General features: G+C 47.1%; 2 protein-coding genes across 2 annotated transcripts; one reads left to right on the top strand and one right to left on the bottom strand.

Annotated features, from left to right (window-relative positions):
* Positions 1-5,446: 5,446 nt before the first annotated feature.
* On the top strand, positions 5,447-9,022 carry FITM2 (fat storage inducing transmembrane protein 2). The gene is made up of 2 exons (XM_049779347.1): positions 5,447-5,694; positions 7,915-9,022. Exons 1-2 carry the CDS (start codon positions 5,522-5,524, stop codon positions 8,528-8,530), a joined length of 789 nt encoding a protein of 262 aa, XP_049635304.1. The 5' UTR covers positions 5,447-5,521; the 3' UTR covers positions 8,531-9,022.
* Positions 9,023-27,162: 18,140 nt separating this feature from the next.
* GDAP1L1 (ganglioside induced differentiation associated protein 1 like 1) lies at positions 27,163-54,977 on the bottom strand. Its single transcript, XM_049779307.1, has 6 exons — positions 54,729-54,977; positions 44,591-44,783; positions 41,115-41,288; positions 37,010-37,107; positions 35,678-35,792; positions 27,163-27,533 (listed from the first exon to the last, which is right to left on the bottom strand). Exons 1-6 carry the CDS (start codon positions 54,906-54,908, stop codon positions 27,190-27,192), a joined length of 1,104 nt encoding a protein of 367 aa, XP_049635264.1. The 5' UTR covers positions 54,909-54,977; the 3' UTR covers positions 27,163-27,189.
* Between the last annotated feature and the right edge of the window lie 15,905 nt (positions 54,978-70,882).

The following is a 70,882-nucleotide window of genomic DNA, read 5'->3' as shown; positions in this document are numbered from 1 at the left end:
AAGCCCTGAGCACTGCCAGGTGTGGCCCCAAAACAAAAACCGAAACAAAACAAAGAAAACCACAAATCTTTATGATAAAGTTGCTTAGTCTCAAAAAAGAACAGACCAATTACCTTACTACAAATGTAGAAATTCTAAAATGTACAGGGGGAACATTCCCCTTTTTTTTTTTTTTTTTTTTTTTGGTTTTTCAGGCCACACCCGTTAGATGCTCAGGGGTTACTCCTGGCTATGCGCTCAGAAATTGCCCCTGGCTTGGGGGGGACCATATGGGACGCGGGGGGATCGAACCGTGGTCCTTTCCTTGGCTAGCGCTTGCAAGGCAGACACCTTACCTCTAGCGCCACCTTGCCGGCCCCGGAACATTCCCCATTTTTATTCAGTTATTATTGAGTTAAAATAAAGTTAATGATAAAGTTTCATGCATATAATATTCGAGCATCACACTCTCCACCAGTGCCTGAGCCCCTCCACAAGTGCCTCAAGGTCTCAGAGGTACATTTTTGAAAGGTCTGGGTTTGGTCTAGACTAGAGTTTCTGTTCATACAGTATCCTTTCCTCATTTATTGGGGCAGAAAAATCAACTCCTGGATTTTCTTTTTTTACCTTTTTGGGTCTCACCTGGTGACACTCAGGGGTTATTCCTGGGTATGTGCTCAGAAATCACTCCTGGTTTTGGGGGACCATATGGGACATCGGGGAATCGAACCGCGATCCATCCTAGGTTAGCCATGTGCAAGGCAAATGCCCTACCACTTGTGCCACTGCTCCGGCCGCAAACTCCTGGATTTTTATGGGACGAATACCTAGTTAATCATGCCCTCTGTATTCCCTATCTGTAAGCATTGTGTGGTTTGTTACAGAAAGTAATAGAACTTGAAGACCTTGTGGCGAGATGGTTTCACAAGTCTTTATCTTTTTACTGTCATTATCTGTAGTACTATTTTATTTGTTTGTTTTGTTTTTGGGTCACAGCCAGTAGTGCTCAGGGGTTACTCCTGGCTCTACATTCAGAAATCGCTCCTGGCAGGCTTGGGGAACCATATGGGATGTCGGGATTTGAACTACCAACCTTCTGCACGCAAGGCAAAAGCCCTATTTCCATGCTATCTCTCCGCCCTGTAGTACTTTTTTTGTTTTGTTTTGTTTTTTTGTTTTTGGGTCACACCCAGCAGCACTTAGGGGTTACTTCTGGCTCTACACTCAGAAATCACTTCTGGCAGGCTCAGGGGACCATATGGGATACTGGGATTCGAACCACCATCCTTCTGCATGCAAGGCAAATGCTCTGCCTCCATGCCACCTCTCCGGCCCCTGTAGTACTATTTTTAAATTGACTTTACAAATAACATTTCACCCTACCCCAGGTTTTTGTCTTTGGTTTGAGTGTTTTGTTTTGTTTTTCCTTTTGTTTTTTATTTTCCATCATGAAAAACCACATTGGTCTAATTGCCATTGAATTTTCATTTTTATTATTGATTTTGTTGGTTTTCATTTTTAGGTTTTGGGACCACATCCAGTGGTGTCTGGTTATCTCCCAGCTCTGTAAGCAAGTCGCTCCTGGTAGTACTCAGGAACTGATGCAGAGCGGAGATGGAATTCGAACTTCTCACATTCAAGACCTGAGCTCAACCCTTTGAACCATGTCTCTAAATCTAAGGAACAAATTTAACATGTCCATGCATAGCCATAAATCAAGATCATTTTCTGGAAAATGTGGTAGTTATTCTTGGCATAGGTTCTTCACACCCAAATTCTTTTCTTTCTTTCTTTCTTTCTTTTTTTTTTTTTTTTGGTTTTTGGGTCACACCCGGCAGCACTCAGTGGTTACTCCTGGCTCTTTGCTCAGAAATCACTCCTGGCAGGCTCCGGGAACCATATGGGGTGCTGGGATCTGAACCACCAACCTTCTGCATGCAAGGCAAATGCCCTACCTCCATGCTATCTCTCCGGTCCCTTCACACCCCAATTCTAAGGGGGAAGGGGAAACAGGTCTGGAACAGGGCCGCCCCAGGAAATAATACAAACCAGGCTGGAGAAATGAATCACTGAATCATTGAATCATGGGTCTGGGGACCTTTCCACTATGAGAGAGAGAGGGGGGGGGAGGGAGAGGGAGAGGGAGAGGGGGAGAGAAAGGGAAAGAGAGAGGGAGAGGGAGAGAGGGAGAGAGAAAAAGGGAGAGGGAGAGGGGGAGAGAGAGGGAGGGAGAGGGAGAGAGGAAGAGAGAGAAAGGGAAAGAGAGAGAGGGAGAGAGAGAGAGAACAGAGTTTATCCAGAGGTTTTTCAATCTAGGTGGGATTTAGATATGTAAAGAGGAAATTTAGGGTGATTAGGGTAAAAACCAGTTAACCCAACACATAGGGACATAAATTCATTTTAGGTAGATAGAGGTGACAAATACTTCAATAGAAATATCTTGTTTGTAATAGAATAAATACACTTGACACATAATCTGTTGTTCCATGGATACTTGGAAAGTTAGTCAGTATATTTAAGGGACTGTTTGGTTTTTTATTTTTTGTTTGTTTTTGTACCACACCCAGTGGTAGTTGGGGTTTACTCTGAACTCTGCACTCAGGAATCACTCTTCACAGTGTTGAGAGAACAATATAGGATTCGAGGAATAGAACTGAGGTCTAATGATAGCTTGACTGCATGAAGCAAGAGTCTTCTCTGCTGTACTATCTCTCCAGCCATAAGTGTGTGTTGTTTAAAGATAAGTGTTAATAACAGTATTAAAAGTATATGGACATAGTAAAGGTTAAATTGGTTGAACCAATGGGTCAAATAGTGACTGTCTTCTCTGCTCCAAAAAAGGGAAGCAATTTTATATGGAAGTAGAATCTTTTTAATTAAATTAAGGAGACACTTATGACATTGTCCTAGATTAAGGGTGGACCCTCCCTAATTCTAATGATTAGTGTCCTGAAAAGAGAAAACCTCCCAGAGAGGGGAGAGGATTGAGTGAAATTGGAGTTGAGCAGCTACAAACTCAGAAGCATTAGGGCTATCAGAAGGCTTCAGAATTTGAGGAAACACATGGAAGAAACCATCACTAATGATAGGTTGACTTCAGGCTTCCAAAACTGTGAGAGTTTTTCCAGAACATCTCCCATTGGGGGGGTGGGGGCGGGGGAGGTCCATACTCAGCAATGCCCAGGGGTTACTACTAGCTCTGTGCTCAGAAATTACTCCTCGAGGGCCCGGAGAGATAGCACAGCGGCGTTTGCCTTGCAAGCAGCTGATCCAGGACCCAAGGTGGTTGGTTCGAATCCCGGTGTCCCATATGGTTCCCTGAGCCTGCCAGGAGTTATTTCTGAGCAGACAGCCAGGAGTAACCCCTGAGCAGCGCCGGGTATGGCCCAAAAACAAAAACAAAAACAAACAAACAAAAAAAAAGAAATTACTCCTCGAGGGCCCGGAGAGATAGCACAGCAGTGTTTGCCTTGCAAGCAGCCGATCCAGGACCAAAGGTGGTTGGTTCGAATCCCGGTGTCCCATATGGTCCCCCGTGCCTATTTCTGAGCAGACAGCCAGGAGTAACCCCTGAGCACCGCTGGGTGTGGCCCAAAAACCAAAAAAAAAAAAAAAAAAAAAAAGAAATTACTTCTCGAGATACTCCAGGAACCATATAGGATTTTGGGAATCGAACCCAGGAATCCAGGCTGGCTGCATGCCAGGCAAACATCCTACCCATTGTGCTATCAACCTGGCTCCACATCTCCATTGTTTTAAGCCAACATTTTGTGGTATTTGTTGTGGCACCTCCAGTAAGATAATATGGTAGCAAAGAAATGACTCAAGTTTAAGTTTAGGTAACAGGAGAGGATTTAGTGTAATAAACAGAGGCACTTGCACTACTGTACCCTCATTTGATCTCCATTAGCCTCCATGGCCTTCACTTTCACCTACAGAAATAATTTTGCTTTTAGGAAAAATAAATAGAATTTTGGGAACCTGTGTATGACCCCAAACCAAAATAATAATAATAATAATGAGGGGCCAGAGAGATAGCATGGAGGTAAGGAGTTTGCCTTTCATGCAGAAAGTCATTGGTTTGAATCCTGGCATCCCATATGGTCCCCGAGCCTGTCAGGAGCGATTTCTGAGCATGGAGCCAGGAGTAACCCCTGAGCACTGCCGGGTGTGACCCAAAAACAAACAAACAACAACAACAAAATATATATATATATATAATAATGAATCAAATTTAAAATAGAAATTTATTTACTTATTTTATTAGTGAAGCAAGATAGTTTTGTTGAATGAAACTTACTTAGGAAAAAAAAAGAAACTTACTTAGGAAGATGTCAAGGGAGAGGAAGAGTTAAAGATCATGTTCAAGAGAGAACATGGGCTTCTCCAAATTGGAAAAAAAAAAAAAAGAACAGGCATAGAGACAAGCAAGTGAGATGTGAGATGCATGTTCAAGAGAGAATCTGATCTTGAAGATTAAGCCTGAAATAAAAATTTAACCATCACTTTATGCATGCATTTCTAATAAAATTAGTTTAATCTCCCATTCCTCTATCTGGGCAACTTCTGAGTTCAGAAATCAAGTATAGGGGTCAGAGAGACAGTACAGCAGGTAAGGAGCTTGCCTTGCACATGGTTCACTGGAAGTTGATCTCTGACATCCCAGATGATCCTCAGACACCATCAGGAATAATTCCTGATTGCAGAGCCAGGAATAACCCTATAGCACCTCACGTATGCCCCTCCCAAAAGACCCAACAACAAAAAAACATAAATCAAGTCATAGGAAGCATTGATTCCTAATTGTGTCTCCTTTAATAAATTGTTTTTGTTGATTTGTTCTTGAAGCAACTATCATCATGCTACTCCTGATTCAGTGGTTTGGGACCAGGAATTGGACCCAGGGCTCTCAGTCCTCCAGTCCATTGAGCTGTTTCTCTGAGCCCTCTACCCACATTTTATAAATAGTAAAAGTAAACCTTTACAATTCTGAATGCTGTTGGGATCACTGCTACATTTGTACATTTGTACATTTTGTACTGTACAGTAATGATTCTTTTATTCACACTTGAACACAAGCTGAACAAGTCCCTGAGCTGCTCTGTTCAGGATTTTTGTAGTTGTTGTTGTTGTTTTGGGGTCACACCCGGTGACTCTCAGGGGCTACTCCTGACTAAGCGCTCAGAAATTGCTCCTGGCTTGGGGGTCCATATGGGACGCCGGGGATCTAACCGCTGTCCGTCCTAGGCTAGCGCGCGCAAGACAGACGCCTTAGCCCTGTGCCACCGCTCCGGCCCCTTTTTTACTTTTTTTTTTTTTTCCTGTTCAGGATATTTGAGAAGCCCAGACAGGAGCGCTGCAGAGCTCATGTGTGACCAAGAGGGGGAGCGCGCGAGCCGCCTGGTGTGAGAATTTTCGGGGCGGGGCCCTGTTCTACACGCATGCGCCCTAAGGAGGGCGGAGTCAGGTGCCGGCCCGGGAAAAGGGCCGGACGGTGGCCGAGAGGCGCGGAGGCGCAGTACGGTGGCCGACGAGGTCAGTCATGGATCACCTGGAGCGCGGCGCGTGGCTCCTGCGAGGGACGCTGGTGCGGACGGCGGTGCGGCGCTACCTGCCCTGGGCGCTGATGGTTTCCATGCTGGCGGGCTCCTGCGTCAAGGAGTTCTCCCCGTTGCCCGAGAGCTACCTGAGCAACAAGCGCAACCTGCTCAACGTGTGAGTGCGCCCCGCGACCTCCGTGCCCCCCGCTAGGGCTCCGCTGCTCTGGTTGTGACAGCTGCCTCTGCCCACGTGTCGCCTCCCAGGTCCCCCGTCCGGAGCAGCTCGTGTCACCAGCACCCCGACTTTGCCGGGCAGGGAGCGATGCGCTCCAGTGTGCATGGGGTTGGGGAATGCGTGGGGAGACATTGAGGGGACAGGCCGGCCAGCCTAGGCCTCTGGAGCTCATGCCCTGCCTTAGGGAAGATGCCTCCTGCCAGCCTGCTGCTGTGGGACCCAGTGTGATTACATGCGCCCCCTCTTTTCTGCAGAGTTTAGGACCGATCCCCCCACTGCTTCCCTCCAAGATAGACACTGGCAAGCGTGGAACCCCGAGCTCTGACCTTTCCTCTAGCTCTCCTTGGCCCTGCTTTGCTGCCCAAAGTTCATGGCAGCGACCCAGTAATCTATTGCCATTGCAACTCAGTCTCTCCACTCTACTTGCTTGCTTGATTTAAACTCCTGAATTACCAGTTTATTGCGTGACAGCTGTCCCAGGGGCATGGGGTGGGTGGGACGTGGTGGTTGAGGGCCTGGCTGCTGTGCCCTGGGTGTGGCCCTGGGAACTGTCAAAGTCAGCAAACAAACAAACAAACACTGTTTCCTCTGAAAGCTGGGCTTCTTACCCTTTAGAAAGTGTTCTGGAGACTCAGTGGCAGGTTCCAGCCCCAAAGTGGAGTCAGCTACACTTTGGGGAGATGGAAACCTTGGTTTCTGACCTTGGTGTCTGGCAGCTCTTGGTGCTAAGAAGATCCTTATGTGCCATCCCTACGGAAGGTTTTAGTGACCCTGGAAGGATTGTTTTGTCCTTGGCCTTGCTTTCCTTCCACTGCTAAGAGAGGATTGGCTAAAGATTTTGAGAGCAGACTAGAGAGATAGCACAGTGAGCCACAGGCCACCCAGGTTTAGGCCCCAGCACCAATACTGTACCACAAAGGGTGCCAGGAATGATCCCTGAGCACAGAGCCAGAAGGAAACCCTGAGCACAGCCAGCTGCATACCCCAAACATAAAAAGAATGCCGGAGCAAAGTATTCTGCCCTAAATCTTTCAGATGTGTGGGATGGCCTGGGCACAACCAAGGGCAGCGGAGGCGGACTGGGCAACTTCAACCTTATCTCTGCCTGGGGGACTTGGAGCCAGCCTGGCAGGCAGGTCCCTGTTGTTTGTTGGCAGCAACAGATTCCTGCATCTTGTTCCAAGGTCTGTGCTAATTCATGGAAAAGAGTTAGAGAGTCACTGACAGTTCTCTGTTCTATAACCAACTAGAGAAGCCTAGAGAAATGTGGAAGCCAGTTCTGTAGAAGAAGGTTTCAAATCTGGGTCTCCAAGCATGATGTTGAGCTGCATTTCAGAATCCTTTTTGCCATCTTGGAAAGGGTCTCATGCGGGAAGGGCTTGGATTTTGGGGCTGGTCAGCTGCTGGTGAGGTCTGTCCTGACTAGTTGTGTGAGTGTGACCTTAGGCAAATTAGTGAGTGTGTCAGAGCCTCGGATTTTTTTTTTTTTATCTAAAATTTGGGCAAATCTGAGCAACACTGATGGGAAAGTGAATGTCTGTGAAAGTCCTTGGCACTGGTAGATGCTCAGTGATTACTTTGCAGGACCAAAGGGTGACAGACCCTCAATTTGGGACTGAGTATCACAGACTTAGGATTTTGAACCCCAGTTCCATTATAACGACCTCCCCTTTGGGTGTGATTCACTTGTGGCTCAATTTTCTTATCTGTGTAATGGGGATAATCGTGCTTAAGCATGAGCATCTGCCTCCTAATGTGGTTTACATAGTTTAAGGAGCTATTTAGTCATTTTAAGGTAAATGTGAATGAAGCAACTGTGATTAGCACAAAGCTACAGTGTCTCCCTCCCTCTCATTTTCCCTTCCAGAAACCCTGAGTCAGGATCTTGTTGACTTTCTAGGTGTGTGGTGGGTTTTTTTTTTTTTTTTTGATTGTTTGTTTGCTTGTTTGGGGCCACATCCAGGGATGCTCAAGGTTTACTCCTGGCTCTGTGCTCAGCTGCGCTCAGGGATCACTCCTGGCAGGGCTTGGGGGAACCATATAGAATACTGGGGATGGAGCTCCGGTCGCCTGCATACAAGGCAAGTGCTATGATTCTGGCCCTTCATGTTGACTGTGTACCCCATGCCTGTCTTAACATCCACTGTCTTCCTCTGGTAGGTATTTTGTCAAAGTGGCCTGGGCCTGGACCTTCTGTCTCCTCCTGCCTTTCATCGCCCTCACCAACTACTCCCTGACAGGCAGACCTGGCCTGGTCCTGCGGCGCCTGAGCACCCTGCTGGTGGGCACTGCCTTCTGGTACCTCTGCACCACGTTCTTCTCCAGCGTAGAACACTACACGGGCAGCTGCTACCAGTCTATGGCACTGGAGAAGGTCCGGAAGGAGCACCGGGATAAGCAGCAGTGTCTCCTAGCCGGTGGCTATTGGCACGGCTTTGACATCTCGGGCCATTCCTTCTTGCTGACATTCTGCACCCTCATGATTGTGGAGGAGATGGCCGTGCTGCACGAGGTGAGGACGGACCGTAGCCACGGAACCCACACTGCTATCACCACGCTGGTAGTGGCCCTGGGTAGCCTGACCTTCATTTGGGTGTGGATGTTCTTGTGCACGGCCGTGTATTTCCACGACCTATCTCAGAAAGTGTTTGGCACCCTCTTCGGTCTGCTGGGCTGGTACGGAATGTACAGGTACTGGTACCTGAAGCCCCTGTCCCCGGGCCTGCCTCCTCAGAGCTCCAGCCTGAGTTTGAAGCAGGACACTTACAAGAAGTGAAAGAGCAGCACTTGTGTACAGTTGATGGCAGGACCTGTGACTGATAGAGTTTTTATGCGTTTCCCCTAGTCTCGGAGCTAATGCTCCCGCTTCGGAGAGGAAGCCTACCAGGTGGTGGTGATGGTGGGACAGTGGGAAAGTCTGGGGAGCCCATTTGGTTTCCAAACTGGTCTTGGTGCCATCACTGCCATTCCCAGGTAAACATCATTACTCCTCACCTGGTTCCTTTGTCTCTGGAGGCTGGAAGTAGGAAAGAAGCCTCCTGAGTAACTGGGGGGGAGCCAGGCCCTCAAGACTGGATTTGCCACCTCCTCCTCTTCTGGTTCTAGTTTTCTATTTTCTTGTGTGTTCATGATGTTATTTAATAATATTTCCCTTCGGTGAGTTTGCACAAGCATTTATTTTCTGCAGGATTTTTTTCTCTTTCTTTTTCCTTTCTTTTCTTTATCCTTCCTTATTTTTCCATCCTCCTTCCATCCTTCCCTCCCTTCTTTTCCTCTTCCCTCCTTCCCTCCCTCTTTCCCTCCCTCCCTTCCTTCCTTCCTTCCTCCTTCCCTCCCTCCCTCCCTCCCTCCCTCCCTCCCTCCCTCCCTCCCTTCCTTCCTTCCTTCCTTCCTTCCTTCCTTCCTTCCTTCCTTCCTTCCTTCCTTCCTCCCTCCCTCCCTTCCTACCTTCCCTCCCTCCCTCCCTCCCTCCCTCCCATCCTTCCTTTCTTCCTATTTTGTACAGGGGTTCTAACCTAGGGCCTTATTTGCAAGAGCTCCACCTCTGAGCTATATCCCTAGTGCAGCAGGGATCACCAGAATGACATTTTGGTGGTAGTATTTGTTTCATGGAATTTAATTAATTCTTGCAATTGCCTTGTGATAAGCTGCTCAGCCATCCAGCCATAGTGTCTCTGCCACCATGTTCTGGATGATTCTACACTGACAATTGATAATGTCTGTCATGTTGCCTGTCTTCATATATTGTTATAGAAGCAATGTGGTCGCTGTTTTTCCTTCTGGTTCATGTGAAAGCATTGCAGTTCATAATAATTATGGCATTTGTTCTTGGTTGACAAAACTTCTGTAACTGACCTCCACTCCTGGGCTACACCCTGCCTTGAGTTGTTTTTAGAACACTACTTTTCAGAAGCCAAGCTCTTGGCTGTATGGTATTAAATTTCATCCCATGGAGCAGTTCTCTCTGTTAAGAATAAAACTGGAAAGCAGACATGATCAAACTGACTTGGTGAACTCTAAGCTGAGTCATAGTAAATTTTCACTGAAGCTCTGCTGAGCACCATCTGCAGTGCCTACTGAACAATGGGATAAGTGATTCAGATTCAATCAGTTTGCTTTGCTGGCCCCAGGCCTTTGCACCTTTGAGGTACAATGAGGATAGAGAGATAGTGACTCCCATTGATGCCAATGGCCAGAAACTGATCTGTTTGCAGCAATGTTCTGATGAAATGGTGGCATGACCTTGGCCCTACCTACTCCTACTTGCCCTACCAGCCAGATCAAACCAGGTCCCACCTGAGGCTGTTCACCTGGAGACGGCCTTTCACTGATTTTCTCAGTTTGGTTGGCAGCCCTGGAGCGTGCTAGCTGGGATTTGCCATTCTGTTGCCCGCCTTTCCTCTCCAAGGCTGCCTTAAGCCTCTCAAACCTGCAGCCCATGTATGTGGGATGGTCCTCAAGGCTCCTTTTACCCCTTTACCCTCAGTCTAGCCTGATAATAGCTTTAACTCTTAAGCACTACCTTGACGGACTGAATGCACTCCAGGCAAACTGCCTAGGAGCCTAAGGTCAGGAAACTTCCCGGGAAATATCTATTTTATAAAAAGGTTAATTTATATTGATCAGACATCAGATGTCATGTGATATGTCAGGTGTGATGCCAAAGTGGCAGAAATATCTGCAGTGATAATTGGGAGTTGAGGGTGTCTCCGGTGCTTTGGGAACATTCGCCAAATGTGATGGGCCCCTGGAGAGAATTATTGCCCTCTGGAGTTTACAATATTAAAAGCAATATTCACAAGTTATGAAATTGTTTCTTTTTTTTTCTTTTGGGATTTTGGGTCACACCCAGCAATGCTCAGGGGCTATTTCTGGCTCTGCACTTAGATATTAGTCCTGGCAGTGCTTGGGCGACCATATGGGATGTTGGGGATTGAATCCAGGTCAGCCACCTGCAAGACAAGAGCCTTACCTGCTGTGCTATCACTCTGGTCCCCTATTAAACTATTCTTTTTCTCTTTCTTTTTAAAATGTATTTGGGCCCACATCCAGCAGTGCCGAGATCTACACTGAAAAATCACTCATGGCGGTGCTCAGGGGGCCATATGGGGTGCCAGGGGTTGAACCCATGTCAGCTATTTATAAGGCATACACCTTATCCTCTATACTATCACTCTGGCCCTTCAACTATTCTTATGTTTTGAGGCCACACCTAGTGGTACACAGGGCTGCTCCTGGCATGGTACTGGAGGTGGGGTGGGGAATTCCTGGGGATCTAAGTGAGTCAAAGATGTGCATTAACTCTTGGTAAATAATTCTTCATGGGATAGCACCCCATGCCAGGCCTATGGGGCACATAGAGAGCAGAGATTCTGACTAGACATGGCCTCTCCGGAGCTCATCAGGAATAGATTGGTTTAAGATGATTCTTGGGGAGGCTGGAACCGCTGTTAGGTCAGCTAAGAAACTGGTAGGGCTAAGGGGCCGGAACAGTAGTACAGTAGGTAGGGTGTTTGTCTTGTATGCAGTTTACCCAAGTCTGATCCTTGGCATCCCATACAGTCCCCTCAGTAATTACTACTATAATTTTTCCATCACCAGGTGTGGGGCCACACATCCCCTAAATTAAAATAAAGTTGGTAGGGATACTTGGAAGTGAACCTGGAACACACTAAATATGACCCAAAACACATTAAAATAAAAGTCTTGGTTGAGCCTGATTTTGGGGTTGGGGATCTGGGGCTCTTTTTCATTTCTCTAAACAGCAGCTAAAAACCATTGGGAGAGGCTTGCTGAAGGGGCATAGTCACTTGTGTTGCATTCAGTGGCCCCTAGCCCACAGGAAGTTCAGTTCTGGTTCTTGAGTTTCCAGACATTTCTCTTGTGGTCAGCTTCAGGCTCAGCATTGAGTGAGCAGTTGAGGGGGCACAGAACCATTCACCACCAGCTCCAGATCCTCCAGCTTACCCACTTTATTCTGGGGACATGCTTTGCCTCCCTGCATAAGACAACAGAGCCTAGCTGAAATGTGAAGTGCAGGAGATGCCACTACTGATTGCTGTCCAGCCCCAGCCAGGCCTCTTTTTGCACCTTTGAAACAGGATTGGCCACTAGCACCAAGGTGGACAGGGCCTCGGACAACCCATCGCTACCTCTAAAAGAGTGTCACACCACCTCTGTCTAGACTCAGCCTGTAGAACTGGGAGTTCCTCAAGAGAAGACAGGGAAACTCCTTTAGAGTGCCCATTTGACTCTGGGTGCTGAACCCCTTGATCCCAGAGCAACACTGTGTCACTCTATATCTGTTATGCCTTTGGTTCCTCACTCTGCAAGTGCATCTGCTACCATCTGAGCACCAGATTGTAGTGTAAGGTTGTCTTGCCACTATTCATACACTCAGAGCATTTGTGTAAACAAGTGAGTGACATGAACGGTAGATAATAAAGGTCCATGTGCCAGCCTGCCTGTGTCCTGTGTTCCTTCTTCAATCTCCACACCCGGAGGTATCTCGCCCATTCCATGCTCGCAATGCAGCCCTAGTGTCTCTTGAGCCTCTCCTGATAGTTAAGGCCCTTCTGGGCTGTAGTTCACACTGGCTTGACTTTTTAAACCAGGTTTACTCTGATGCAGCTATTCCTGTGAGGTTAGTGGTCTTCTGCCCTCTGCCATGTTCTTGTCTTAGGGTACCAAGGTCTGGATTGGCCCAATTTGGGGGTTCAGGAGCAGTTATCTTGGGAGAGGATAAGAAGTAACAGGGAAGAGCAGCTTTGGAGTTTAGCAAAGGAGGTTACCTGTAGGCCTTCGTGTCTTCTGCACCTACTCATTTGTCATCTTGACTTGTTTGGCACCTCTAAGGGTGTCGAAATCACTAGCGTCCCTGTTCACTGCTTTCAGCAGTGACAGACTGATCTCAAGTTGCTGCCAAAAGCAAGGAACATGGGTAGCATGCTGGAGCTCTTCCATGTGGGGTCTGGGTCTGGAGGCCAGCCAATGGGCCATGGCGGGACAGAGGTTACAGGCATGGATTTGTTCTCTTTCTGCACTGGAGGGTTTTCACTACTGGAGAAGACACGAGGAACTGGCTTGCCATCAAATGTCAGGGGCAAGGAATATGTTTTCAAATTGGGGCAATTCTTTTTGTTTCTTGTTTGGGGGGCACATCCTATGGTGCTCAGGGATTACTCCTGGCATGCTCGAAGAACCATGTGGGATGCCCAGGATCGAACCTAGGTCAGCCGCATGCAAGGCAAATGCTCTACTTGCTGTGCTCTCATTCTGGCTCAAATGGTGACACTTTTTAAGGATTTGCAGCCAGGCAGTTAGAAAGGGGAGCTAAGGACAAGATCGCACAGGCAAAAATAGGCTGCTGGACCAGGTTTTCTGCAGGGTCCCTGTCAAGAAAGTCAGGGGTCAGCCGAAGAGAGGACAGTGGGAAGGGCAACTTGCCTAGCATGTTAACAGATCCCATTTAGTTCCCAGCACTACAGATGATCCCCCCAAGCACAATCTGGAGTAATCCTAGAGTTCGGAGCCCGGAATAAACCCTGAGCTCTGCTTGGTGTGCCCCTAATAATCCCTGCTAAACCAAAGCCAGGGGTCAGGCTACTTCCTTGCCTCTTGCAAAGACCCCTTGGCTGTCGTTAAAGTACCTACTGCAGCTGGCTGTGCCCTGCTCTTCTCTACGACCTTGAATTTGTCTCTCAACATCTGTGGGTCTCCATGGGAGTGCACCAGATGGACTAACTCTTCTGCTCTGTTTCTTCTGCTCCACGAAGAATTTCTCTCAAATGGATAGGACTTTTATTTAAGGAAACAACGCAAAAAGGAACTTCCACTCAGAGCCAGGGGACAGCTGCTCTCCTGGTGAGTGATGAGGCAGCTGGCTTTCTGAGTACACTTTAATCAACCCCCTTTTTCTGTAGCAACATCTGGATGGAGTTCTTGCCTAGTTGGGTTCATATGCACTTGCTGGATAGGGTGGAGAGGAGCCAGGGAGCAAGCTAGAACCTAGTTCCAAGACAGAAGGATAGTAGGGGCCGGAGCAATAGCACAGCAGGTAGGGTGTTTACCTTGCATGCAGCTGACCTGGGTTCAATCCCTGACATCCCATATGGTCCCCCAAACCTGCCAGGAGTAATTTCTGAGTGCAGAGCCAGGAGCCAAGAGTAACCCCTGAGCCTGACCAGGTATGGCCCCAAAACAGAATAAAAAGAACTGCAGAAGACTTTAAAAGTCTACAAAGCCAAACAATTTTTGGTAGCTATGAATATGATAGGTTCTTTTTTTTTTTTTTTTTTTTTTTGGTTTTTGGGCCACACCCAGTAACGCTCAGGGGTTACTCCTGGCTATGCGCTCAGAAGTTGCTCCTGGCTTGGGGGACCATATGGGACACCGGGGGATCGAACCGCGGTCCGTCCAAGGCTAGTGCAGGCAAGGCAGGCACCTTACCTTTAGCGCCACCGCCCGGCCCCAAATATGATAGGTTCTTATAAGAAAAACACAGTGCTGGAGCTGGACAGCTAGTAAAGCACTTGCTTTGTACTCAGCTGACCCTGGTTTGAATCTCAGTATCACATATGAACCCCCTGAACACTGCTAGGAATTACTCCCTTTTTTTTTTTTTTTTTTTTTTGGTTTTTGCATCAAACCAGGCACCGCTTGGGTTACTCCTGGCTCTACGCTTGAAATCGCTCCTGGCAGGCTCAGGGGACCATATGGGATGCCAGGATTCAAACCACTGACCTTCTGTATGCAAGGCAAACGCCTTACCTCCATGCTATCTCTCGGTCCCAGGGATTACTCCTTTACACAGAGCCAGAATAACATCACTAGCTATGGTACACATAAACACACACACACACACACACACAAACAAGAAAAATCAGAAATTGTCTCTGACAAGTTGTAAATTTGAATAAAAGCAACAAAGAAAATAGTTACTCTTGGGGCCGGGCGGTGGCGCTAGAGGTAAGGTGCCTGCCTTGCCTGCGCTAGCCTTGGATGGACCGCGGTTCGATTCCCCGGTTTCCCATATGGTCCCCCAAGCCAGGAGTAACCCCTGAGCGTCACGGGTGTGGTCCAAAAACAAAAAAACAAACAAACAAAATAGTTACTCTTACTTTGGGGTGGTAAGTGAAAAGTATTGACCTGCACTGGGAGATAGTGCCGTGGTTAGAGCACATGTCGGCTTGTACCAAACCTGGTTTCAATCCCCGGCATTACATGGTCCTTGGCACTGCTGAGGTGGCCCGTGATTCCCAATTCTGCAGGCCCACACTGTATTACGTCCAACCTCCAGCCCAGTTGGCCAAGAATCCCAGTGGATGCCTTAAGCAAATATATGCAAATCCAGATCTTAGATTAGGATGTTTTTATAGAGGAGTCACTCTAGACCTAAGGCAACTCAGCAGTAATTGAGCTTGTGTGGTGCCAGGGCTGAATTCAGGGCTTCATGCATACTAAGCATGAGCTCTACTCTTGAACCATATCCCCATTCTCCAGAGTAGGGATTTATCAGTGGTGATTAATAAAAAATGAAAAGGAGGGGGGAGAGAGAGAGAGAGAGAGAAGTTTAATGTGTGCCAAGAGGCAGACAGGAGGGAGGGTGGTAGAGAAACTGGAGGCATTGGTGGTGGGAAACGTGTATTGGTGAAGGTATATCTTGGATGACTGAAAATAATGAAAAATTTTGTAAATATGGTGCTTAAATAAAGTGTTTATTATTAAAATTAATACATTTAAAAATGAAAGAAGCTGGGGGCTGGAGCGATAGCATGGCAGTAGGGTGTTTGCCTTGCATGCAGTCAACCCTGGACGGACCCAAGTTTGATTCCCGGCATCCGAAATCCCTGGAGCCTGCCAGGAGCAATTTCTGAGTGAAGAGCCAGGAGTAACCTTGAGCACCCCCGAGTGTGGCCCCAAAATAACAATAAAAAAATAAAATAGGGGCCGGGCGGTGGCGCTGGAGGTAAGGTGCCTGCCTTACCTGCGCTAGCCTTGGAAGGACCGCGGTTCGATCCCCCAGCATCCCATATGGTCCCCCAAGCCAGGAGCGACTTCTGAGCGCATAGCCAGGAGTAACCCCTGAGCACCGGGTGTGGCCCAAAAACCAAAAAATAAATAAATAAATAAATAAATAAATAAATAAATAAATAAAATAAACTAAGGGTCCGGAGCAATAGCGCAGTGATAGGGTGTTTGCCTTGCACATGGCTGACCCAGAATGGACCTTGGTTTGATCCCCGGCATCCCATATAGTCCTCCAAACTAGGAGAGATTTCTGAGCACAGAGCCAGGAGTAACCACTGAGCATCACCAGGTGTGACCCCAAAACAAACAACAAAATAAAATAAATAAAAATGAAAGAAGAAGCTCTTTGGAATAAAGATATTATTGGTTTTATTCAACTGTTCATTAACCTGGCAGCGTCCAATAGATATCTAACAAGTTGAAAGATCCCCATGAGGAGTTTTACAAATGGAGGTGCTCTCTTTGTTTATGTTGGGGACAGACACACTGAGGGAGGGTATATGTCATTATACACTTGAACCTCATCCCAGCTCCAGTAAAGGGTTTTATAGAAAAAGGATGGGAACCGTAATTAAAGAAAATGATTTTTTTTTTTTTTTTTTTGGTTTTTGGGTCACAACCAGCGGCACTCAGGGGTTACTCTATGCTCAGAAATTGCTCCTGGCACAGGGGATTGTATGGGATGTCGGGATTCGAACCACCATCCTTCTGTATGAAAGGCAAATGCCTTACCTCCAGGCTATCTCTCCGGCCCAAAGGAAATGATTCTTAGAGCCACTCTACATGTGGCTGATCCAGGTTCTATACATAGCATCCCTTATGGTCCATGAGCCCAACAAGAGTAATCCTGAGCACAGAGCCAGGAGTAACCCCTGAGCATTGATGGGTGTAGCCCCCAAACAACAACAACAAAAAGATACTTCACAAAGCAAAACAGATTGTTAAGTTCTGAGGGGTTGCATTTGGACTATACCTGGCAGTACTCAGGGTGTATGCCTGGCTCTTCACTCAAGGATCACTCCTGGTAGGCTGATGCAACATTGGTTGCAACATTGGTTGCATGCAAGATAAGTGCCCTACTGCTCTATTGCTCAGGGCCCAATAAAACAATTATTTTAAAAACATTGTTTTAATCTCCCTTCCCTTTTGTTGCAAGAGTAGAAGTCATTGTAGTTAAGGTGTGTGAGTGAGGGATTGCAAGAGATGGTCAACTACTGAGCTATCCTAGAGCCCAAGAAAAGAAAGAATTTTTTTTGGGGGGGGGGGGAGGTTTGGCCTACACCCCTGAGGCACTGGGCTTTGTCCTGACTCTGTGCTCAGAAACTGCTCCTGGCAGGCACAGGGGACCATACGGAATGCCGGGATTTGAACCACCGTTGGTCCTGGGGTTGGCCGCTTGCAAGGCAAACGCTCTACTGCTGTGCTATCTCTTCAGCCCCAAGAAAGATTTCTTTTTACTTAGAGATTGGGGAGAGCTTTTGACTGATTATCTCATTGATGGTGACCAAGAAAGTCCAAGATGGGTTTAAATTTCCTTTGGGGGAACAGCGGAAACTGCTAGTAGATATTGTAAATGATTCCATGTTGGGCCTGTTGTCTTTTATTTATTTCAACAAAGGAAATGCAGATAGAAGTGGGCTCAGATGTATAAAGATTTTTATTGCAGCTCTTTGTAATAGTGCAAACGTGTCAAGAGCTCATCTGCAGATCAGCTAAATAATTGGCAGTACCTGAATATTAGGGATATTTTGCTGTCACTAGAAGAATAGGCAGTGTTATATTTAGTGTGGAATCCGGAGGCAGAGAGACAAGGTGTGTGCTGACTGTGACTTAGGGCTAAGCGTTGGTGGTGTCTTTCTCTGAAGGATTGAAGGGGTGATAGTGCACCCCTCCCACCAGCGTCCCCACCCCCCAGAGCTGAGCCATACTTAGTATTCACAACCAGAGACACAGTCCTGCCCACAGAGGTGGGCAACCCCCAGCATCACGCTTCTGCATGGTGAGCTCAGCAGCCAACTGCGCCCCAGCCCCCAAGACATCTCCGCTGAGCTGAGGTTTTTGAGTTAAGCCTTTAGGAAAGCAAAGGAATAGGGAGATTCCCACGGACTCCAGCAGGATTGCAGAGGCCTGGCTGACCTCAAACTAAAGCAACCCAGGGATTCAGCAAACCATGCTGGAGCAACAGGGTAGTGGGGAAGGCACTTGTTTTGCACATGGCTGACCTAGGTTCAGTTCTTGGCACCTATAAAGTCCCTGGAGCCCCATCAGGAGTCCCTGAGCACTGCTGGGTGTGCCCCAGCACCCTGCAAAAACAAAACAAAACAACAACAACAAAAAAATCATGGGGCCAGAGAGAAACATGGAGATAGGGTGTTTGCCTTGCATGCAGAAGGATGGTGGTTCAAATCCTGGCATCCCATATGGTCTCCTGAGCCTACCAGGAACGATTTCTGAGTGTAGAGCCAGGAGTAACCCCTGAGCGCCGCCAGGTGTGACCCCAAAAACAAAACAAAACAGCGCATGATACTAACAACAGACTGTGTTTACTCTCAAACATATTTGTTTCCTTCTATTGAAGGATGGAGGGAAGGCCAGAGAGACACGTAGGCACTTCCTTATTCCTCTGTAAGAAGGGGTGAGACAAATACCTGCTTCATAGAATCATGCTGATCTGTGTAAAATGAGACATCATGTGAAGTTCAGGGCCCCAAACATTCCTGACAAGCTGTCCTTACTTAAGATCAGGGCAGAGAAACCCACATATTGAAACTGGGCTAAGGATCAAAGATAATAACAACTGTCCTTTCCCCAAAACCCAAAGATAAACCCAAACTTTAACCTGTTCCTCTTCCCCCAAAGCCTTTCCTTTGTAGATATGACACAGGGAGGGAATTTGCTTTTCATTCTGGCACCCATTGTCAGCAGTCCAGACCTTCCTTTTTTTTTGGATTTTGGGTCACACCCGGCAGCACTCAGGGATCTACGCTCAGAGATCGCTCCTGGCAGGCTCGGGGGACTATATGGGATGCAGGTATTTGAACCACTGTCCTTCTGCATGTTAGGAAAACACCCTACCTCCATGCTATCTCTCCGGCCCCCAATCCAGACCTATAAAACCTCCTTCCTGGGCCATGAGGACAAGATGACCCTGTGGACATGGGGTGAGTATTTTCTACTCTCCTTTCCTTCACTGAGACTCTTGTTATCAGCAGCAGGGCCAGACCTTTTGTCATCCCTTCAAGGCTCTATTGTTCTGAGCTGCCCTTAAGCACCCAGAGGAGGCTAAAGGCAGCCAGTGGTGAATATGGCAAGTCTAGCCTGGAGCAGTTGGTGGAAGAAGGGGCAGAGTTTTTCAGAAGAACTGAAAGGTAAGTGTGTCTATGGTGCACTTCTGGGTAGGAACCAGGGAAACCCCTGTTTGAGTGTATTTCTCTTCTAACAGGGAAGCTTTAGGCCTCACCCTGGTGGTCATTTCTTTAGGGACAGGGAGTTTTTCTCTGCCTTCTCAACCAGGTGTGACTAGGCCCTTAGGAGTTTGAGGAGTCTCAGGGTGTGGTACCACCCTGGATTTCTTCTTTTTTTCTGAGTAAAATCATTGAGACTTTGGCCATACAGAACACTAGGTCCCTTAAAGAGCCTCCTTGCAACTTCTCAGCTTGATTTCCACTTGTACTTCCCAAATGTGGTAACCTGTGCTTCTAAGGAGCTGAGCAGGGCCAAGCAGGCAGGGACAGAACTGACTCTCATGTGCAGTTATAGGAAGCCTGGTACTGCAGCAAGTGAACTTCATGCGAATCCTGCCTACTAACACCTCAAATGTGTGACTTTGGGCCATTTACTCAACCTCTTTGAGCTTGGAACACATCTATGGCATGAAGATTTAACAGCAAAGGTCCCATCCACTTGAGAGACATGTCAAGAGACTGGTGACTGCAAAAAAGAACATACTGGAAGATAGCAGACTTTGGTCCTCAAAGCAACTGTCTTCTCTGCTGGGTCTCAAGGAGCTCTCTCACAAAGAGAGAAAAAGGGACATTTTTAGAAAGGAGTGGGTTGCAGGGACTGGAGGGATAGTACAGTGGGTAGGACAGGGTACTCTGTTGCCAGCATCAGATATGGTACCCTGAATCCATCCGGAGTGATCCCTGAACACAGGGCCAGGAATAAGCCCTAATCCCAACCAGGTGTGACTCCAAAACAAAACCAACCAAACCAAAAAAAGGGTGGGTTGCTCCAAAATGAGCTGAATGATGGCTGTGATCCTTCTGTTTTGTTTAGAGCCCTGGTTAGTAACCCAACTGGTCCCCTGCACACTGAGTTGTCTGCAAACCTAAAAAAATAGTCAGGGTTATTTTGGGGGAAGACAAAATGAGGAAGACTACCCTTATCTGGGGGGGGGGGGTAAACCAAGAACAAATTATCCTCATCTTTATAGGCTTTAAGGCAAGGACAATAACTTTGTTTAATACTGAACTTGGCCTAGTTTTAAAGATAATACTTCCTGCCCTGTGGTCTTTGACTCAATGAAGACCTGGGTAGGAAAGTATTTTATAAGATTTGAAGCTGCATCTTTGTGAAAAGATTGATCTTTCCTAGTGAATGCTCTGGCAGAAGATTAAGTTCTGTCACATCAACTTGTCACTAGTCCCTTGTTATCATATTAAAAAAAGGTTGCTATTATCATTGTTTTAGTGAAGCAAAATAGTTTCACTGAAATAAATTTAGGTGTAAGGCCGGAGAGATAGAACAGTGATAAGGCGTTTGCTTTGCACTTGGCCAACCCTGGACAGACCCAAGTTTGATTTTTGGCATCTCATGGTTCCCTGAGCCTGCCAGGAGCAATTTCTGAGGGCAAAGCCAGGAGTAACCCCTGAGCATTGCAGGGTGTGGCAAAAAAAAAAAAAAGAAAAGAAAAGAAAAAAGAAAAGAAAAAGAAAAAAGAAATATATTTTATTATTATTTTTATTTTTTTTATTTTGGGGGGGTTTGGGGCACACCCAGCATCGCTCAGGGGTTATTCCTGGCTCTACGCTCAGAACTTACTCCTGGAAGGCTCAGGGGACCATGTGGGATGCTGGGATTTGAACCGCCATCCTTTTGCATGCAAGGCAAATACCCTACCTCCATGCTATCTCTGAGGCCCTTCTTATTTTTATTGTCTGTGTTTGAGCCACATTCTGCATAATCAGAAGGTACTGTGGCTCAGCACTCAGGGATCTCTCCTGGTGGTACATAAGAGATCAAATGGGACGCCGGGATTGAATTTGGATCAGCTATGTGCAAGACAAATGCCTTGTATCTGTACTACATTGGCCCCTGATTTGATTGTGATTTGGAGACCCAAAGCTGGCAGTACTTGAGGACTACTTACATTTCTGTGAGTTTTGGCTCTTTTTGTTTTGTTTTGTTTTAGGGCCACACCCAACAGCACTCAGGAGTTACTCCTGGCTCTGTGCTCAGGAATTACTCCTCTTCATGCTTGGGGGAACCATAAAGGATGCATCTTGTGTTGACTTCATGCAAGGCAAGCACCCAACCTGCTGTTCTGGCCTCTCAGTGGTCTGTATTTATTTTATTTTATTTTTGAGGCCACACCTGGCAGTGCCCAAGGGCTACTCCTGGTTCTGCACACAATTTGATTTGAGGGCCACCCACACTAGCAGTGCTTACTCTATTCCTGGCTCCATGCTCAGGGATCACTCCTGGTGGGACTTGGGAGACCAGCAAGGAAACCTGGTTTGGCCTCATACAGGGCAAGCACTTTCCTTGCTGTATATCTGTTGGCCTCTTAGCCCCACTATTGATTGGAGGAAACAGGCCTGTAAGGCCTGTGCTCCCAGCTCGCCCACTGGTGGCATGTTGGAGTGACCTGGGCAAGCTCAAGCTCAGGACCCTTTCTTCCTGTGAACACTGGGGAGACTGTTCTGACAGTGTAAACTTAGGGGTGACCTTTGCCACAGTCTAGTGGTGTCTGTTTTGATGAGCCTCTACTCTGTTGGCCCCATATTCACCACATTGCTGCATGGCTGTGGGGATCCTCCTCAGAGGCTGGGCTATGAGCATAAGACATGTTTGCAGTCTGAATCTTCTTGCCTTGTCTGTAAGATCTCTCCATAACATTCCAGGATGCAGCATGGACCCTGGAAAGGACTCTGGGCTCTACTTAGCTCTGTCTCAGTGAGATCCTGTCCTAAGCAAATACCATCAAGGCATTCTCTTTCCCCATATGTGCGACAGGCCAGTTATGGTTTCTTCCAGCCCAGCCTCTCTGATCCTGGAATCTCTCCAGCTCACTTTTCTTTTTCTTTTCCTTTTTCTCTTTCTTTCTTTCTTTCTTTCTTTCTTTCTTTCTTTCTTTCTTTCTTTCTTTCTTTCTTTCTTTCTTTCTTTCTTTCTTTCTTTCTTTCTTTCTTTCTTTCTTTGTCTCTTTTCTTTCTTTCTTTGTCTCTTTTTTCTTTCTCTCTTTCCTTCCTTCCTTTCTTCCTTCCTTCCTTCCTTCCTTCCTTTCTTTCTTTCTTTCTTTCTTTGTCTCTTTTCTTTCTTTCTTTCTTTCTTTCTTTGTCTCTCTTCTTTCCTTCCTTCCTTCCTTCCTTCCTTCCTTCCTTCCTTCCTTCCTTCCTTCCTTCCTTCCTTCCTTCCTTCCTTCCTTCTTTCTTTCTTTCTTTCTTTCTTTCTTTCTTTCTTTCTTTCTTTCTTTCTTTCTTTCTTTCTTTCTTTCTTTCTTTCTTTCTTTCTTTCTTTCTTTCTTTCTTTCTTTTTCTTTCTTGAGGGGATCACTCCCGGCAGCACTCAGGGGTTACTCCTGGCTCCAGGCTCAGAAATTGCTCCTGTCAGGCTCGGGGGACCATATGGGATTCTGGGATTCGAACCAATGACCTTCTGCATGAAAGGCAAATGTTTTACCTCCATGCTATCTCTCCAGCCCTTTTCTGTTTCTTTTCAGTCAGTTACTCCTGATATCAGGGACTGCTAGTCCACCAAATTCTGTTGTTTCTTTTGCAACTGATTGTTCAACCAGAAAGGATGTTTCCCAGCCTCCTTCATACTATCATAAAATTTATACTTGGGGAATGTGAGTGTGAGTGTGAGTGTGAAGAGAATGGGCCTCTCTTCAGTCTCCCCTTTCTTTTCTAGCTAATGATACATCGATTTACATGACTCTAAAGACAAAACATTGAGAGAAGAGGGAGCAGGAGAGCTCATGGGTCATAACTGGCAGGGCTCAGTGGACCATATCTATAGTCAGGATCAAAGCCAGTCAGCGGTGTGCATAGCAAGTGCTCTATTGGTAGCATCCCTCTTTTGTCAAAACAGCAATATTCCCCTGACATCTTGCATTCCTCACCCACTGACATTCTTCTCCATCTTTATTCCCACATCTCCAGGCCTGACTTTCTAGTGGTCTTCCCAGAAAAGTGGCAGTGAGACTAATTACGGTGCCAGGGATCATAGACAGTACTTGCTGATGCACACAACAAAGCTGCCAGGACACTTCTTGGCAGGCCTGGGAATTGAACTTGTGGCCTCATGCCTGCAAAGGGGGCACTTCTGCTACTGAGCCACCTCCTCATGTGTGAGTTTTAGACCTTTTCATCACAGATGGCATAGAAATTCACACTCCTACTCTATTATGGATTTGCTTCCTTTTATCACCACATCTGTGGGCACCTTGGTTCCCAGTATTAGAATTTCAGTCTGTAGTACTCTGTAGAATATTATTAGGGGGCAGAGAAATAGTACAGCAACTAGGATACTTGCCTTGCATGCAGCTAACATTGTTCAGACCCTAGCTCCCTATATGGTCCCCTAAGCACTGCCAGGAGTGATAACTGTGTGAAGAGACAAGAGTAAGCTCTGAGCACCACCAGGTATGACCCCAAAATAAAAATAAATAAAAATTACTGTAGTATGATTACACCTGTGGAATTTTCTTATTATGTAGTTTCTAATCTAGAAGCAATTGAATTTATAGACCATTCAAATTGGCTGTTGAGGGGCCAGGGAGATCATACTGAAGATAGGGTGCTGCTTTGCATGTGGCTGATCCTGGTTTGAATCCGCACTACCAGGAGTGATCCATGAAATCGGAGCCAGGGGTAAGCCCTGAGCACTACTGGGTAGGGTCACCAAACTAATGATGATGATGATGATGATGATGATGATGATGATGATGATGATAATGTACTGAAATTGCCTGCTGAAGACTCCATTGTACTCCACTGTATCAACTAGGGGACACTACAGTGTTGGATGCTATATTACTAGATAGTAGTGCAACGCTCTTTCCCCACACCCAGAGAATTTCAGTGTCAGGGTTCAGATGGGTGTGGCTTTTCATTGGCGTGGCACCAAAGAACCTGTCCACAACATGCAACTTTTAGACCCTTGGACTTTGGTAGTTTCAAGATTATGACTTGCATGTTAGAAAGCTTGTCACAAAGAGTGGTAAATGCAGTTAGGGTAGTGAATGGTCCACTGTAACAGTAATAGAACTGATCACTCAGAACAAGAACTGGGTGCTGAAAGGGAATAAAGTGATATACATGGTACCCCTCATTAGCAACAGAGCAAACAATAGTGTCAAAAATATACATAGAGAGAGTGAAGTAAAATGCCTGCCCCAGAGGCAGATGGGGGAGGGTGGGCGGGAGGGAAACAGGGATATTGTTGAAGTTTGGTGTACATTTTATGACTGAAACTCAACTATGAACAATATTGTAACCAAGATGCTTAAATAAATCATTTAATTTAAAAAATATTATGGCTTACAAGGCTGGACTATTTCTCCTGGGAACCCTTCATGACCACAAAGTCAGAAGCTGACTTTGCACTTGGCCTCTATGACCTCCTTATACCATTGGATCTACTGGTCTGTAGAGAAACATGGGAGAACACTGGTGACTTTACTGATTGGCATAACTGGTCCTGATCACCAGGGATAGACACTGATTTGCTACTATTGTCATAACCTGAGAGACTCTATGGAAATTGGGGGATTCTCTGGGGTATCCCAAAAGCCTTTGTCCAAGACTTTGTCCATAACAATAGTTAGCAGGTAGGGTGCTTGCCTTGCACACAGCTGACCTGCATTTGATCCTCAGCATCCTGTGGTTCCCTATGCACTAACAGGAGTAGTTCCTGAGTGCAGAAGCAGGCATTACCCTTGAGCATTGTTGGGTGTGTGCCAAAAAGAAAAGAAAAAGATTCAGGGAAGACAATAACTATCAAAGACCACCAAAGTCTGAGCCATGCATTATGTAAATACCCCAACCAGCCAATATGAAGCCTAGGTAGGAAAACAGTGCCAGTCAGCAGGCAAATAGAGAAACTGTTCTGCCTGAGAGAGAATAGGGGTTAGGGCACCAGTCTTGCATCCAGTTAAGCCTATTTGAACATTCAGCACCATGTATGTTCCCTTGAGCCCTGCAAGTGCTCACTTCTTTTTTTTTTTTTTTTTTTTTTTGGTTTTTGGGCCACACCCGGCAATGCTCAGGAGTTACTCCTGGCTGTCTGCTCAGAAATAGCTCCTGGCAGGCACAGGGGACCATATGGGACACCGGGATTCGAACCAACCACCTTTGGTCCTGAATCGGCTGCTTGCAAGGCAAACACCGCTGTGCTATCTCTCCGGGCCCAAGTGCTCACTTCTGAGCCCAGAGCCAGGAGGATCACTGAGCACCCCAGAGTGTTGGCCCAGCTCCAGCACTCCTCTGACCCTCCCCCCAATAATTTCATTCTCTCCCTAGCTGGCTGTTTTTTTCTTTTCATCTTGATCAAGAAGTAGAAACATTTTATGCTTTACTTTGGAAGAGGGGCTTGGATTTGGGGTACACTCCCAGCAGTATTCAGTGGCTACTCAGTTTCATGGCCAAGGATTACCCTGGTGGTGTTGGGTCTGTGCAGGGCTGAGGCTAGAGCAGGAATTCCTGCATCAGATCACACACTAAGCACCCTGAGCCTGCTCTCCATACCTTCATTTTGCCAGATAATTAAAGTGACGTCTTTATGTTCCATACATTATACTCCTGGATTAATGTTCTCTAGCTATTTTTACTCTTTTTTTTTTGTTTGTTTGTTTTTTGGGTCACACCTGCCAGTGCTCAGGGGTTACTCCTGGCTCTATGGTCAGAATTCGCTCTTGGCAGGCACAGGGGACCATATGGGATGCCGGGATTCGAACCACCAACCTTCTGCATGAAAGGCAAACGCCTTACCTCCATGCTGTCTCTCCAGCCCCAATTTTCACTCTTCTAATGATCCACCTACAGGCTCACAAGAGCAGCTGGTACTCTGAAAGTTGAGCTCTGTGTCCGATGTGCTGGGGCCTTGGCAGGACTTTCCTGAAGCCAACTCTCACCCACACCCGGCCAGAGAGACCTGAGCCAAACCTGGTTTGCACTTTCTGAGAACCGAGTTGGAACCTTGTTTCTCTACCCGGGGAAACAACAGCTCGATGGACCACACGGATGAAAAATGAAAAGCAGCTGCTCCTCCCGGATGCTTTATTGGGGGGGCTTCCAGTGGTTCCTAAGCATAAGCGGCAGTGACACCCCAACCCTCTCCCAGCATGCGAAAGGCACAGGAACATGAGACATCACCAGAGTGGGAGGCTTAAACTAGAGACCTCTCCCCCCTCCCCAGTTCCTCACCATGGCATGGTGAGGCTCAAGGGGAAGATGGGCATAAAGGGGGTGGCTTCCGCAGAGGCTGTGAGAGGGACCTGAAGGTTTACCACCTTCAGCCCCACCTCTGCATGGGAGCCAAGACTGACCTTCTGCAAGAAAGTCCACGTGGCTTTGCTGCAAGCCCTGAATGGCAGGAAAGCTTGAAGGGAGGGAATGGGCTTCGGGGAGGGGTTGGGCCAGACCAGGAGGCTGAAGGAGAGGCTGTGCTCATGGCGTTGTCCCAGACATGGCCCGGCTGGTGGGCAGTGACCACTGCCTTGGCTCCTGCCATTGCATGTCCGGGTGGAGGAGGCTCCTTTCCATCCTCAGGAGCCTCCTAGAAGGTCTCTGGCTCTCCAACCCCACACAGAAAGTTGCGTCTTGATGTTGGCTTTATCCTGTGGAATAGTCCCTGGGGGAGAGGGAAGGGGAGGCAGGGGGTCAGGCCCTGCAGGCCCCCAGTACCTCCCGGCACCTTGGCCCTGGCGGACGGCTCGGCATGGGACTCACCTGGGGTCCTAACCAGTCCCCACACTGGTAGCTCGTGACCTGGAATCACAAGCAAAGGCCTTGGCTTGGGTGTCGCTATGCTGGAGCCACGCAGTTGGCAGCTCTACCGCTAAACTAGGGAATGTCACACCTACAAAAGGGCACTCCGGACAAGGGGAGGGACTGAGAGCTCGTGGGGAGGTCACACAGCACAGAGACACCGACAGTCAGCCATTGGCCCCCAGGGCCGCCTCTAGATGTATTTTTTCTTGAGGTACCAGTAGGCAAAGTAGCCCATCCCGCCCAGGGAGCCCATGAGGAAGGACGCTCCCAGGAAGGAGGGCGGTTTCCGCTTGACCAGCCGGAAGGCGTTGGGGATGACAGCGGACAGCAGTGTGGTGTGGATGTCCCCCAGCACTTTCCGGAAGGCGAAGCGCTTCTGGACCCGCTCGAAGAAGGACTGCAGGTTGGGCCGGCTGCCGTCTTCCCAGTATTTCTTGGATAGTCCCAGGAACTTGAGGCGGTGCAGCGTGGCCCCCAGGAGCACATCGGCCAGCGTGAAGGCACAGCCACACAGCCACAGCTCGCACTTCTGCCCTGGGGAGGATGAAGAGCAGAGGGCAGCGGGTCAGCCTGCCCATTTCCCTCCCACCTCACTCCTCCCTGTCTCCCCCAGAATGCCCCACTGTGCTTTCCTCCCCCCCCCTCCCGTCATTCACTCCTGGGTGATGCCTGTCCTTTCTGTGGCTACAGATTTTTTTTGAGGGGGGACCACACATGGCAGTGTTCAGGGGTTACTTCTGGCTCTGTGCTCAGGAATTACACCTGGTGGTGTTTGGGGGATGGTATGGAATGCCAGGAATTGAACCTGGGTTGGCTGTATGCAAGATAAGCATCCTACCTGCTAGACTATCTCTATGGCCCTGGCTACAGATTTTTTTTTTTTATTCTCATCTTTTGTTTGTTTTTGGAGTTTATAGCAGACACTGCTACCCCTGACTTAGTGTTTGCTTAGTGTTTGCTCAGGAAACCTGCAGTATTGAGACTCAAACTTGGGCCTTGTGCATAAAAATCATGTGCTCCAGTCCTTTGAATATTCTCTCTAGCCCTACAAATATTTTTTGACACACCTGGTAATGTTCATGGGTTATTCCTGGCTATGTGCTCAGAAATGGCTTCTGCCTTGGGAAACCATATGGGACGCTGGGTATCAAACCCAGGTCCGTCCTGGGTCAGCCGCCTGCAAGGCAAATGCCCTACCACTGTGCTATTGCTCTGACCCACCTACAAATATTTTTAAAATCAATTGCCTTATTTTTGTGGGGGTAGGGGTTACTCCTGGCTTTGCACTCAGAAATTACTTTTGGCAGAGTTTGGGGACCATAAAAGATGCTGGGGGTCAACCCGAATCAACTGCATGCAAGGCAAATGCCCTATTTCTTGTGCTGTCGGTCTGGCTCCTCAACTGCCTCCCCCCCCCCCGTTTTTGTTATTTTATTTTGTTTTGTTTTTGGGTCACACCCAGCAGTGCTCCGGGGTTATTCTTGGCTCTACGGCTCTACACTCAGAAATTGCTCCTGGCAGACTTGGGGAACCATATGGGATGCCCGGATTTAAACCACTGTCCTGCATGCAAGGCAAATGCCCGACCTCCATGCTATCTCTCTGGCCCTCAACTGTCTTCTTAAGTGTAAATGTGCATGTTTATTTTACTTTTAAGCAAAAGAAAGTATATTTAGGGATCAGAGTGGTAGCATAGCAGTAGGATGTTTGCCTTGCATGCTGCTGACCTGGGACAGACCCAAGTTTGATCCCCAGCTACCCATATGGTTCCCTGAGCCTGCAGGGGCGATATCTGAGCACAGAGCCAGGAGTAACCGCTGAGTGCCACCGGGTGTAAGCCCAAAACCAAAACAATAAAAAGTAGAAACATGTGGGCCAAGACATCACTCAAAGGACTGGACTTCATGTATCTCTAGGAACAAATCTGCAAGCACTGAGCTACAAGTAGCACCTGTGCCTCACTGGTATGGCCCCCAAAAAGATATACATATACACAAATATGCTAATCTAATTATGTACACATATAAACGCATACCCATATATGCACATATATGTATGCATATACATTTAAACCTATGAGAGATATTGAGCCAGAGAACTTTCCTTGCATGCAGGAAGTTCAGGTTTGATCCCTGGTACTGCATGGTTTTCTGAGACTCACTGGCTAGAACTCCCAAACATCAAACTGGGTGTGGTCCAGAACACTACTGGTGCTAATAAATAGAACAATCTCAAACACACATTTCCAAAACCAAGAAGAAAACTCAACTATGATTAGGATAGAAATAGAATTATATCTAATAAAGATTCTAGGCTAAGAGGATTTAAGAATGAAATATCACTCAGCTATTTTAGATACTGTTTGGGGACTGGGGTTGGGGTTCACTGGCAAAGCACATACCTCAAATGTGTGAGGCTCAGGGTTTTATCCTTGCAAGGCAAAAAAAAAAAAGCTATTTTTCTGCAGATAAGTTAAGATGTTCTGCCAAAAGAATTATGGGACTTTCTTTTATTCTATTCTGCTGTTTTCTTTATGCCCCCTCTTTTCTGTTTTCTCATTTGTGAATATATATAATCAGAAATTATATATATATATTTGGTTTTGGGGCCATACCTGGCAGCACTCGGGTTATTACTGACTCTGCACTCAGAACTCACTCCTGCCAAGCTCGGGGGACTATATTGGGTGCCGGAATCAAACGCAGGTCTGTCCCAGGTCGGGCACATGCAAGGCAAAAGCCCTACTGCTGAATTATCTCTCCAGCTCCTATTTGTGAATATTTTTGGGGGGCAGGAAACGCACTCTACATTGCTCAGGGATCATTCCTGGCAGAGCTAAGGGACCACATGTGGTCCAAGGGCTCAAACCTGGTTCATCTGTGTGCAAAGCAAGTATCCATCTTGCTGTATTATCCTCCAGTCCTGGATGTGATTATTTTTCATCAAATAAAAACTTTTTTTTGTTTGTTTTTTGTTTTTGTTTTTGGGCCACACCCGGCGTTGCTCAGGGGTTACTCTTGGCTGTCTGCTCAGAAATAGCTCCTGGCAGGCACGGGGGACCATATGGGACACCGGGATTCGAACCAACCACCTTTGGTCCTGGAACGGCTGCTTACAAGGCAAACGCCGCTGTGCTATCTCTCCGGGCCCATAAAAACTTTTTAAGGAAATGTAGTGCAGTCTCTGAGCCCTCCTTCACACTTTCAGTTCCTCATGTGGCTGCTGATTCTGATACTTGGGGACAAGAGGGCTTGTATACATGCATCCTTTTGTGCGGGCACACTGGCCACATTCAGATTTACTCCTAGCTTTTCGCTCAAGAATTACTCCCTGGCGAGCTTGGGGGGACCACATGGGATGCAAGGGATTGAACCTGGTCAGCTGCATGTAAGGCAAATGCCCTATCCACTGTACTTCTGCTCTGGCCTCACTTATTTACATTTACAAAGTTCAACTATTTGCGAAACACATTTCTCCTAGTTATCTAAACTTGAATTTCTGGAGCTCTCTTTTTCTAAATCACCTCTTTACTCAAAAGACCCTGGGCTGTAATGGACTGACTAGGTGTCAATGCCCACACTCATTGGCTTGCCTTCTAGCCATGTCAATTGTTAGCTTTTCTCCAGGGTCTTGGCTTCTCAAGAACTGCCTGCCTGTACCAGAAGTTGTACCCATTTCAGTCTCTGGGCCTTTATAGCTGCTGTCCCCACACCCAGAGCGATCCCATCCTCACCCTGCTTTGCTGGGAAGATGGATCTCTGTGCCTTTCAACTTTTTTTTTGGGGGGGGGCGGGGTTTGGGTCACACCAGGCAGCACTCAGGGGTTACTCCTGGCTCTGCACTGAGAAATTGCTCCTGGCAGGCTCAGGGGAATCATATGGCATGCCGATGATTGAACCTGGTTTGGCCTCATGCAAGGCAAATGCTTTATCCACTGTGCTATTGCTCCAGCTCCCTGCCTTTCAACTTTTATGTTCAACAAGTCTGTTTTCCACCATCAAAATTCATATCCACCTTTCGTTGTATCTTGTTGTCCATTAATTGAATTATTTGCTCCATAAATGTTTATCTGATAGAATGTTCTAAGTATGAAGAAATGACAGTCCAGAGAAAAGGACCAAGGGCTTGGCATCTAGCTTTAGACAAAGAACCTCAGGGCTAAAGTGATAGTAGAGTGAATAAGGCACTTGCTTTGTATGTTGCAACTTGGGTTTGATCTCCAGCACATTTGGTTCCCGTACAGAACCAGGAGTAAGCCCTGAGCACAGCCAGATGTAGCTGAAAAAAAGATAAGGGAACTAAAGTAGAAAGCAACAAAGGAGATCAGGCAGATAGTCTAGGAGTAATTTCTGAGCACAGACTCAGGAGTAATCCCTGAACACCACTGGGTATGGCCTGGCCTGGAAACAAACAAAAATAAAATTACAAAGGAGGGTGAGAAGGAGACTGGGGTGTGATAGGAGATGAATCAGGAGGATCTGGGGGTCTCAGAAACCAGAGAAGGAAATATTATTTCTTGAGAGGGGAAGATTCAGCTGTGTCCAAATGCTGGGAGACACCTCTTACAGAGCACTGAGAATTGAAGGTTGTACCTGGGGGCTAGTGACCTTGTACATAGCTATTAGAGTAGATACCAAAAAAGAAAGCTTGGGAGGGAGTTCAAGTGAGGAAGAAAAGAAAAAAAAATTGAGAGCAGCAAGTCAAGCTGGCTCTTCCTTGGTTCTGTTAGAAGTGGAAACAATGGCCATGGGAGACAGACAGGCCAGAAGAGGTTTTTCAAATTGGGAGGTGGAAAGAAGCCTGTTGATAAAAATGTTCTGGAAGAGAGGAGAGAATGAGCTCTGAGTGGACATGAGTGAATGTCTTTATACACTAGTGAAGGGGTTAGTTGGTCAAGGGTATTCCTTTCTTGGGAGTTCCAGGGAGTGCTTCCGGATTTCAACAAATCTAAGTTGCGAGCAAATATAGGAGAGAGATGGGTGATCAGTGGAAGGACCAATGGTGAGAAAAACTCCAGAAGTGATTTAATGAATAAGCATCTTAGACTTGGTCAAATCCGGGGTTTGTGGGCACTGATGCTGGCGGGTGGGGGTCAGGGCTGTGGAGACTTCTTATGCTTCAGTTTTCTGTTGAGGAAAAGATGATAGTGAGTGGTGGGGTTAAAGGGCTTGAGGGTGAAGAGAAAGAAAGAGGTGTTCAGTGGTCCTCTAGAAGGAAATCTGAGTGAGGCTACAGAGAGCTAGTGTCTTCAGGATGACAGGGGATCCCTGGCTTGGTCCATTGACTCTGGTGACCACTGACATTGGACAGTGAGGCTATTGACTGCCAGCTGGCTGCAGTGGCTTTCCCCATGGCATGGGATGATTCAGACCAGCTGAGCCCAAGCCAAAGTGCCCAAACACAGTCACGCTAAGACAGGTTCTTCTTCTCTGAAGCATTCAATCAATCATCTCAAAACCTTCCAGGGACTTGCCATTGCAGGGCTTTAGGTAGTCTTAAGTTCTAAATTTAGGCTAAATTCTAACTATAAATAGAGGCTACAGTCTAAATTCTAAATAGATTCCATGATCTCACCTCTTTTTTACCAGCACTCCAAAGTCCTTCTCATCCATCACACAGGAGCCAAGACTAAGAGCATCACACAAGAGTCAAGACCTATTTGCACACTATCCCCCTGTCCCTGATCCTCAGGGAATCTCAACCCAGGACACCTCCTCTTAGGATGGCTCCTGCTGGTCCTTTGGGCCTCATTTTAAATGCTACCTCCTGAGCCAGAGAGATAGTGGAGGGGGTGAGGCTTGCCTTGCATGCAGCTGTGACCCTGTTCTTTTTTTTTTTTTTTTTGGTTTTTGGGCCACACCTGGCAGTGCTCAGGGGTCACTCCTGGCTGTCTACTCAGAAATAGCTCCTGGCAGGCACGGGGGACCATATGGGACACCAGGATTTGAACCAACCACCTTTGGTCCTGGATTGGCTGCTTGCAAGGCAAACGCCGCTGTGCTATCTCTCCAGGCCCGACCCTGGTTTTAATTGTAGCCCCACAGAAGGTCTTATGAGTATAGAGCCAGGAATAGCCCCTGAGCACTGCTGGAAGTGGTATGCAAAACTCCAAATTAAAAAAAAAATTCCATCTTCTCTGAGGAATTTAATTAAATTCTCTCTAGTGGGAGAATGGCAAAGTGAGACCCTGAGCACTTGCCTTTGGAGTCCTGACCCTCCTTGAGTAGCTTCTGATAGAGGCAAACATGCTTCTCCCTGACCTGTGTGTTCTTTGTTCCCTGAGCCAGACCCCGAGTCTGCTTTCTGAAATGGGCTGGAGGAAGCTGGTTTCCCAATGTCACAGGCTCCTGCTGGAAACCTTTTGTGCCTGAGTGCTTTATACTTGAGGCTTTGGCTGTGAGATGTGGGGATGAAAACTTAGCCCATGAAGAAGACACATGTTCCTGTCCTCAGTGTGCTCACAAGAGGTGGGTGTCTTCTGGGGCTGGTGAGATATAGCAGGTAGGCACTTGCCTTGCACATAGTTCACTCAGATTCAATCCTCAGCCTTCTATATGGTCTCCTGAGCACTTCTAGGAGTGAGGACTGAGTGCAAATTCAGGAGTAAGTCCTGAGTATTGCTGGTTGTGATACCCCCCAAAAATGAAAAAGAGCTGCATGTCTTCAAACAAGTCATTAGTCCTCTGATCTTTCCTCTTCCTATCTTTCTGTTGTTTTGGTTCTTGTTTGTTTTTTTTGTTTGTTTGTTTTTGAGCCACTCTGGCAGTACTGAGGGCTTACTCCTGGCTCTCATAGATGACCCCTGATGAGGCTTGGGAGTCCATATCAGATGCCAAGAATTGAACCCAGATTGGCTGCATGCAAAGCAAGCATTTTACCCACTGTACAATCGTTCTGGCCCTATCTTCCTATCTGAGATGTACATGCCATTAATTATTAGACACACTGAATTTTTCCAAGTACTGTCCTGAGTGCCTTTTTTTGTTTGTTTTTTTGGGCCATACTCAGTGATGCTCAGGGGTTTCTCCTGGCTCTGCACTCAGAAATCACTCCTGGCAGATTCTGGGGACTATATGGGATACCAGGGATTGAACTTGGGTTGGCTGCATGCAAAGCAAATGCCCTACCTGCTATGCTATCATTCTGGCCCCTATCCTGAGTACTTTTAACTTTTATTAGAATTCAACAATATGGGGTTAAAGTTTCCTGTTATATCACCACATTTTAAATATGAGGAAACTAACTGAGATTCTTTTTTTTTTTTTTTTTTTTTTTGTGGTTTTTGGGTCACACCCGGCAGTGCTCAGGGGTTACTCCTGGCTCCATGCTCAGAAATTGCTCCTGGCAGGCACAGGGGACCATATGGGACGCTGGGATTCGAACCGATGACCTCTTGCATGAAAGGCAAACGCTTTACCTCCATGCTATCTCTCCAGCCCCGACTAACTGAGATTCTAATAGGAATAAAAAGAATGGAGAGATAGCTTGGGGGTCTAAAGCATATGTTTTACATGTAGGTGGCCCAGATTTGTTACCTGGCACCACATTGGCTCCTTGTATATTGCTGGAAGTTATTCCTGGGCACTGATCCAGAAGCGTCTCTTAGTACTGCCAGTGTGCACACCCCTGACCCCCATAAAGTAAAGAAGGCAGCTTGCCCAAGTTCTAGCAAAGCTAGAACTCTAAAGTAAGTCTTTCTGGCTTGAAATCTTTTAGAACACAATGCTCAGTTACATGAAGTGTATATGCACATGCACGCATGCATGCATGTGTGTATGAAGCTATGACTATAACAGAGTATATCACAGAGGTTGCATAAATTTGCATGGTTGAGAAGACAAGGTAAACAAGCCACCTCAAACACAGCAAGATGGGAAGATCCAGAATACAGTTTGAAGAAGGAGGTGGTGAGGGTGGTGCATAAGAAAATGGGAATCCAAATAGCATGGAAAAGCTAGAGATATAGTATTGCAGGGAGGCACTTGCCTTGCACATGGCTGACCCAGGTTCAATTCCCACCATCCCATATATCCCCTGAGCCTGGTTAGAAGTAATTCCTGAGTGAAGAGTCAGGAGCAACCCTTGGCATGCCAGAAGTGGCCCAAAACAAACAAAATCCAAAATAACATGGAGCATGTGCTAAAAGGCTGCAGGGATGGAGGTGTGGAGGCTGCTATGAAGCTGGCATGCTCAGGACCTAGAAGAGAGCCACTTGGGAACAGAGAGCCAAGGGCAAAGCAGATGAACCTGGCTGTAGTAACTACAGCTGCCTGGGTACAGAGAAGAGTTGTGACATGCACAGAGCATAACCACCACCCTGTCATCCTCCCCATCCTTTATTAAGCACTAATTATGGAGTAAGGGCTTGTGGAGGCACTGCATGTACCATTTCATGCAATGTCTCAAGAACTTTCCAAAAAAGTACTATTATTTCCCCATTTTACATGCATGAAACTAAGGCCCAGAGAAGGAAATGTCTCTTCTCTCCCGGGGGCACTCAGTTTATTAATGCCATCTAGGAATGAAAACTTGGTGTGTCTCATCCAGAGGCCCTGACCCTAACCCTGGAGAGGTTTGCTCTGGTCTTTGGAGGGTAGAGATAAGAGAGGTTAAGACTGGCATGGCCAGTGTGGACTTGATGGATCTCAGCGCCCACCTTCCCCAGAGCTGGTACCCACCCTCATTCTCCAGCTTTCTCTTCTCCAGCTCGGCCTCAATCTGGTCCAGCACCATGGCCAGTTCCCCGAGAATCTTCTTCAGGTAGTTCACGTCATCGTGCTCCAGGATCTTGGCCTAGGGACAGAAGAGTTGAGTTGGCCTCCACAGAGCTAGAAACACAATGACTGGATCCCCTCTCAACAGCATCTTTTTTTTGGGGGGGGGTCACACCTAGCAGTGCTCAAGGGTTACTCCTGGCTCTATGATCAGAAATCACTCCTGGCAGGATCAGGGGACTATATGGGATACCGGAATTCAAACCACATACATTCAAGGCAAATGCCCTTATCTCCATGCTATCACTCCAGCCCCATACAGCATCTAAGTGCAAAGAAATACCCCCTTGCCTGAACACAATGCTCACACAGTCCCAGGAGTGTGGTTTTCTGCTCAAGTTCCTAGGGCTGATCTGTTCTTTTTTTTTGTTTTTGTTTTTGGTTTTGGGGCCACACCCAGCAGTGCTCAGGGGTTACTCCTGGCTGTCTGCTCAGAAATAGCTCCTGGCAGGCACGGGGGACCATATGGGACACTGGGGCTCGAACCAACCACCTTAGGTCCTGGATCGGCTGCTTGCAAGGCAAACACCGCTGTGCTAATCTCTCCAGGCCCGGCTGATCTGTTCTTAAGGATGCTAGAGTTGGCTGGTTGGAGATCTTAGAGGTCTCTTCTCCACGAATATTGCTCCTAGCCAATGAAGAGCTGCCCAGAAATATCGGGAGAAGCCAGAGCAATAGTATGATGGAAAGGGGTCCTGCCTTGCATGCAGCTAGACTGGGTTTAGTACCACATATGGTCCTCTGAGTCCCACCAGGAATGATCCCCAAGTGCAGAGCCAGGAGTAAACTCTGAACAGTGGCTGGTGCAGTCACCAAACAAGTAAACAAAAGAAATACTTGAGAGGCAATGTCTCAACCACACCCTTTCATACCTCCTACAAAGTGATCTGGCTTGTAATTGTCCCTTTAATACAGGGGTATTAAAGGCTGTCCCATCTCAATTTGATTGGCTTTGTTGTGCCCGTATGCTCCAAATTTCTCTCTAGGGCCAGATAAACGTGGCTTTTTCTTTTTCTTATCATTGCTCACCAACTTGTCTTTCGAGAACGAGAACCCCTTCAGCACTTCACTTACCCCATCCTCTAAGACAATGTAATACTGAGGCTCCAGCCCAGAAGCCAGCAGGGAAGAAGGAGGCAGCCTGGAGGACGAACCTACAGTTTCCCCACTGTGAGCTGACTCCAGGCCTCTTCTTCCCTCACAGCAGCTTCTCCAGGCTGCCCTCTCAGTCCTCACCATGAGCTTTTTCTGTTTGGAGAGATAGGGTTCCGAGAATTGGGGCTCCTCCTCGTGGTCCAGCTTCATGAGGTCTGTAGTGGCATTGGCTAAGTGTCCTGTAGAAAAAACATCCATGGTCTGGTCATGTGGAGACCCAGGGCTCTTCCATCACCACCCTAGAACCTCTAGGAAAGGAGACACTCCAATGTCAGTCTGGGAAGTCATATTTGCTATACCCCAAGTTGGTGGTGCTGCAAACATGGGTGAAGGAGTGAGATTGCCCAGTATCTCAGGGCTGCCCAGAGAAAGACAGTGGGCAGGAGTTGGAGGGGCTGCACCACCCAAAAGCAACCTGTCTGAAGTAACTAGAAACTCACCCTGTGAGGAGATAGTACTCAAGGTGATGTTTGCTGACTATGGGTATGACCCTGATCCAGGGCATGCCCCATACTTCAATGAATGTCTTGCCCACCCTTTCCTGTAGTAAGAAAACAAGTATCCCACATGGAAAAGGCTGTTTGATGAAAAACAAAACCATAAAAACTATAACCAGAGAGGAATGAACAATAGGATAGCACACGGTCCCATGCCTCACTAAGAGTAACCCCTGAGTGAAGGGCCAGGAGTAAGCCCTGAGCACTGCTGAGTGTAGTCATCAAATAAAAACAAACAAGAAACAAAACCCTCTTCTCCCAAAATAAACTATAACCAGATACTTTTAGTGTCTCGAAATTTCTACTTTGGTGAGGCAACTTCCCTGAAGATGTAGTCTCCATGACCTATTATTCTTGGCACAACTGGTTTGGGGTGAAGGGGAGAAGATATTTAGGTTACCTCTAGCAGTGCTCAGGGACTACTTCTATCTTTGTGCTCAGGACTGACCTCCAGTGTTGCTCAGGGACTACATATAATGCCAGGAATCAAACTAGGCTTGGCAGCACACAAGACAAGTGCTTTAACTCCTATACCACTACTGGGCTTTTCATGAGGCCCAAAAGACCAGTGATGGAGATGAGGTTAAGAATGAAATTCAAGTCAGCATCTGGAGAATGGGTCTCCATAGGAGAGCAGTGTCAGGATCTTACCCCAGATAGAAGTCCAACTGTCAACTGAGGTTTCACATGAGGAAATGGAGACATCAAGGGGAAAGGGCAGGATTACTCTGGAATTTTTGGATCCAGCAGGATCTATGTCTTCTCCCCCATCTTTCACTAAGCATCCCAGATGGGAACATATCTTCCTCTTCAAATCCTCATGCTCTCTGAATGTGCCAGAGCATCCCAAACCTTCAGATCTTTGCATACATTTATCCTTCTTTCTCTAGGAATAACCTTCTCTGGTTATACCTACTAGGCCCTTCCAGACAAAGCTCAAGGTCGCCACCTCCACACCTCCTTCTGGTGTGGCACTAGATACCCTTGTCCTCTGTGTCCACTGTACAGATTTCTGCTAGTGTTCAAACAGGCTAATTGTTACTCCTCCCTCAATACCATATGCTAATCTCACCTGGATGGTGAGACCCACCCACAGCTGGGAGGGGTCTGTGGTTGGTAATTAAGGGGTTACCTAGAGTGAGAGAGAGAGATCGGACACAGGAAGGGTGCTTGCAGGGAAGCTGATGGAGGCTGCTAATTAATATTTAGCTTAGAGGCCATGTGAGAAATATGAACATGGCTATTAAGGCCTTGTAATAAAGATGGATAGCTCCTGAAACTTCATCATCTGACTGCCTGTGGATCATTTCTTCGCCATTATCCTGCAACCTACAGACCCACTGGCCAAAGGGGCTTTAGGCACCTGGGTGAGCAGAGAGAGACCTCATCACAACACTAAGCCTTTATAATTAATAGGTAATGCAACAGCCAATCATAGCTAGAACAGCTTCAACTCCATTCATTCTGATGTCTACATGAAGAGTGTGCAGTGCTCAACCTGCACTGATGGCCAACGTCAAGGAGATCTTGATACTCAAAGATGTGTCACTGTCTGGATAATTCTCCACCCAGTGGGTGGGCCATATTCATCTTGGTATACCTTCAGGCTTGGTGTAGTTCACGATGAGCTCAGGAGGATATTATGATTGAATGAGCGAGTTAGAGAGAACTTGCTATATACTCATTGAATTTCTGCCCTCTGACACTTCCTTCACTGCCCTACTTCCTGGTCTGAGAATTTCCCTTAGTAAACACATGCTCAGCTCTTGCAGGCAAGAAGTTAGGTGAAGTGTCATGAAAGTCTGATATCCCTAAAAGTCAAGGTTGTATCTTCTCTCTGCTCCTCATCTGTGGGCCCCCATGAGGTACCCTTGAGCATGGGGGAGGCCAGGCCAGGTGTGGAAAGGGGTGGTACTAATTTGGATCACTGTATACAGATTACCTGGAGATGCTGCTCTTTCTCCTGGACTGGGCTGGAGCCCTAAGATCCCTTCTATCTCTCTGAGGAGAAAGACCCCGTTCACTAGCTATTAGTGCACCTTCAAGTGGCTTCTGATAGAAAGGAGAGTGTATCCCCTTAGTCTGCCACCATCTTTGCTCCCTCGGATGCCAATGAAGAGCACTCATGCAACTGATTATGCCAGATTCACCCTTCAGACTCACACAGGTTCTCCAGGATGTCTCCTTTAGTTCTCCCATGCATGCCAGACCCTTTCCTACTCCTAAACCTAAAAGGCTCACCCTTAGATAATTTTTACCTAAACACATGTTTAAAATTTCAAGCAAAGAATGATATACAGTGAAAAATAAATCTCCCCTCAATCTGTGGGTCCTTAATCCTGCCCCCCATAGTGAGCTCTGCTGATGGCTCCCTATCCCTGCCTCACGGAGCACTTGAGAATCCATTTAGTACCCTTTAAATAGATCAGTGAAACTAGACTAGATGTCAGATTTTTGCCCCTCATTTTTCTCCTATCTTAGAAAACATGACATTTGTTTATTATTATTGTTTTGCTTATTGCTTTGTTTGGGGGTTATAACCAGCAATGCTCAGGGATCTTGTGCTTGGGGTGGGGATATCAAACCTGAACCTCTTACGTGGCAAACCCACACTCCAGAGCTTATGATTTATGTAACAGCCATACACTTTGCCTCTGCGTGAGAACTTCAGAAATGAGCTCTGTTCCCAGCACAGGCCAGTAGGGCTACTCACTACCACATGCATGTTCACCTCCTCCATGACTCTGAACATCCTCTGAACCTGTCCCCAGGTCACATCCCAGAATCACCTCTGAGGCATGGCCTAGACATGACTTGTCAGACTGGCCTCCTGAAAGGTTGTTCAAGTGGATTGCATCCCACACTGTGATTAAAGGCCTACTTCTCTTCCCACCCACCTAGAGTGGTGAGCTGGAGAGGCAGAAACTGTTCTATGAGTCAAGTTTAAGGGCTCTCTGGGAAGGAGACAGGTACCAGCACCATAACTTAATGTGCTGAGTAGATGCTTCACACTTGCATGCGAAGCACCACATGATTTCCTGAACATAGTGCTGAGAGTAGTCCCTGATCACCACCAGGTGTAGCCACAAAATCCCTATGTAAGTAATGAACACATAAAAAGAGATAGAGATGGGGTTCTACAATCTACTTCAAATCACAGGCTGATTCCTGAAAGGTGGAAGCAGATGATACCTAACCATCGGTTATCAGCTCAGAATCCTCATTCTTCTCCCAGCATCCCATGGAGGATAGGCAAGGGAAGGGAGAATGGGGAAGGAAAGAGAAGACAGGGAAGGAAATAAGGAAGGAAAGTAAGAAGGAAGGAGAGAAGGAAGGAAGGAAAGAAGGAAGGTAAGAAGGAAAGAAAGAAGGAAGGAAATAAAGAAAGGAAAGAAGGTAGGAAGGAGGGAGGAAAGAAGGAAGAGAGGGAGGAAGGAAAGAAGGAAAGAAAGAAGGTAGGAAGGAAGGAAAGAAAGTAAGAAGGAAAGAAGAAAGGAAAGGAGGGGGAAGGAAAGAAGGTAGGAAGGAAGGAAAGAAAGAAAGAAGAAAGAAAGGGAGGGAGGGAGGAAAGAAGGAAGGAATGAAGGAAGGAAGGACAGGCATCCCAGAAGACAGGCTCCAGTGGAGAAGGAGGCAATGAGCGAGCAGGCACGGGAGACTCGGGGATGCTGGGCAGCCCCTGCACTCACTGCGGATCTCGGCCGTGGCATACTTGGGGATCATGGAATCAGTGGTGAGCTCAGGGTGCAGGATACAGCCGTGTGTGTAGGCATCCATGGGCAGCGCGTCGAGCAGCTCCCGATACTGCAGCACCCGGGCATGCTGTGGGCTACCCGCCTCAGGCATCAGGGACACCACGTGTTCTGCGGGGCACAGAGGGGTGGGGCTGGGGTGCAGGACCTGCCTGCCCAGCACCCGCCCCACCCACCCCTTAGAGAGGCAGTACTCTGGCACTGCCCCCCACATCCTGGAACTCCATCCCTGGGCTGGAGATCAAGTTCAGGCTCCCTTTTAAGAGAAACAGAGACCTGAATGTCTGGGTTTTGTTTTGTTTGATTTGGGGCCACTTTTGGTGGCACTCAGGGATTACTCCTGGTTCTGCATTCAGAAATCGCTCCTGGCAGGATTAGGGGACCATATGGGATGCCGGGAATTAAACCCGGGTCCATCCCGGGTTAGCCGTGGGTAAGGCAAACGTCTTACCACTGTGCTATCGCTCTGGCCCCAAGACCTGAATGTCTGAAACTGAAGACTTCTTGGTTTTGTTGAGGGGTGGGGCCAGGGATCGAACATGGGTTCTTGCATGTGCATGCTTCACTGTTGACACCAAATTTATATTCTTTCGTGCTAAAAATAAATTTACTTGCATTATTCTTTTATTTTCTTGCTAATAAAAAATAATTTTAGGGGCCGGAGTTTTAGCATAGCGGTAGGCTGATCCAGGACAGACCTCAGTTGATCCCTGGTGTCCCATATGGTCTCTCAAGCCAGGAGTGACTTCTGAGTGCATAGCCAGGAGTAATGTTACCCTAAGTGTCACCAGGTGTGGCCAAAAAAAAAAAATTAAAGAATTTTTTTTGTGGAATTGGGGATCAAATTCAGGTCTCACGTGCATTGCTATGGAGCCACTACTCTGGCTTTAGAGTGGCTTATAGCTACTACTTCAGTTTTTGTTTTGAGCTGGGCTCGAGTTTACAGTCAAATGGGATGGGGCAGCGGGTTTGGAGTGCCTGGGTCTGCTCAACTTTGTGGGGTTCCTGGGTCTAGAACATATATAGGGGTTTCTGGGGCCATGTCTATGGGGAATTACAAGGAGTGTGTGTCCTATTCATGCTAAATGGGTTCTCAGGACCCCTGACTATGCCTGTGACCGAAGAAGTCCGGGGAAAGAAGGCCTATACCTTATAAACTAATTTCCTTCCTTCCTTCCTTCCTTCCTTCCTTCCTTCCTTCCTTCCTTCCTTCCTTCCTTCCTTCCTTCCTTCTTTCCTTCCTTCCTCTCTTTCTTCCTTCCTTGCCTTATAAATCTCCCTCCCTCCATCTCTCCCTTCCTTATTCCCTCCCTCCCTACTTTTCTACCTTATTCTCTCCCTCCTTCCTTCCTTCCTTCCTTCCTTCCTTCCTTCCTTCCTTCCTTCCTTCCTTCCTTCCTTCCTTCCTTCCTTCCTTTCTTTCTTTCTTTCTTTCTTTCTTTCTTTTTTGGTTTTTGGGCCACACCTGGCGGTGCTCAGGGGTTACTCCTGGCTGTCTGCTCAGAAAGAGCTCCTGGCAGGCATGGGGGACCATATGGGACACCGGGATTCGAACCAACTACCTTTGGTCCTGGATTGTCTGCTTGCAAGGCAAACACCGCTGTGCTATCTCTCCGGGCCCTCTTTCTTTCTTTCTTTCTTTCTTTCTTTCTTTCTTTCTTTCTTTCTTTCTTTCTTTCTTTCTTTCTTTCTTTCTTTCTTTCTCTCTCTCTCTCTCTCTCTCTCTCTCTCTCTCTCTCTTTCTTTCTTTCTTTCTTTCTTTCTTTCTTTCTTTCTTTCTTTCTTTCTTTCTTTCTTTCTTTCTTTCTTTCTTTCTTGGTTTTTGGGCCACACCTGGCGGTGCTCAGGGGTTACTCCTGGCTGTCTGCTCAGAAAGAGCTCCTGGCAGGCATGGGGGACCATATGGGACACCGGGATTCGAACCAACTACCTTTGGTCCTGGATTGGCTGCTTGCAAGGCAAACACCGCTGTGCTATCTCTCCAGGCCCTCTTTCTTTCTTTCTTTCTTTCTTTCTTTCTTTCTTTCTTTCTTTCTTTCTTTCTTTCTTTCTTTCTTTCTTTCTTTCTTTCTTTCTTTCTTTCTTTCTTTCTTTCTTTCTTTCCTTTCTCTCCTTCCTTCCTTCTTTTTTTATTGGTTTTTGGGCCACACCCGGTGACTCTCAGGGTTTACTCCTGGCTATTCACTCAGAAATCGCTCCTGGCTTGGGGAACCATATGGGGGGATTGAACTGCGGTCTGTCCTAGGTCAGCGTGTGCAAGGCAAATGCCCTACAACTTGCACCACTGTTCCAGTCCCACCTTCCTTCCTTTCTTTAACCCTGCCTCACTTCCTTCCTTCTGCCCTGCCTCACTTTCTTCCTTGTTCCCTCTCTCCCAACCTTTCTCCTTTCTTCCTTACTCCCTCCCTCCCTCGCCTTCTCTTTCTACCCTGCCTCACTTCCTGCCTTCCCTCCTTCCTCCCTCTTTCCTCCCTTCCTCTCTCCCTCATTCTCTTCTTTCCTCCTTTTTCCCTATTTTCCTCCCTTCTTCTCTCTCTCCTTCCTTTCATTCCTCCCTCTTTTCCTTCCTTCCTACCTTCCCTCCCTTCTTCCTTCCTTCCTTCCTTCCTTCCTTCCTTCCTTCCTTCCTTCCTTCCTTCCTTCCTTTTTCTCTCTTACATTACCTATTAATTTAAGGTGAGTTTGGGCCTTCTTGTCTTAATCTTCCAAAATAGAAAAAGGTGGGAGAGGAGTATTCTAATAAAGTCTTAGACAGAGTGGCCGTTGTGATAACACAGCAGGTAGGGTGTCTGCCTTGTACTTGGCAAACCTGGGTTTGATCCCATGTGATTCCCTGAGCCTGCCAGGAGTAACTTCTGAGCATAGAGCCAGGAGTAACCTGAGTGTCTCTGGTTGTGGCCCCAAAACAAAAAAACAAAAATAAACAAAAAATTCTACATAGAACTTTCTGGAGTCCAGTTTATTGCTAATGTCCTTAATGTCCCTTTTACAATCTCAGTGTCTTCAAATCCTTTTCTGATGCATCTGTCCTCCATTTCACCAGATAAGATTTGGTAAAGCTACAGGGTATCTCTGAAGGTTGTTTGGCAGATGCATCTCTGCATCTGAGGGAAAAGAGGCTGTCCCTGGCTGTCAGGGCAAAGGCTGGAGTGACCCCAATGGCCCTTCGAATCTCTGTGTGTTGGGAAAGGGGAGCAAATAGAAGTCAGAGGCACAGTTAGTGAAACAAGACTGGCCATGAAACTATGAGGTGTCTGGTCAATGCATCTTCTGAAAGTTCCCGAAAAATATTTCTGGGGGGTATCTGGGTAAGGCTCTGGGTCCCCTAGCCATATGTGGCCTGGTTTGGGAGTGCACCTGGGTTTCATCCACAGTGCTGTGGGGGGCGGGTCTTCCCGGGATTCCAGCCTTACCTCCTGTGAATGTGCGCTCCACGTAGTCTATGATCTGGTCATAGTCGCTAATGATGTTGTCGCGGTGGATGATGACAGGCACTTCCTCCCCCAAGTTGAGCCGCATAAACCACGGCTCCTTGTGCTCACTCTGCGGGAGGCTCACGTCCCTCTCCTCACACACCAGTCCCTTCTCTGCGATCACCAGACGCACCTGAGCAGGGGCAGAGTGGGGAGCATGTGGGACCACGGGTCTGGGACAGGGAAGGGTTGCCTCATATGGCCCCTGCTGGAGGCTACAGGGTGGTGAGCATAGTGAGATATTCCCAGGTCTGGGAAGAATCCGGAACGTTTCTGGGTCTGGTCCCTTGCTTACAAAACATACTTATTAACAGGACCCAGCGTTGCCTGTGGCTGAGGGCGGCTCATTTCATGCCATTCACGGTCACAACTGGACACTCAATCTGGCCTCCAGGAACAGAGCAATCAAAGCCGAATTTTTAAGTCATTTGGGTGATAAAAAGAAAAATAACTAGCCAATATCAGTTGCATTCTTTTTGGTCCCTAAACCTTCCATTTAGTTGGTTGTTGTTACTCACAGGAACCTACAGGTGGCGAACTAGCCCTGTTTGCCTTCATAACAAAACAAAAGCCCAAAGAGGGCAAGTCAGTTGCCCAAAATTGCACTGCACGTTAGTCAAAGTGGTTCCCAACCTCCAGCCTAGATCTGTCTGTCTGGCAACTTTTCCCAGGATGCCTTTCCTGAAGTTGCTAAGGGTCTCAGTCAATCAAGTGAGCAGGAGGAAGCTAACAGAGACTATGGCCCAGCCCAACATTTCTGACCTGGGAGCAATTAATGACCATCCAATATGCCCTGCTTATGGACTGAGACTCAGTAGGCTGGACTTGCCCGAGGATGGCAGGGAGGGCCCTGGGTGGGCGAAGCTATCCCTGAGAAAGTCCAAGACCTATCATTGCCTTCCACTTACAGACCTACTTCCTGTCTGCAGGACTCAGGTACCACAAAGTTGGTTCAACCCTCACATTTACTTGCTAGCAACTTGGCATCTCTTCACTTGTCTGATGGGATCCTCACAAGCAGTTTTGGTGAAGATAAGACATACAGGTCTTGTGAAAGGTGTTTACAGCATCAAGAAGCTGCATATCTCAGCTTCTTGGCTTGAACCAGGCTTTTGAGGAAGACAAACCTGGACTTGAAGCCCGGATCTATTATGTAGTTGCTACGAGACCACGGGAAAATTCTTTGATCTTTAGTTTCTGTGAAATGAAGAATGTGCTCCAGTCCATGGAGGCTCATATAAGGGGAGATGGATGATGTGGATAAGTCCCCCCAATTCTCAGGAGGCTAATTTGTGAAAAACAATTCTCTAACCACTAAGTTAGACACTCCCATACACCTGTTACCTAGCCCCTCTGAACCCTTGGTGGATGTCCTGGAGTAGTCCACAGGAATTTCCAAGAGTTATGGCTGCTCAACATATGGTATGCCTGGCTCAGGTAGCAGTACTTCGATCAACATTACTATATAAGTTTTATTTGGGGGGGGGGCACACTTGGCAGTGCTCAGGGGTTACTCGTGGCTCTGCACTCAGAAATTGCTCCTGGCAGTCTGGGGGGACCATATGGGATGCCTGGAATCACCAGGTCTGTGCTGGGTTGGCCACATGGAAGGCAAATGCCCTGCCTCTGTGCTATTTGTTCTGGCCCCAGGGATCACTTCTGAGGGAGCTGAAGGGACCATATGGGATGCCAGAGATTGAACCCAGGCCCATCCTGGGTTGACAGTGTGCAATGCAATTACTATACTGCTGTGCTATCGCTCGAGCCCCTATATATAAGTATTTTTTTTTATCATAATTGGCTTTATTTTGTTTTAAAGCCACACCTGGCTATACCCAGGGTTTATTCCTGACTCTGCCCTCTGGAATCACTTCTGTCACTGCTCGAAGAATCAGGATCAAACTGGGGTCAGCCTCATACAAGGTAAGTGCCTTACAGCATTGTGCTATATCTCCTGCCCCTGTAATACTTTTGTTTGTTTGTTTTGGGCCACACCAAGTGATGCTCTGGGATTACTCCTGGCTATGCTCTCAAATGTTGCTCCTGGCTTGGGGAACCATAGGGGACCCTGGGGATTGAATCAAGGTTTGTACTGGGTCAGCCGTGTGCAAGGCAAACAGCCTACCACTGTGCTATCGCTCTACCCCCCCCCCCCCATAATACTTTTTTTTTTTTTGGTTTTGTTTTTGGGCCACATTCTGTGGTGCTCAGGGATTATTCCTGGCTCTGTGTTCAGAAATCACTCCTGGAAGACTCAGGAGACTTATATGAGATGCTGGACATAGAACCTGGGTCTATCCTGAGTTGGCCGCATGCAAGGCAAATGCCCTACCACAGTGCTATTGCTCCAACCCCAATACTTTTTAAGTTCTGCTTTAGTGGTCTTTGAAATACCACTAAAAGTTTCCTCTTTTCACCAGTGTACAGGTGTGAAGGGTTGACAACTATTGTCTTAGAATATCCCATTCCCTGCCTGTACCCCTCATATAAATATCCTTCTCTTTGGGGAGGGGGGCTTTGAAGAAAGAGATGTGACTCTCTGGCCTGATCCTGAACCTCTAAACCTCCAACTCTTTGTCACAAAACTGCCTGCTCCATTTGCCACAAGTAGGCATTTCAAGAGGAACCAGGGGGCCACGACAAAGTTGCATGGTCTAAGAGCATTCCCCAGCCTGTGGAAGGTGAGTGGACACCACATTCAGATAATGACCAACCAGAGTACCATGTATGCTCAGGAGATCCTTACAGTGGAAAAAAAAACATGAGTTCTGCTTGCCAGGGACTAGAGCAGCTATGAAGAGGTGAGCCCCAGGGATAGTGTCTACAAGGCCTGGTGCGTGCATTGCAGGATGTGGGTGTGTGTTTCAGCATGAGAGGATCTGTGTGAATAAACCACTGTGTGTGTATGTGCAGGGTGTGGGTATCAGGAAAGAGTGCCTAAGTATGAGCGTTCACTCACATTTGCATCCAGGGGAATGTGCCCGCATGTCTACTGAGCTCCAGAGGCATCGTGGAAAGGAGCCCCTCTGCCTCATGTTCTTCCTGACCTGCTATCCTCTAGCCTCTGCCACCAGACTGCCCTGCCTAGCTGAACACTTGGAAAGAGCGGAGAGAAACCAAACCAGGCCTTTGCCCTTGGCAGAAGAGGGCATTTGATCTTGCAACCTGGCAGGGCATCTGCTCCCAGGGGTCATTTCCTGGCTCTGTATCCCCAAGCGCTAGAGAAAGTGCCAGGTGGGGCTGCCTCCTGAGGATGCAACTCTCTTTAGAGACAGAATCTGTCTCTGGGTCATGCTGGCTGTAGCCCAAGGAGACATCCTCCTTCAGCAGAGCTGCAGGCTCCAGCCATGTGCCAGCCTGCAGGGGAGGGAAGCAGGGGAGGAGGCAGGGCTGGGGAAGGGGCTTACTGGGGCCAAGGCAATCTACGTCTCTGCTCCCCAGAGGCTAGATCACTTCTGAGGGAGCTGAAGGCACCATATGGGATGCCAGAGATTGAACCCAGGCCTATCCTGGGTCGACAGTGTGCAATGCAAATACCCTACTCCTCCCCAGAGGCTAGATGAGCCCAGGGTGGTCACCACATGGTGTGAGGAGATAGTAGCCACTCCTGGACAAGCCATCTCTCCTGTGGGGGACTGAGATGCATCCTGGCTATCATGTTTACACACTGTACTGCCTCACCCAGGCCATGGTTCATGGGGACAGTTGTGAAGGCCAGGATGGACTTCTCTGTCAAACCATCTAGCCAATCAGTTTCTGTGTGACTTAGAAAAAGATTCTGAAGGGCCAGAGAGATAGCATGGAGGTAGAGTGTTTGCCAGGAGTAACCCCTGAGCACTGCCAGGTGTGACCCAAAAACAAACAAATAAACAAAAAAAGAAATATTTTGGGACCTGGAGAGATAGCATGGAGGTAAGGCATTTGCCTTGCATGCAGAAGGACCGTGGTTTGAATCCTGGTATCCCACATGGTCCCCTGAGCCTGCCAGGAACGATTTCTGAGCGTAGAGCCAGGAGTAACCCCTGAGTGCTGCTGGGTATGGCGGAAGGAAGGAAGGAAGGAAGGAAGGAAGGAAGGAAGGAAGGAAGGAAGGAAGGAAGGAAGGAAGGAAGGAAGGAAGGAAGGAAGGAAGGAAGGAAGGAAGGAAGGAAGGAAGGAAGGAAGGAAGGAAGGAAGGAAGGAAGGAAGAAAAATATTCTGAGTTTCTGGAAGGAAGGAAGAAAAATATTCTGAGTTTCTGAACCCAGCAGCACTCAGAGGTTACTCCTGACTCTGCTCAGAAATGGCTCCTAGCAGGCTCGGGGACTATCTGGGATGCTGGAAATTGAACCCGGGTCTGTCTTGGATTGGCTGCGTACAAGGCAAATTCCCTACTGCTGTGCTATCACTCTGGCCCCTTAAACCTTTCTTTATCTTAAAAAACTTTTTTTTTTTTTTTTTTTTTTTTGGTTTTTGGTCCACACCCGGTGATGCTCAGGAGTTACTATTGGCTATGCTCTCAAATATCGCTCCTGGCTTGGGGGCCATATAGGATGCTGGGGGATCAAATCATGGTCTGTCTTAGGTTAGTCAGTGATGCAAGGCAGATGCCCTACCACTTGCACCATCACTCTGGCCACATCTTAAATAACTTTTAGTGTTTTGGAAGGTGGTGTTGGAGGAGGCACTCACCAGGCTGTGCTTAAGGCTTATTTTTGGCTCTGAGTTCAGGGATGTTTGGGGGACCATGTGGAGATCGAACTGGGGTCAGCCACAAGCAAGGCAAACATCTTTTTCTTTTCCTTTTGGTTTTGGGGCCACACCCTGCAGTGTCCAGGAGTTAATCCTGGTTATCTGCTCAGAAATAGCCCCTGGCAGGCATGGGGACCAATATGGGATGCTGGGATTTGAACCAGCCACCTTAGGTCCTGGATCGGCTGTGCTTTTGAAGAGCCTGGACCCCTGACCTCTGACCTCTCTGGCATGAAAAGGTAGTTTTTAATTAGATAACACATTGTGGCTTATAAGTTTATAAATTTTTCCTGTTGTGGCATATTAAACCTAGGACCTCATTCATACCACCTCATATGTACCATTGAGTTCCTTCCCCAGCCAAATATGTCCTTCGAAAATGTCATTATTTAGGACCAAGAGATGGTATGCTGCACTAGACTGCATGTAGGAAGCCTAGGTTCCATTTTCAGACACTGTGTGATGACCCTAAGCACTGCCAGGAGTGAGCACTAAGCAGTGATCTCAGAGTGATCTCTGAGCACTTGCCAGGACTAGTCCTGCTGGGTGACCACACATCACAATGAATAGTTAAATAAATAAAATTGTTTTAATTTAGCCACCCCCATTTCTGGGTACTGACCCCTAGGGCCAGGTGCAGTTCTAAGTGCTGGGAGTGCAAACCTACCTGGAACACATGGACATGCCATCAAAGACAGAGGGCAGAGTATCAGTCAAAATATCCTGATCTGTCAGGTGAATTGATGGGAACAAAGAAAATTCTCTGAAAGCAAGGAGGCCAGAGGGCCAGGAAGTGGGGTGGCGATGTGAAACAGGTCTCTCTGAGGAGGGGACCCCTGGGCAAAGGTACAGATGGGGTCCAGACAGGCCTGGAGGGGAGTGCTGCAGACAGCAGAAACTAAAGGGCCCAGAGGCTCTGGAGCCTGGGAATGAGAACTCTACAGGGGCAGGGGTCAAAGGGACCATGCACAGGACCAGGGAACCCTTGACCAGGGCTAGGAACAAGATGCTTCTTTTCAACAATCTCAGACTGCCATGGAGCTTTTCCTTCTGTCGGGAGTGTAGGCGACACAGCATGGTGGTGCTAGCAGTGCCTGTAATACTGTCACCACTAGCACTCCGTTATTTTCATCACTTCACTGGTGTGTGAAGACACTCATCACGACTTCACTGTTAGCCTTGCCTCGCCATCATGTTACATAATGGGTTAATCCTGAGCCACACACGGGATTATATAATGGGGGTGGCTTTACACCCAGTTGATCTGATCGTGCTGCTTCAATCTGATTGGGTTCTCTCCTAAGCAAATCACCCTCTAGGTTTGGGTGTAGTCCGTTAAAAGCTTGGGGGAAAAGTCCAAGATTTGATCTTATATACCAGATCTGGTTCCTGACCAGATTTCCCACCATGCAGTGGGGCCTGAGACCAGTAAAGCTCTGGCTTCCCACCATCAGCTTCCTGGGGAGCCCTTGCAGGGTCAGAGTGGAGGGGTGCTGAGAAGTGCAGAGTTCACCTGTTGACCTCCTGCAAGTGAGAGACAATGGAAAAAGGGCAGGTAAGTGGGCAATGTCCAGGAGCCTGAATTCTCAGGCCAGGGGAAGAGGGTGAGGACATCTGGCATGTAGGTGTCTCTTGGAGCCTTGCACTGTCTTCAGTGTCTGAACTGGTTCCAAATAACATCCCCAAAGTTGGAACATTGAGTTTTTCCTTGCTAGAACAACAAAAATAAGAGGATAGTTTGAGGGTCTGGGTAAGAGATATAAAAGCAGACTTACTGTGGGATACAAAGCTGGCCCTGAGACTCATCTGGTGCAAAGGGCATAGTAGTAATAGGTCACTCTCCCTAGACTGCTTTGAGACCTTGATCTCACCAAACCCTCAGAGATAGGGATGGGTTCTTTACTCATTTTGCAAAAAAAGAGGCCTGCATAGACAGTGTAAGTAACTTGTCCCAAGTTGCAGTCATAAGGAACTATCTTTTTGTTTATTTGTTTTCGGGCTACATTTGGCAGTGCTCAGGGCTTGCTCCTAGCTCTGCACTCAGGGATTACTCCTGGTGTGACTCAGGGAACCATATGGGATGTTGGGAGTCAAAGTGGTTTAGCTGCATGCAAGGGAAGCACACTACCTGCTGTACTATTTCTCCAGTCCTTCAATCTTGGTTTTTAAAGTTAACGAGTGAAAAGCTAGAACATTCCAAGCTCAGAACACACAGAGGTGGAGCAGTTCTGTTCACCAGGGAAATAAGGGGGCAGAATAAATCCTACAGTTTTCATTTTTCTACACAAGAAACCAAGGGCCAGCGAGGGTGAGAAACGATGTGAAATCACACAACACTCAGACACTGACGTTTTGACTCCTTGTCCTTTATGCCTCTTGTTAGGAGGTGAGGCTTGCACCACACTAAGCTGTGTTCAGGGCTGACTTCTGGCTCTGTGCTCAGGGATCACCCTCGTGGAACTCAGGGGACCATAGACAGGGTCAAGGTTGGAACCGGAGATGGCCCCGTGCAAGGCAAGCATGTTCATCCCTGTGCTATTTCTGTTCCACCCTTTCGTCCTTCTCAACATCAAACTCTCAACCCCAAGGGAAAAGTATAGTGAGATTGACAAGCTTAGAAGCACCCTAGAATCTCCCCCATGCATTTAGATCACCCTCTGAATGTCTTGTCCCCAAATGATTGCCTATGGTAGCACGTGAACAATCACTCACTCTAGGATTGTTTTCAAGGCCTTGCCAAAGGCCATTCCATCTCCACAGCCTCCAAGGTGCGCTCCCACTCTGCCACGCCAGGGGGAGCTACCTGCATGGTGGTGGAGTCAGCGATGGCCACGTGGCTGCCCCTTCCCATCTGCCCTAGCACTGGAATCCACCAAACACTGCTCTCCCTGCAGGTGCTGTTCTGGGGTGTGATCAGAATACATGCCTAAACTCTCCCAAGGAACCCTTCTGGAAACTATTGTTCTCCATGTACAAGTGTGACAATGGAAGGCTGACCGCCTGCCCAGCAGCTGAGTTGAGGCTCAGGCAGTTTGGCCCTTGGGTCTGAGTACTGCCTCACCCCCTCACTGTCTTGCAATCCCTCTGGCTCTGGAAGAGTCCCTGCTATCTGAGAGAAAGCCACTGGGACTCCACTGAACAATCTGTTTCCTCATTCTCCTCTTTCACCTTTTTCTCCTCCTCTTCCTCTGCCTTCTTTTCCTCCACTCCTCCACTTTTTTTCTTTCTTCTCCTGTGTGTGTGTGTGTGTGTGTGTGTGTGTGTGTGTGTGTGTGTGTGTGTGTTTGGCCCACATTCAGTAGTGCTCAGGGTTTATTCCTGGCTCTGCACTCAGGAGCAGGGTTCTGGGAACCAAATGGGATGCCAGGGATCAAACCCAGGTCAGCCACATGCAAGGCAAGTTCTACCCACTATACTATCTCTCTGGCCCCCAAACAGCCTATTTTCTGTAGATTAGTTCTCATGCCTTTAAATATAGATGTTCCACTATTGAAAACAGTTCCCTGCATGGTTTCAAGGTCCTATAGGGTCAGAAAAGGAGGGAAACCTGCTTGCTATATCCCTACTCTGCACCACAAATGTCATGTTCACATCCTCTCAAACTCCCAGATATCCTGCAGGGTATGAGGCAAAAGTCTCCCTTTCTAGATAAGAATGCTGGGGCACAGACATGTAAAGTGACTTGTCCACGGTCACATATCCAGGAAGAGATCCAGAGTAGACTGGAACTCAGACCACCTGAATGCAGATTCTGGCTCTTTGTGCCAGTCAACATTTTCTCTAAAATCTCTGAGAACTCTAACATGAGTCCCCTGGGAAGTGTAAGGTCCTAACAAGCTTGCTTACAAGTGGAACTGCAGCAAGTGGTCCCACCATTGGCAAAGGGGTCTCTTAGGCCTTGCATGCATGAAATACTCCCCTGTCCCTGGTCCAGTCCCAGCCATTGAGGCCAGTTACCCATGTTCTGGGAGGGAGAAGACTCTGGAATCAGGAAGTCAGCCTGCTGATTTGCAACACCTCCCCCAGTAATCTGCATGGAACCTGGCTTGAAAGGGGCAGCGTGCACGGATATAGCAGGTACAGCAGGGCTCCGTCGTGACCTTGGCTGGCCCGAATCCTCCTTGCGTGGCACTTTAGTAGATCAGGACTCTAAATTGAGTAGAACTGACTCTGGGCCAGGCACTGCCATCCACAATGTGTGTATGCACATCTCACTTTACCATAGTGAGCCCCCTGGAGAGTCAGAGCCACAATGTGCTGCACCTCACAGGGTCAACAACAGAGGCCTGGGAGGGACACAGTGACCAGTGGATGCAGATGCAAATTAAGGGGGGTGGGGCACAGTATCTATGCCATAGCCAGGAATTCTAACATAAGCAGGAGCTTCAGGGGTGCCAAGCTAGTACCCTCGTTAATGTCACCTTCCACCACTCCTATGCAACTCTGAAAAGGGCTTGGAATTCAAAAAGGAATGATTTGTTCATCATTAGTACTATCACCCCATTTTCCAAGAATGAAACTGAGCCAGGACCAAGCCCAAGTCTTCGGATTCCAAGACATTCCTCCTTTGTGCAAAAATCTGTCTATCTGTTTGGAAAATAAGCGACTGGAACAAAAGAACCTTGCAGGCAGAAGAGTCCCAAGATCCTGCCATGGATTCCCATCGGGCCAAGACGGTGGAGACCCTGGCCGTGGTGCTGAATCTGTGGCCACTAGACCAGCCGGCCTCCCGGGGTGGATGGCGCCCCTAGAGGCAACATGCGGGGCCCGCAGCCTCAGGAAGCGGGAACCCCCATAACTCAGCATAAGGCAGGATTCCCAGGTGTCCCCGCCCCCACCCCACCCCTCCAGTCCCCCTGGATCCGAGAGGCGCCTAGGAACCTTGTGCAGGTCCTTTAAAAGCGAAAATGATCGGGGCAGAGCCGTGTCGGGTTCAGGAGCCGGAAAACTGCCTCCTTCTGAGCTTCAGAACCGGGTCAGGGGCAGGGCCGGAACCTGCAAACCCCAGCCTGGCCAGGGGGGCAGAGGCTGCAGGGCCGAAGACGCCCCTGGAGGTCTGGGGCATCGGCGCGGAGGGAGGCCGGGGGAGACTTTGGGGGTGGTGGGGGTGAAGGCCGGAGCCTCCTCCCTCCCCTGCAGCGGCCCCTCGGACAGGCCCAGCATCCCCTCCCCTAGCCTCCCCTTTGTCTCTCCGCGCGCCCCGGGAGAGAGGCCGGTGGGGGGAGGCTGTTGAATTGAGGGGTGATGGTAATGGACGTATCTGGGGCCTGAGATGGAGACTGTCACACCCGGCCCTCCTCCCCCAGTCCACCCTCCGGGGTCTCCCGCACCCCTGGCCCCCCAGTACCTTCTGCGAGCTGAAGGACTGCGTCCAGTGGTACAGGACGAGGCTCTCCTTGGGCCAATGGGCGGGGCTGGCGGCCTGGGGCGCGGCGGGGGCCTCGGCCGGCTTGGCGGCATCGCTCTCCAGCGCCGAGATGGGCCACCAGCTGCAGTTGGTGGGGGTCAGGTTGTTGGGGGTGGCCATGGCGGCCCCGCGGTGCGAGCCAGCGAGCGGAGAAGGAGGCTGGGGCGGCGGCGGCGGCGGCGGCGGCTCTCGCGCCCCGTATCACATGGCCCCACCGAGCCAGCCGCTCGCCGCGCTCGATCCCCGCCCGCCCGCCCGACGAAGGCTATTACTCACCGGCGGGGGAGGGGCGGGGATCCCGGTGCTCCCGCCCCCCTCCACCCCCGGAGTCGGGGGGGTCACGGTGGGCGAGGGGCAGGGAGCCCCCGGGAGTGCACCGGCCCACCCTCTCTCCAAAAGTGGCCTCGAGCCGGCCTGTCCCGCCACCGTGGAGGGGCCACCCTCTTCCTTGCATCCTTGCCAGGGTCTGGGCTGCTAACCATCTCCTGGCACACTTCATATTCTGGACCAGCTCTGTGCCTGGAAAGAGCCTCGACTCTGATGGAGCAGGCGGGCTTGGAAACTTTGCTTCTCTGCAGAATCTCCGAGGGCAGAAGTGCTCGGGTGCACAGTTGTATACACTTGCAGACACACTCCACACACATACATATCACACATACATTCACTCACACACAGCGCTTGGGGGTGCCCAAGGTTTCACACCCCTCAACTTATTCCCCCTGCCCAGTCTTCTCACTTGCACACAGGAGGAAACTGAGGAAGAGAGGGGCCCTGTGACCTTGCCCAAGGTCACCTTGCCTGTAATTGTAGGATATGAAATTGGAACCTGAGGAGAGTCTTGACTCCTGAGTATGTAGCTTCCGCCTTCCCTAAGGTCCCTCCAGTGGAAATGACTGTCTCATGCAGTGTTTATGCCACAGAGTCTTCAAAGGTCGCCTCTGCTACCATCTGCATCAACATCACTTGGAGGAAGGTCAGTTTTAGAAATGCCAATTCACGGGTTCAAGGTCAGTTGGAACATGATAAATCTGGAAGATGGAAACACAAGTAGGGGAACTACTTGACACAACTACATCACATAGGAACTATGTGATGCCTTTGCAGGCCCTGAGGAACTGGCCAGAACTTTCTTTAACAGGCGCACTCTTCCTTTATCATGTCTGGTGTGCCCTGTTTTATATGCCACTGAGCACTGATGTACTGGAAGGAAAGTTTCCCAAGTCTCACCCCAGAGCTCCCAGAATCACTCACTATCACCACCACCACACGGAAATACAAGTAAATTGCTATAACCCCTTTAACAATCCAGGAAGATTGGACCAATATTTTGAACCAAGTCCCAGTTATTACAATAGTCTCCTTGATTCAGCAAATTATTTTTGTCTCCCTTTTATGACATTTTTTGTGCTTTTTTGGGTCTCACCTGGCAGTGCTCAGGGGTTACTCCTGGCTCCATGCTCAGAAATTGCTCCTGGCAAGCACGGGGGGGACCATATGGGATGCCGGGATTTGAACCACGACCTTCTGCATGAAAGGCAAACGCCTTACCTCCATGCTATCTCTCTGGCCCCCTTTTATGACATTTTTTAAAAATAAAGTTTTCTCCGGGCCAGAGTGATACTACAAGTATGTAAGACATCATCTGCCTTGTATTTGGCAGACCCAGGTTTGATCTCTGGCATCCCATATGGTTTCCTGAGCACCACCTGGGTGCAGAACCAGAAATAATCCCTGAGCATCACAGGGTATGACCTCTGTCAGAGACAGCCAGAGATCAAACCCTGATATGGAATTTAGCAGGACAAACCAGTCTGTGTGGCAAGAATTCATAACCTAAGGCATTCACTAGCCCAGAGCCCTAAGAAATGTCACAGTTTCCTATCAGGCATACATTCCAGTAAGCTTGAGATATCTTTGATCTTTACTATCTTAAGGTGAAAATTGGTTCCTGTGTAAAGACAATATGTAAAGTTTTATTACAGGGATGCACCCTGGAAAGACTGTAATGCTGGCAGTTCCATTTTGGTTCTTCTCCATCCCCTGCTTTAATTGTGCTTAAAAGAGCCTGTACTGATCAATCAAGAGAGACCTTGATAAGGCACTTTACTTGGTCTCCGTCTCTTCTCCCCCCCACCCCAATTCTCTTTATAGGCTGGATCCCCTCTATACACCCACGGAATAACGAAGTCCTGCCTCAAACAAACAAACAAAAATGTTTCTCTTTCCTGAGGGCCTTCTGCTGTTGGAGTTTTGATTTTGCAAACAGAAAGTTGCCTTTCAGGTCTGTGAATTCAGAGAGCACCAGACCTTGGAATTAAAGAGGGAGAGGTGCAATTAGGACAGAGAAGGGACCACTATCACGCTGAAAATTGAAAATGATCACTTTGGACAAGAACTGGATGCTGAAAGGAGAAGAAGTGATATGCATGATACCCCTTTAGTAACTATTTTGCAAACTATAGTGTCTAATGGGAAAGAGAGAAAAAATGTCTGCCATAGAGGCAGTTAGAGGAGAGAGTAGGGTTTCGGAAGGGTGAGTGAAAAACTGGGGACACTGGTGGTGGGAATTGTGCACTGGTAAAGGGTGTTGGATATTTCATGACTGAAACTCAATTATGAACAACTTTGTAACTGTGTCTCTCACAGTAATTCAATTAAATAATTTTTATTTTTGGCTTTTGGGTCACATCCAGTGGTGCTCAGCGGTTACTCCTGACTCTATTTCCAGAAATCATCCCTGGCAGGCTAGGGGGACCATATGGGTTGCAGGGAATCGAACCACCATCTGTCCTGGGTTGGCTGAGTGCAAGGCAAATGTCCTACCACTGTGCTATCGCTCCAGCCCCTCAATTAAAAAATTTATTTATAAATTAAAAATAAAATTGGAAGGGGAAGGCAGATGTGTCTCTGTGTCTTTGACTTAAATGCATCCAGGGACCCAGATACATAGCATCAAATTTAGATGTGACTGTATTCCTTTAGCAAGAATCTATGGTGCCCCCATCCCCCACTGCATATGGGCACTGGAGTGGAACTATATGATACTGGATTCTTTGCATTCTCAGTACAAGACTTCTAACTCATTCTTTATAACTGTCTATAGCATCCAAACACCAATGTACATAAATGATGGGTAGATAGATACACTTTCTAACACTTTGTTATAAAAATAATTGAGTACAGATCCTTATTCATATATGCTCTTTGAGTCTAGTCTGCACGAAAAATAGTCTGGAAGTTGAATAGCTAGATCAAAGCATCTTTTTTTATTTAGGTCAAAATTACCTCCAAAGATGCTATATCTCTTTATATACTCCACTATCAATCTAGGAAATTGTTCTTTTTCCTACTTTTGCCAACACAGTATATTTATTAATGTTTATTTCTCCCTTTGGATATATGTGGAAAATAGCATGTTTGTTTTTATTTTTTTATTCTATTACATTTATTTTTGTTTTGGGACCCTACCTGGAGGTGCCTAGAGCTTACTCTTGGCTCTGCACTCGGGGATCACTCTTGGCAGTGCTGGGAGACCATGTGGGATGGCAGGGATCATTTGTGGGTCGGATAAGGGCAAGACAAGTGTCCTTCCTACTGTGCCATTGCTCTTTTAAATTTTTTAAACATTTTTTAAAAAAGAAAATAGCTCAGTGCATGCACACGTACCCATTGTTGGATCCTGTTTACTTCTTGACTGGTTATTGATGGATCCTCAAAGAGCTCCCAGAATGAGAAATTGATTCCCATTCCCCTATCCCCTTGGAGGGGGAAGAGTTCTTGGTAGTATTTAGCCGCAGCAAATAATCCACACAGACAGGAGGGTAAAAGGGCAAGAAGGTCAGATGCAGTCCTTTGTCAGCCTACCACCAGAGCCAAAAATCTAGAGCCAGCTAATAAACTGTCCCAAAAAGACCCTGAGCATTCACTCCCAAACTATTTATTAGGCTATCAACAGCGCCCTCACCTGGAAGGTAGTAGTAGGTGGGACAACAGGCAGAGATAATCTTACGGAAATGCTTTCATATGTAACACTCATCACTTAAATATAATCACCATTAAAGTTTCGCTATATTTTCTTTAATTTGGGTGACAGTTTAAAGTAGTTTGAAATGCATTAGAAAAATCATACTTCAGGCCCGGAGAGATAGCACAGTGGTGTTTGCCTTGCAAGCAGCCGATCCAGGACCAAAGGTGGTTGGTTCGAATCCCGGTGTCCCATATGGTCCCCCGTGCCTGCCAGGAGCTATTCCTGAGCAGACAGCCAGGAGTAACCCCTGGGACCGCCGGGTGTGGCCCAAAAAAAATCATACTTCGTCAACTCACTGTTTCAGTATTAGACACTTTATATCTAACATGAGACACTTCAGATAACATGATCTATTGTCTTCACATCTGAAAAATGAAACAATGAAATGAAGCAATGAAACACTGATATTTAAAAAAAACACTGATATTTCATTTCCATTCAGAATCTCTATTTGTACCAGAAATGCCTTCAGGACTGGTTTCTGTCACTATCCTACTGGCACTATGCATGGACTATGTGGCTGTATCTTTAAATCTAGAATAATTTCCCCCTCAAACACCTCATAAATTTCTCCTGCATTATTGACTAATGAAGAGACTCGTCAACTGGGCCAATTGGCTACTATACTCATAGATCTGATTGTTCATGCCAAATCCTTTAACTTGTGGTTTTTTCCCCTGTATTTCCTATAAATTGCTACTTAATTCCAAATGACAGATAATATTAAACATTTTTTACTTTATTTAAAAAAATCACATAGTTGAGTTGACCAAAATACATAATACATTTATTTCCAGATAAATGAAAGCCAAATTATTGGGGAAAAAAAGAAAAGGGAAGAGAAGAAAGATTAAAAAATATAAAGAGGGGCCAAAGAGGTAAGGTGTTTGCCTTGCATGTGGAAGGTCTGTGGTTAGAATCCCAGCATCCCATATGGTCCCCCAAGCCTGCCAGGAGCGATTTCTGAGCATAGAGACAAGAGGAACCCCTGAGGGCTGCCAGGAGTGACCCAAAAACCAAAATAAATAAATAAATAAAATAAAATAAAATAAAGAGGGTTGGAGTAATAGCATAGCAGTAGGGCATTTGCCTTGCATGTGGCCAACCTGGGACAGACCGGGGTTCCATCTCTGGCATCCCCTAAGGTCTCCTGAGCCTGTCAGAGTGATTTCTGAGCTTAGTGCCAGGAGTAACCCCTGAACACCACCACGTGTGGTCCCAAAACCAAAAATAAAATTAAATTAAAAAATAAAGAGAAAAGAAAAAGTACATTAGCAAGCACATTTGTGAGAATTATTGTATCTTCAGGGTGGAAGTGATACCACAGTGGGTAGGACATTTGCCTTACATGTGGCTGGCACATGCTTTTATTGTTTTTGTTTTTGTTGTTGTTGTTTTGGTTTTTAGGTCACACCCGGCAGTGCTCAGGGGTTACTCCTGGCTCTACACTCAAAAATCACTCCTGGAAGGCTCAGGGGACCATATGGGATGCCAGGATTCGACCGCCGACGTTCTACATGAAAGGCAAATGCCTTACCTCCATGCTATCTCTCTGGCCCCCGTTTTTGGGTTTTGTTTTGTTTTTTTGGGGGGTCACACTTGGCAGTGATCAGGGGTTACTCCTGACTCTCTGCTCAGAAATCGCTCCTGGCAGGCTCGGGGGACCATATGGGATGTCGGGATTCGAACCACCATCCTTCTGCATGCAAGGCAAATGCTTTACCTCCATGCTATCTCTCTGGCCCAACTGGCCCATGTTTGACGCCCAACATCCCATACCCCCTCCGTGCCCACCAGGAGTAATTCCTGAATGCAGAGCCAGGAGTAACTGCTGACAACAGCAAGGTATGGCCCTCCCCCCCCAAAAAAAAAAAGAGAGAATATTTTATCTACATGAAGTCATTAATACAATGGCAGAAAGTTTAGTATGCTCTTGCTAGCTGTCATTCTGTGAAATTGATGTGCTTTATAGGGATGAAAGCATCAAACAAATAAAATTTTCCAGAAATTCAAAGCACTATTACTGATACTGTGATTTTTAGAGGTGTGTACTCAGCTTCCAGGCCTCCTGAAAGAAGGAAGATACAGGGAAGGGTGCCATACTTGCTCCAAAAATCCCTGGTGATATCACCTCAAAGATTAGCTTACCTAGGGTTTGGTCAGATTGGTGTCTTCAAAGGGAATCATGGAATTGTGATGAGGCAGGGCCATCTGGAAAAACTGTGGGTGATGGAGGTAGCAGGTATGGCTTGGGCATGGCAGGGGCTTGGCCCTCCCTCTTTTCCTGAGATGGCTAGCTTTCTGCTGCATGGGCTAGAGCATCCATGATCTTTCACAGCTTGGTTTATGTCTCTTTGGATATGTAAGAGTGAGTCTATAAAGTTGGCCTGGTTTTAACATGGCAACTGCATTTGTGGGTGTGGTTACAGCTCCAGATAAAACATTTGATTTTCTTTCTTTTGGTAGTTCTGGAAATTACGCCTAGATCTCATACCTGCAAGGTAAGCACTCTACCAATTAGTCATACCCTGGGCTCCAATTTAGTTCTTAATAAATTGATTTAAATTTTTTTTTTGTTTTATTTTTTATTTTTTTTTTTTTTTGTCTATACCTAGTGATGCTCAGGGGTTACTCCTGGCTATATGCTCAGAAATCACTGCTGGCTTGGGGGATCATATGGGACGCCAGGGATCAAACCGCAATTAATCTTAGGCTAGCTCCAGCAAGGCAGATGACTTATTGCTTGTGCCACTGCCCCGTCCTGATTTAAATTTTGTTTTGTTTTGGTTTTGGGCCACACCTGGTGGTGCTCACGGGTTACTCCTGGCTCTTTGCTCAGAAATCATTCCTGGCAGGCACAGGGGACCATACGGAATTCGTGGATTTGAACCGAGGTCTGCTTGCAAGGCAAATGCCCTACCGCTGTGCTATCTCTCTGGTCTCATTGATTTAAATTTTTAAAATGTTTTTAAATTTAGTTTAGAAACCATGGTAACAACAATGTTAATGTTCCTGGTATTAATGTACAAAGTATTCTTTAAGATGATAGAAAAAACAACAAATGTATTACGAACAATCTTATAGCCATGGTGTTTAAATAAAGTAATTAATAAAAAAATTGAAACATTTTAGGGGTGAGAATTGAATGAATGCCTAGTGTGGTGGTGCTATGGGCTTCCATATGGCCTCAAGGCAGGGAGTCTGTGACATCTTTGTGTCCCCTTGGTGATACCAAATTCAAGAGCTGGGAGAAGGCAGTGAGCACATCTCCATGCAAAATGTTCATTTCTCATTTCCCCACTAGAACCTGGTGGTATCCAGCTCAGCACCTCAGTCACTTATAGTGAGTCACTCGATAGAAACAATTTCTAGAGCTTTTAAAGTGATTTTTCTGACCTTGTCCTCTCTGCATTAATAGCTAGAATTCCTAGTTTGAATTTCATTCATTATGAAGTTGACTCATCTTTCAAATATTTAAGAGCCATTTTAATTTTTTTCCCAGTGAATTGTGCATTTCTGGGGATATCTGGTCAATGACCATACTGTAGTGAGTACAGAGACAGGGGTAAGAAGGGGCTGAGAGGGGCCAGAAAGGGATAATGGGTCTGCCCAGCCTGAATGCTGGACATGCACAGGGTAAGTTCTCTGTATACATTCCCAAAGCAGACCTTGAGATAATTATTCAAGGGAGAGAGCTACTTTGCAAAAGGAAAGAAATCTTGGAAGGCAAGTAGGGAAATTATATAGACATAGCCAAGGAAGGGAAATGGTCAAGCAAGTTAGTGCTGAGGGCAACTGGGGCTCATTCACAGGAAAATGCTGAGACTGGCTAAAGTACCTCCACATCCTTCTACCTAAGGGGTGGGAGCTGGGGTATTTATAGACCCTGCCTTGAGTCAATGCTTCAGACTTACCTGGCAGGGATGGGGGACTTCATAGCCCAGTATATCAGTCTGCCCTACAGCTGGTGAAAGTGGCTCCAGTGAACACCAAAAGTTCTCAGGTAATATGAGGGTATTGTCTGCAGGGGGTCTGTCAGGATGCACCAAAAGTCAAAGGTCGGGGCCACAATAAGGGTATAACCAGCATCTTTTCAAAGGTCTTTAAGCAGAGATTTGAAGGAAGAGGAATGAATAGGATGAAGAGAAGATGGGGTTAGGGGTGACTTCTACAGGTGGGGAGAGGAGCAGGTTAAAAGGTCCTGAGGTTAGAAATAAAGCAAGAGGGGCCGGGCGGTGGCGCAAGAGGTAAGGTGCCTGCCTTACCTGCGCTAGCCTTGAACGGACCGCGGTTCGATCCCCGGCGTCCCATATGGTCCCCCAAGCCAGGAGCAACTTCTGAGCTCATAGCCAGGAGTAACCCCTGAGCGTTACCGGGTGTGGCCCAAAAAAAAAAAAAAAAAAAAGAAATAAAGCAAGAGTTCAGGCTATGTTTATGCCGCCAGGAGTTAGTACATCCCACTCAGGGCCCCAGGGGATTAAGACACCCCAAGGAGTTAGCACATCCTGCTCAGGGACCCAAAAAAATTAGTATATCTCTAGGAAGTTAGCACATCCCACTTAGGAGCCCAGGGATTCAGGCAGGTAAGTAACACTCAACTTGGGGTACCAAAATCTGAACAAACCTGTAGTACCTGCACCTACATCTCAGCCCCCATCAGTGAGAGCACTTATTTCCCCTCTTCTTCCCAGATAATGATGGTCTCGGACATTAAGAAGTGGCCTTCAAATGTGAATTTGATCAGTCCACTTGGGTCACTGCTGCTGGATCATTATACATGTGCCATTGTAACCGAGTCATAGTTACACAAGTACAGTAGGGTTTTCTGCATGCCAGATACAATGCTAAGCATCTATAGTCCTAATCTCAACTGAGAAGATAGTTATTATGCTGATAGCATAGATCAAGGGGATGCAGTTATTATCAGCCTAAAGCCAAGAGTCAACTAATACCCATGGGCTAGGACTGGGGAAAGCTCAAAGGACTGGAGCACATGCTTTACACACTGTAACCACAGGTTCAATTGCCAGGTTTATTTCTAGCATGGTTCCCAGTGTACTATTGGGAATGAATCCTGAGCACTAAGCCAGGAGTAGTTCTCAAGCATTGGTAGGTGTGGTCCTAAAACTACCATATTTTCCGGCATATAAGATGACCGGGCATGTAAGACGACCCCCTAATTTTACAGTTAAAACATAGGTTTAGGCCTATATTTGCTGTATAAGACAGGGTGTTCCTGTGCTGCAACTGTATCTTCCACAGTGAACCAATCACAACAAGCAAAGGTCCAAATGTTACTGTAATAGACTTCCTCTCTGACTCTGGCCAATCTGAGCAGGCTTTTTACAGTGTAGATTTGGGTACAGAGCACTGTATAATTTGCATGCATAAAAAGCCTGCTTGGATTGGCTGAGTTAGAGAGGCGGTCTGAGCAGCCTGGCAGTGATTGGTGCAGGATTGAATGACAATTTTCATTTAGCGGCATAGTGAAACATTTTTTGGGATATACTCGGTGTATAAGACGACCCCCGATTTTTGGTTGACTTTTTTTTTGTTTCAAAAGTCATCTTATACGCCAGAAAATACGGTAAAATAAAGAGAAACTGAAGAGATAGTTCAGTGCATAGGGTGTTTGCCTTGCATGAAGCTGATCCTAGTTTGTTATCCAAAAAATACACCCCTCTCCAAATAACTTTACAAGAAAGAAAGTGTGGATATGTGGATAAATTCTCAGATCCCAATGCTAAGGGTAAGTAGGTCTGGAACAGGGCTGTTGCAGGAAATAATCCAAAGCAGACTGGAGAGAGATGAAACACAGTCCGTTTTCACTACATTTGGGGAGAGAGAGAGAGAGAGAGAGAGAGAGAGAGAGAGAGAGAGAGAGAGAGAGAGAGAGAGAGAGAGAGAGAGAGAGGAGGGAGAGAGTGGAGAGAGAGAGGAGAGGAGAGAGGAAGGAGAGAGGGAGGGAAGAAAGGGAGGAAGAGAGAGAGAGACAGGGAGAGAGAGAGAGAGAGAGAGAGAGAGAGAGAGAAAGGGAGAGAGAGAGAGAGAGAAGCTGCCTGGGACTGCAGTCTTTACTGAGAATACAGAACCACCTCATGGGCAGAGAATGGGTTGGGGAAAAGGCCTATTCCAGAGGTTCCTGTTGCCTAGGTGGGGTTTTGATATGTTAAAAAAAAAAACAAAAAAAAAAACATAGTCTTTAAGGGTGAAGTCTGTCTGATATACCATACCAATTTAGGGTAAAGACTGATTACTCTAACAGAAAAGTACATAAATAACAGAAGCATTAGTCAATAAAAATGGTTGTGTGGTTTGGGGGTGGGTAGAGAAAGACAGGAGTGCTTTTATTTATTTGGTTATATTTTCTGGCTTTCCATTGAAGATTAGGGACTAAATTATGACCCGTTATGATTCTTTTGTTGACGCTGTAAGCCCCAGAGTGACTGCATTTGATGCTAGAGCCTTACTGTAGGTAGTTAAACGAGGTCCCAAGGGCAGAGCCTGCTCTCGTGAGAGGGGTGACCTGGCAGAGGTCAATCTCCCCAGCCAGCTCTCAGAAACCAGCCTAGATGTACCCTGCATTGCAGAACTGTGGGGAATGCATTTACTATTTAAACTATTTAAACTGGGGAAGGGTTCCATGTGACAGCCAGAAAAAAGTACAGTAGAAATGTATCATTTTGTACCTGTGACAAAGAATTCAACATTATCTAGGACTCAGGAAAGTGGTGCTGGGAGAGCACCTACTTGGCATATGGGCCAGCAGCCCAGGTTCCAACTCTAGTATTGCCAACAAAAAGAGAGAAGAAAAGAATTTTAAATTATTGATTTATTTAAAGGATATGACTTAGAGTTCCTCCAAATACTGCGGTTTGGTTCAGGTCACACTATAGGAAAAAAGGATGAGCAAAGTTTGCATGCTCTTTAGTGGAATATCTTCTACAGAAGCCCTGAGTGAAGAGTCATATTTTAGACAGGGAGGAAACTGAAGCTCAGAAAATGTGACTTGTTGGCCTCAAATCACCAGCTAGGAAACAAGAGTTGAGGTGGGAATGTGGGCTTCTCTGAGCCCCAATGAAACCTGTATCATTTCCTCCTTTTTACCTCTACTTCTATCTAGGAGTTGAGAAACAGCCCTACACCTGGGGGAATTAAAGATTAGAGCAGTCTCTAAGGGTCCTAAGGACATTTTTATTTCAAGTCTGGGCAGGAGGAAACAGTTCTCTGCTAGTCAGAAGTTGCTGAAGGGGCCAGAGTGATAGCACAGTGGTAGGGTGTTTGCCTGGCACGTGGCTGATCCAGGACGGACCCCAGTTCGATCACTGCCATCTCATATGGTCCCCCAAGTCAGGAACGATTTCTGAGCTTATAGCCAGGAGTAACCTCTGAGCATTATTAGGTAGTAACCCCTGAGCATCAACCCAAAAAAAGGTTGCCTAAAAAATTTTCTGTGAGAAAATATTAATTCTAATTGGTCTGACTCTCATATCAATCATCTCAGGACCCAATGACGAACTTGGCAAGCCACTGAGACTAGAAAAATGTAAATGTGGCACTGAACTAGAAAAGTGTGACAGAAACTGTGGTGAGGCAAGAAGCAAGGATTCTCAAATGAGGGGGTGCAGTTCCTGGTCCCTGCACCTGCCTTCACTGTCCTAGCAATATGCTTACCTGGCTGTCAGAACCCAAGATTCCAGGTTCTTTTTTTTTTTCTTTTTTCTTTTTTTTTCGGTTTTTGGGTCACACTTGGCAGCGCTCAGGAGTTCCTCCTAGCGCTACACTCAGAAATTGGTCCTGGCAGGCTCAGGGGAGTATATGGAATGCCAGCATTCCAACCACTGTCCTTCTGCATGCAAGGCAAATGCCTTATCTCCATGCTATCTCTTCAGCCCCAGATTCCAGGCTCTTATTCAATAGGACTTAGTGTCCAGAGGCAGGGTTCAGAGATCACCCAGGAATCTGTGCATATGTGAACTCACTCATTTTAAACCTTATTGAATAAGCAAACGAACCAACCACTCCAGTGCAGGCCCTACTTGTGAGTCAGATCTCAGCCCTGGGATTACAGGATTGTGGTCTCTGTATGCCATCATTGTGTTCTTGTGTGGTTCTGAGACAGGATGTGGTGAATGTAGCACTCACTTAAGCAGCAGATAAATCTCCAAATCACAATAGTTTACACAACAGAAAATTCAGCAGGTGGTATGGGAGATGCTGGGTCCCACAATGCTGCCCAGAGGCTAGCTGAAAGCCAAATGCAGTTCAGAGAGATGGATCCCTGTAGCCATTTGCTGCAGGAACTTCCTTCCAGGGAATGGATACCAGAACTCTGCATGCAGTTATTCCAGTCTACTCTGTCCCAAGTTCAAGTCTCCCTTTCCTCTGCTTCCTTCACAAGAGCTCACAGCCACCTGCCTGCAGCCCCATTCTTTTCTTTGTTTGTTTTCGTCACATGCTGCGACATTCAGGGGTTCTTCTGGCCCTGCACTAAAAAATTGCTCTTGGGGGCCGGGCGGTGGCGCAAGAGGTAAGGTGCCTGCCTTGCCTGCACTAGCCTTGGACGGACCACAGTTCGATCCCCGGCGTCCCATATGGTCCCCCAAGCCAGGAGCAACTTCTGAGCGCATAGCCAGGAGTAACCCCTGAGCGTTACCGGGTGTGGCCCAAAAATCAAAAAAAAAAATTGCTCTTGGCAAACTCTGGGAATCATATGGGGTGCTGGGAATTGAACCAGGATCTGTCCTGGAGTGGCTGAATGCAAGGCAAATTCCCTACCACTGTGCTATCTCTCTGGCATCAGCAGCCCTGTTTTGGATTGTGGTCCAGATCTTTCCTTACCTCAAATTCCCAAACTTGCCATCTCTGAGAATCACCTTGGCCTGTGTGAACAGACAGGTTACAATCCAAGTTTGAACTGGAATGTTTGATACATAGAGTGATGACTTTCCTTTCAGTATCCCAGATCATCCTTCTTTTTTGTTTTAATTTTTATTGTGGTCAAAGCGAATTGCAATTCTTTCACAGTAATATTTGAGACACATAGTGACAATGAATGAGGGGTATTCCCACCACCAGTGTTGTCCTCCCTTCACCCCTGTTCCCAGCTTGCATCCCACATCTTCCTCCTTTACCCCTGTAATGCTAGTGCAACTGTTTCCCCCTTGCACAGCTTGTTGTAGATTAGATATCAATTCTGTTGTCATTGACTTTGGATTTGGTATTCATGTCTAATCAGTCTTTATTTCCATCACATGAACATACGACTGTCTGGTCTTGGTACCATCCATTTTTCCCCCTCAAATTATGAGGCTGATTAAGGTGATTCCAGGAATTTCTACTGGAGATATAAGAAAAGATATGGGAGAAGAAAAGAAGAGAGAAAAAAGAAAAAAGAAATAAAAAAGGCAACTTCTTCTTTTTCTTCTTCTTCCTCCTCCTCCTTCTCTTCTTCCTCCTCCTCTTCCTCTTCCTCCTCCTCCTTCTTCTCTTCCTCCTCCTCCTTCTCCTCTTCCTCCTCCTCTTCCTCCTCCTCCTTCTTTGCATAGGCATAGTAAACATTGGGGAAATTAGTACGGGAATTCCCTTGGCCTAGGACAGTGGTGGGCAACCTTTTTTTTTTTCAACTGAGCCAATTCTCGCCAAAACCATAATTAAAATTTATTTTGAGAGCCACACAGGGTGCACACTGACAGAGGCTAGGAGCAAAGTTCTGACTCCTGGAGCGACTGCCCAGCACACAGAAGAGCCAAATTAAAAGTTTAAAGAGCCATATGTGGCTCTAGAGCCGCAGGTTGACAACCACTGGTCTAGGAGATACAGGATTTCTCCGCCCTTAAAGCATACTGCCATGGGAACAACTACAGGCTCCTTACTCACACCAAGGTTTTTTTTATGGTGGCAGGAAACTTTCCACTCAGATGTGGGTGATGACATCCTGCCTCTGTAGCTTGAGATCTTGTTATTTGCGTAGGTCATAGGGCAAAGGCTAGGAGAAAGTTGTTATTGTTATTGTTTTTTTATGGTTCTAGGAGTTCTGTTCCATTGCTGTTGTTGCAATCAGTCTTCTGTAATTTGTGGTCTTGGTTTTTGCTCAGATCCTAGGACAGAGGTTATTCCAGAGGTTCTGTTCGGTTGCAGTTGTCGAAGTCAGACCTTTGAGGTTACAGATCTTGGTTTTTGTATGAATCCTAGGCCGTGAGCTAGGCTAGGAACTTCCTCATTGGTCCTTTGATAGGTTTTGTCCACTCCATGTTTGTCGAAGTCAGTCTTCTATAGATAGTGATTTTGGTTTTTGTTTAGGGCAAAGGATGCAGGTCTCCTGATTGCATCATACAGTTAGGTGACGAGATAGGGCAGCCCTCTCTTAGCTCAAGTTGTTGCTGTTTCTTCATGTCAGAATGTCATGTTAAAACTGATGCAAGTTGGTGCTGAACAGTATTTGGAGTTTCCCTGGGAGGAGTTTGGTTCCCGGTGCTGTTGCTGGGACCTGTGTCAGTTCCACGTCTGGAATCTGGGGTCCTGGGTTAGAAAGTCACTGTCCGGGGCCCGGAGAGATAGCCTTGCAAACAGCCGATCCAGGACCAAAGGTGGTTGGTTCGAATCCCGGTGTCCCATATGGTCCCCCGTGCCTGCCAGGAGCTATTTCTGAGCAGACAGCCAGGAGTAACCCCTGAGCAATGCCGGGTGTGACCCAAAAACCAAAAACCAAAAAAATAGTCACTGTCCAATCACATGGAGTCTAAATTGGATCCACTTGACACATATTCGGGGGGTGGGAGACATCCCTGTATTATAAAAAGTATCGGTTCTTATCCCTAGTAGATAAGAGCTTGTTTCTGTGCATAACATTTCTCTTTATTTAGAGTGCCTATGCAAAATGGTATGGTGACATATTATATTGCGGGTGGATTTGGAGGTAAGAATGATAGTCTGCAAATCTCTGTGCCCTGGTTTTGACCCAAGCTTTTATCCCAGGCAAGACTTTTCTTATAGGTTTTTGTACCAAGTGGGGTCAAAACAGGTGAGGTTGGAGAGAGAGGAAAAAGAAAGAAAATATATAATAGAGGCAATAAATAAAACATTAAAAAAAGGCATTAAAGAAAAAATGCTGTTTAGGAGGCTAACTTACTTTTGGGGAAAGGCTAGGAGGTATTATTATAGAGGTATTACACACATAAAGGAAATATAGGCTTCCCCATTGAGCCTTTTGAGATATTCTTGTGGGAGGTGGAATCCAAGGCAGTTTTTCATCACACATCATGTCTTGTTGGGTTTGCAAAATTATTTGTAGCCATGAGGGAAGTGTCCTTGGGCTGGGGTCCTTCTGGGGCTGAATAGGTAGCATGCAACAGTCTATGATTAATAGGGTAAGAAGGGCCATAAAGCATGAGTCAGCAGGTGTGTTAGCTGTAATTTCTTGCCGAGGCAATGTGATGTGGGGCTGGGAGGGTGTCCTTTCAGTTTGGGAGCTTGGTGGTAGTTTATTGGAGCACGAGGTTGGTCTCGGTGCCTACTGAGTTAATAACTGAGGGTTAAGAGGTAAAGAGTTGGTTAAATAAGGAAGGATAATGGATCAGGATTGGGGGATAAGAGGCTAGAAGGATTTCTGAAGGGGGGAGGGGCACTACATAAGAGGGGCTATATACAATTTAGGCATGGCTTGTTTACAATTTAGGTTTGGCAGTCAGAGAGGAGTCCACTGTCTACAAACTCATGCCCACATAAAGACAGACACTAGTGTTCTATTCTTAGGTTGTTGTTGGAGGTCTGACCTCATAGACTGGGTCTGAGCTCTTAAGATACGATTGAGTTAAGAAAAGATAAATAATTGGTTAAGATATTGCTTAGGAGAGAAAGAGAGGAAAACAAAAGATAAGAGAGAAGAGAAAAGAAGAATAAGTAAATACAATAAAAATAAGTTAAAGAGGATTGGGCCAGTGTATCGGTATCAGAGGGTTTTCCACTTTCGAGGCTCTTCATCACTGACAGGGGTGGTCTTTGCTAAATAAAGGTTTCGGGATTATATAGTGGCTGGGGCTTTTTTTGTTTGTTTGTTTTTTAGGTC

Source organism: Suncus etruscus, chromosome 9 (assembly GCF_024139225.1).
Source record: "Suncus etruscus isolate mSunEtr1 chromosome 9, mSunEtr1.pri.cur, whole genome shotgun sequence".
Lineage (NCBI taxonomy): Eukaryota > Metazoa > Chordata > Mammalia > Eulipotyphla > Soricidae > Suncus > Suncus etruscus.
The sequence above is the reverse complement of the archived record's forward strand: the minus strand, read 5'-3'. Positions and strand labels throughout refer to the sequence as shown.

Excerpts from the sequence above, each read along its gene's own strand:
- FITM2 (XM_049779347.1), top strand. The coding sequence starts at position 5,522 with ATGGATCACCTGGAGCGCGGCGCGTGGCTCCTGCGAGGGACGCTGGTG. Across the intron at positions 5,695-7,914 it reads AAGCGCAACCTGCTCAACGT|GTATTTTGTCAAAGTGGCCT; the intron begins GTGAGTGCGCCC and ends TTCCTCTGGTAG.
- GDAP1L1 (XM_049779307.1), bottom strand. The coding sequence starts at position 54,908 with ATGGCCACCCCCAACAACCTGACCCCCACCAACTGCAGCTGGTGGCCC. Across the intron at positions 44,784-54,728 it reads AGTCCTTCAGCTCGCAGAAG|GTGCGTCTGGTGATCGCAGA; the intron begins GTACTGGGGGGC and ends GCCCCTGCTCAG. Across the intron at positions 35,793-37,009 it reads CCAAACAGAAAAAGCTCATG|GCCAAGATCCTGGAGCACGA; the intron begins GTGAGGACTGAG and ends TTCTGTCCCTAG.